The sequence below is a fragment of the Heterocephalus glaber genome, unplaced genomic scaffold (assembly GCF_053883595.1).
Source record: "Heterocephalus glaber isolate CG9 unplaced genomic scaffold, H.glaber_assembly_v1.0 deba00000896, whole genome shotgun sequence".
Lineage (NCBI taxonomy): Eukaryota > Metazoa > Chordata > Mammalia > Rodentia > Bathyergidae > Heterocephalus > Heterocephalus glaber.
In genome coordinates, this window is record NW_028258170.1 from 1,934,625 (window position 1) to 2,006,713 (window position 72,089).

The following is a 72,089-nucleotide window of genomic DNA, read 5'->3' on the forward strand; positions in this document are numbered from 1 at the left end:
AAAACAGAAATAATTTCCCAGATCACTACAGAGATTGTGAGAAGAGTGAAAGACATGATTAGAGGCTCTATATCAGAAACAGATTAAAAAAAAAAAGATGAGCTCAGAACCATGCTGGAAGATATGAATGCCCACTATAAGAAATAAATGATCACCCAACATAGGAAAGAAGTGGAATCCATGAAACAGATTCAAACAGACATCCAGGAGATTAAAAACTCCATTGAAAGTATTCACAGCAGATTCAGTGAAGGTGAAGATAGAAGATCAGATATAGAAGAAAGGATTGCAGTTAGTGACCATGAAAACAGAGATTTCTTAAAAATAGTAAGGGACCATGAGAAATCAATCCAGCAGCTGCTAGATGACACAAAGAAGAATAACATAAGACTGATAGGAGTCCATGAAGAAACATAAATACAAATAGCATAAAAAAACCTGTTCACAGAAGTAATAGTAGAATACTTCCCAGACAGAGGTACAAAATTGGACATACAAATAAGTGAGGGATATAGAACTCCAACTAACCATAATCAAAAAAAATCTACACCTAGACATATAATAGTTAAGATCCAAGAAACCCAATAGAAGAACAAAATCCTACAAGCAGTTAGAGAAAGGAAACAAATCACATACAAAGGAAAGCCCATCAGAATCACAGCAGGGTTCTCAACACAAACTCTCAAGTTAAGGAGAGCATGGAGTGAAGTATTTTAAGCCCTAAAAGAAAATAACTTCCAACCTTGACTGTTGTATCCTGCAAAATTATCTTTCAATATCAATAGGGAAATTAGATACTTCCATGAAATAACACATGAGAAACTTCATGAAAACCAAACCAGCACTTCAAACAATTCTAAACAATATCCTAGAAAAAGACAATGAAGATCACAACTCCAACAGAGTGAAGCCACAAGGAAAGGCAAGAAACTAAAAGGAAAAGGGGGAAAATGAAAAATAAAAGAGCCAACAACAGTAACACATCAGGACAAGAATGAGTCAATATCTATCAATTATACCATCAATGTTAATGGCCTCAATTCACCAATCAAAAGAAATAGACTAGCAGAATGGATTAAGAAGCAAAATCTAACAACATGCTATATACAAGAAACACACCTAATTAAAAAAGACATTCATAGACTGAAAGTAAAAGAATGGAAAACAGTTCTCCATGTGACAGGAACCCAGAAAAAAGCAGGGGTAGCAATCTTATTTGCAGACAAAATAGAATTCAAACCAAAACTAATCAAGAGAGACAAAGATATGCACTACATCCTTATGAAGGGAACAAACCAAGACGCAGACATGACAATCATAAATATATATGCACCAAATATGAATGCACCCAACTATACAAAACAAATATTAATGGGCATAAAAAACCAAATAAGCAATAATACAATTGTAGTGGGGGACCTCAATACCCCACTGTCACAAATAGACAAAATATGTAAACAAAATTCAACAATGAAATTCTAGAACTGAACCAAGCTTTTGAACAAATGTACTATAATAGATGTCTACAGAGTGTTCCACCTCCCACAAAAAATAAGAATATACATTCTTTTTGGCTGCACAGGGGCCATTCTCCAAAGTAGACCACATGCTAGCTCATAGGGCATGTTTAAGTAAATGCAAAAGAACTGAAGTTACCCCCTGTATATTATCATACCACAGTGCAGTAAAATTGGAGATCAATAACGTAAGAAAGCGCAAACCCCAACAAACACATGGAAATTGAATAACACTCTTCTGACCACCCAATGGGTCACACAGGAAATTAAAGAAGAAATTAGACAGTTTCTACAAGTAAATGATAATGCCAGTACAACATACACAAATCTATGGGACATAAAGCAGTTCTATGAGGGAAATTCATAGCAGTGAATGCCCATATTAGGAAAACAGAGAGACCTCAAATAAACAAATGAAAGCTGAAACTCACACTGCTAAAAGAAGAAAAGCATGACAAACTCAAAGCTCATACAAGAGAGAAAATTATACAGATCAGAACAGAAATCAATTCAATGGAGACTAAGAGAACAATACAAAAAAAATGAGAATGAATGAGAGTTGGTTTTTCAAAAGAATAAATAAAACTGATAAACCCTTAGTCAACCTTATCAAAAAAGGAAAGAAAAGGCTCAAATCCATGCAATTAAGAACAAAAAAGGTGAAGTCACAACAGATCCAGCAAAACAGATCCAGCAAAACTCCAGAAGATCATCAATACCTACTTCAAGAACCTGTATTCTAATAAATGGAAAACACAGAAGAAATGGGCGTATTCCTAGATACATATGAATTTGCATAGTTAAATGAAGAAGATATAAATATTCTAAACACTCCAATTACAATCAATGAAATTGAAAATGTAATTGCAAATTTACCAATAAAGAGAAGCCCAGGTCCTGATGTCTTCACTGCTGAATTCTACAAAACATTTAGAGAATAACTATCACCATTACTCTTTATGATATTCAGTGAAATTGAAAGGAAAGCAATACTTCCAAGTTCATTCCTGAAAGCAAGTGATACTTTGATTCTGAAACCAGGGAAAGACCCAACCAAAACTGAGAACTACAGTGCAATCTCTCTAATGAATATACATGCAAAAATCTTCAAGAAGATATTGGCAAACAAAATACAGAGGGTCAATAAGATGATCATACAACCTGACCAAGTTGAATTTATCCCAGGGATACAAGGATGGTTCAACATAGGTAAATCAATAAATGTAATGCAGTATATTAACAGATCCAAGGACAAAAACCATATGACCATCTCAATTGATGCAGAAAAAACATTTGACAAAATTCAACACTTATTCATGGTAAAAACCTTACAGAAAATTGGAGTAGAAGATGTTTATCTCAAACTGATTAAGGCTATATATGAAAAATCAACAGCCAACATCATACTAAATGGTCAAAAACTGAAAACTTTCATGCTAACAGCAGACAAGGATGTCCACTGTAACTACTCCTATTCAATATAGTTCTGGAAACATTAGCCACAGCAATTAGACAAAAGAAAGAAATAAAAAGAGGAAAGATAGGCAAGGAAGAAGTTAAACTGTCATTATTTGCTGATGATATGATACTTTACATAGAAGACCCAAAAAACTCTGCCAAAAGACATCTAGACTTAATTGACAGATTCAGTAGAGTAGCTGGATACAAGGTCAACATGCAAAAAAAGAAAAAAAAAGCCTTCCTGTACACAAATAACAGGCTCACTGAGAAAAATTAGAGAAACAATTCCTTTCACATTGCATCCAAAGAAATGAAATATCTAGGAATCAATCTAAGAATAGAAGCAAAAGACCTCTATCTTGAAAACTACATCCCTCTGAAAAAAGAGATCAAAGAGGGTATAAGAAAATGGAAAGACATCCCTTGTTCATGGGTAGGAAGAACCAACATAGTGCAATTGTCCATACTTCCAAAACTGGTATATAGATTTAATGCAATGCTGACTGAAATTCCAACAATATATTTCACAGAACTAGAGAAAAAAATACAAAAATTCATTTGGAACCAGAAGTGTCCCAGAATAGCAAAAGCAATCCTAGGCAATAGAGACATGGCAGGGGGTATCACAATCCCCGACTTGAAACTATACTACAAAGCTACTGTGATAAAAATCAGCATGGTACTGACTGACAAAAGAACAGACCTGAGGATCAGTGGAATAGATTAGAAGATGTAGAGGCAACTCCAGACATACTTAGCCACCTCATCTTTGACAAAGGATCCAACCACACTCATTGGAGGAAAGATAGCCTCTTTAATAAATGGTGTTGGAATAATTGGATTTCAACCTGCCAAAGATTAAAACTAGACCCATACCTATCACCATGCACTAACCTAAGATCAAAGTGGATTAAAGGCCTAAATATTAAAAGAGAAACACTAAACTTGCTGGAAGATAAGTTAGGTAGAACTCTTGAAGACATTGACATAGAAAAGACTTTATGAATAAAATCTCAGTAGCATGGGAACTAGCGCAAAGACTCAACAACTGGGATCTCAACTTATTGCAAAGTTTCTGCACTGCAAGAAAAACAACCCAAAGAGCTAAAAGACAACCCATAATGTGGAAAAAAAATTTTAACAGCTATTCTTCAGACAAAGGACTACTATCTAGAATATACAAAGAACTGAAAAAAAATCAGACCCCCAAATTCAAAGACCCAATTCAAAAATGGGCACCTGAACTGAACAGACATTTGTCAGAAAAAGAAGTAAAAGCAGCAAATAAACATATGAAAAAATGTTCACCATCACTGGTCATTCGAGAGATGCAAATGAAAACAACACTGAGATTCCACCTCAGCCCAGAAAAAATGACTATCAGGAAATCAAGCAATAACAAATGTTGGCGGGTTGGGGGAAGAAAGGAACCCTTTTTCATTGTTGTTTGGGTTGCAGACTAGTGCAAGCACTGTGGAAAACAGTATGGAGCTATCTCAAAAAACTAGGGCTAGAGGTCCTCTTTGACCAAGGTATTCCCCTGCTGGGTACCTTCCCAAAAGAATTAAAAGAATCATACCACAGCGATATATGTGCACCCGTGTTCATAGCAGCACAGTTTGTAATAGTAAAAGCATGGAAACAGCCCAAGTGCCCATCAACTGGAAACTGAATAAAGAATATGTGGCTTTTTTATAAAATGGAGTACTACTCAGCCATAAAGGATGAGGAACTAGAGACATTTATCACTAAATGGATGCATACTGAGGCCATAATCTTATGTGAAATAAATAGTACACAAATGTGTAAATACAGAATAATTTCTCTGGTGTGAGAAACTGAAAGTGTAAATATGAATTAAAATGAATTATTGATAGTGGGAAATAGGAATAAAATGTCCAAAGACATAGGGGAAATGGAAGGGGTAGGAGAAAGGAAAGAGGGAAAGGAAAAATCAGGAGAAAAGGAAAATATGGAAAGAAGTCTTTGTAAATATGGAAGGGTGGAGGGGGTGAAGGTAGGACAGGAAATGGGGCACAAATAAGAACCAAGATATATCATGGACAGCTATAAGTACCCAATGATAAATGTAAATGTATTTTATACCTAAAATGTACCAATAAAAGAATCTAAGGTGGAAAAAAGATAGTATATGGATATAGGTGTATTGATTGTATATATTATATACTTATATATGTTGCATACATATTTGTAGCAGATATCATATATATCAGTATACATTCTAGTTTGTGCGTGTTAAAGTCATAGGCCTTTTCTATTACTTTCCAATTTAGAATATCTAGAAAAACATGATTAAGCAAATGGAAACACTTTTTAAAGATACTCATAAAAAAAGAATTTCCAGAGGTAAGTGAGAATGCAGAAAGGATGATAAGTGTACTCGAAGAGGAGAGCATTTTGAGATGAATTTTTGGCAATGTGGCTTATAGTATAATCATTTTTTAATGTAAAAATTTATCATGTTTCCAATCACCTCTTATATCTTAAAGTGCATACTGCATGATTCTGTTTATACAAAAATGTATCAACCTAACACTAATCTATAGTGACAAAATGCCTAGTATTTTTTTTTAAAGATAAAAGACACAGGAAATTTAACAGGGTGACTGATATGAACATTAACAAGTTTTGATGATTGTCTAATCCAGGATATGTGTCCAAAAGAGAGATGAAAGTGAAAAAATAACAAGTGTATTGGAGGAATTAATATCTTCACATTCATCAGAAGATTACTGTCATTCTCTAAATGATAAATGATAAGTGTGGAAAATTAGGAAGACTCTTTTAAGACACAGTTATTTGATTGACTATATCTTAATCTTTCAGCCATTCAAAAACCATCTCACTTTTGTTGCCTGTTCCATTATACAAATATTTGGTCTAAATTGGTCTAAGAAGAAATATTTTTGTGATAAAGATTGTGCAAATAAGTCTCAAAAGCAAATATGAAGGACTAATAAATTGAGATACAATATGAGACCCTGACACTTGTATGTTATCTTATGTTGCTATAGAAACCATTTAACTCTGTATGTACTTCATAGCATCATGCTGTGTACCTTAAACATACACAGCAAAATTTATTTTTTTAAAAGGAAATTTAAAAAGTAACACATATATTGCATTATTAATGAGTCTAGATATGGTTTTTAGGAACACTTGTTTCTTCAAATACTCCTTAGAAATGGAAAAATTTTAAAAAGTATTGATTTTACATGCGAGTTATATATCTTCACCTTTAGAAAGATAGCAGACTCACAGTTATTCAAAACTTTCAACATTTATCATATAGTTGTCTCTGTTTAGGGAGGCAAAACCATTTTTTTGCAATTAAGCATTGATGTTTTTAAAATAAACTCTCTTGGCAAATTCATGAAACCACTATCCACAGGAGGTAGAAGTTATATTACATTGAAACAGGCAACATATTCTCCACAGAGGTTTAGACACAAAGAATGGTACCAGCCAACCATGGACTGAAATCAGGAGCCAAATTAAACCTCTCCTCTTTCACATTGAGGGTGTCAGGTGTTTTGTACCAGTGACAGAAAAGCTGGATAATACAATGCATTTGTTTCTCAAACTGCAAACCAATGGATTCATCACTGGAATGATAATGGCATAGAAAGATGAGAAAAATTTAGCAATGCTGGGGAAATACTGGGAACTGGTCACAGGATTGATGAAGAATAGAGCAGTCACAGTATGTCAGGGAGAAGATGAAGAACTTGGGTTACCTCCACGGTTTAACTAAACATTAAGCCATCTACAAATGCATTCAGACCACAGCTATGTTCAGTAGAGAGCTACAGATGGTGACACAAAGACCTCAAGCCATGACAATGAAGACAAAGCATTCTGTCCCTGCAAATGGGGAGAAAAGCTATGTGGAATCTGGAGGGCACACCCACAATAGGAACATTATTTGTCCTCTATTAAGAAATTGATAAGCATTTTGGGGAAAATGAGGAATAACTACAGTCTACTACCTCTAGGGTGCTAAAGTTCATAGCAGCACAAGGGTCAGCAAGTATCAGGTGCGAGTCTATCTCCACAGTAAAGAATGTGGGGTATTTCTTAAGATGCTCATACAAGCTTACTAAGCTAATAAACCGATTGTTCCTATATCTTTGGATTCTGTCTCAATTCCTGACCTGAAATAAGCACTCAATCTAAATTACCTGACTATATGATGTTGGTAAAAATCTTCATTAAAAGTTAAGTTCTAATCAAAACAAATTAGAATGTTGTCACTTCACGGTTTATATATTATGATCACATGAAAATAGGTGTCAATTATTTGTATTTTAGAAAAACTTATGGTGTTCATTCTGTGTATTATTTCAATCACTGCTTTTAGAAAATCAAGCTATTTTCTGAAATCGAAGGAATTTTAAATTTACCTCAAAACCAAATAATTTTATCTTGACCTTGGAGGGTGGACATGGAAATATATGAAAGTAATAAACAAGCCAAGTATCCAATTATGATATTGGTATTGCCTCAGGGAACAAAAAGGAATTTCTAAAAGTTTCTGGCTCAATCCCTCATTTTTGTAATAAATACCATGATAGCCCCAATTCCAAGGGCTTTATCTCATTTAGTCAATAAAGTCCTTCTATGATATGGGTACTAGAATGCCTCTGAGTGACTAGGAGGCTGAGCACTTCTCCAAGGTGTTCCCTGATCTTATCACTTCAGAGAATATCAGCAGGGTGTAGTACTACTGTGAGGCAGTGTGATTTTTTTTCTCTCTGTACCAGGGATCTAACTCGGGACTTGTTTAAAAATTAATTTTATTGGTACATTTTAGGTGTACAATATAATGATATTCATCACTGGGAATTTGTACCTTCACATAATAGATCTTGATTCTTATTTTTTCCCCACTCCACTCCCCTCCCTTCAACCCCACCTCCCCTCCCTATTTAGGAAGACTTTGTTTCCATTTTATCATTTTCTCATATTAATTCCATTCCCTTCTTTCCTTTGACCAACACCTCCCACGTCCCCTTCCTCTTTGGACCTTTTCTTTCTATTTCACATTATCTATTATGCCTTTGGTCCTTATTTATACTTTCAGTTTCTCACAGCCGAGAAACTATACTGTATTTACACATGTCCATCCTATTTATTTCACTTAAGTGTATGGTCTCAATGTGCATCCATTTAGCTATAAATGTCTTTAATTTTTCAGTGTTTATGGATGAGTAATACTCCTTTTCATTAAAAAAAAATTGTCTTTATCCAGTCTCCAGTTGATGGGCATTTGGGCTGTTTCCAAGCTTTAGCTATTACAAACTGTGCCACTGTGAACATGGGTGAACACACATGGCTGTGGTATGATTCTTTTAATTCTTTTGGGTAGATACGCAGTAGAGGAATAGCTGGGTCAAATGAGACCTCTAATCCTTTTGAGGTGTCTCCATGCTGATTTCCACAGTGGTTGCGCCAGTCTACACTCCCACCAACAGTGAAACAGGGTTCCTTTTAAGAATGGCTGCTATCAAAAACACAGGACTTTGTGCTGAGCTAAATCTCCCCCTGAGAATTTCTCACTGTTGGGTGTGTTTCAGAAATGAACAATTTATTTAGAAACATAAACCATTGCTATAGGTTTAGCAACAATTTGGTTTCAGTCTTATCTTGGCCCTAGTGGGATGTGTGAATATGTGAGATTTAATATTTATTATCTTGACCTCTGTATGGTATAACTATATAATAAACATTGAAAATAAATGTTAAGTAAACTTGCTGGAAGACAAGTTAGGTAGAAATCTTGAAGACATTGGCATAGGAAAAGACTTTATGAACAAAACCTCAGTAGAATGGGAATTAGCACAAAGAATCAACAACTGGGATCTCATCTTATAAAAAGCCTCTGCACTGCAAAAGAAACCACCAACAGAGCTAAGAGACAACCTATAATATTTCAAAAGCTTTTTAACAGCTCTACCTCAGACAAAAGACTACTATCTAGAATTTATAAAGAACTGAAAAAAATCAGACACCCCCCCAAATTCAAAGGTCCAATTCAAAATGTGTATCTGAACTGAACAGACATTTCTCAAACAGAGAAGTAAAAGCAGCAAATAAACATGAAAAAATGTTCACCATCACTGGTCATTCAAAAGATGCAGATGAAAACAACTCTGAGGTTTACCTCACCCCATAAAGAATGGCTGCTATCAAGAAATCAACCAATAACAAATGCTGGTGGGAGTGTGGGGAGAAAGGTACCCTTCTCCATTGTTGGTGGGAGTGCAGATTAGTGCAACCACTGTGGAAGTCAGTATGGTAATACCTCAAAGAACTAGGACTAGAGGTCCCATTTGACCCAGCTATTCCCCTACTGCATATCTACCCAAAAGAATTAAAAGAATCATATTACAGTGATATATATGCACACATGTTTATAGCAGCACAGTTTGCAATAGCTAAAGCTTGGAAACAGCCCAAGTGCCCAACAACTGGAGACTGGATCAAGATGTGCTTTTTTTTTTTTTATAAAATAGAGTACTACTCAGCCATATAGAATGAGAAACTAGAGACAGTTATAGCTAAATTGATGCATATTGAGGCCATACTCTTAAGTGAAATAAATAGGACACACATGTGTAAATACCGAATAGCTTCTCTAGTGTGAGAAACTGAAAGTGTATATAAGGATTAAAATGATTAAAATGAATAATTGATAATTTGAAATAGGAATAAAAGTTCCAAAGGGGAAGGGGAAGTGGGAGCAAAAGGGGAAAGGAAAGAAGGGAAAGGAAAAATTATGAGAAAAGTAAAAAATGGAAACAAAGTCTTTGTAACTAGGGAAGGGAGCACAGGAAATGGGGAAAAATAAGAACTAAAATACATCATGTGCAAGTACAAGCACCCAATGATAAATGTAATGTATACCTAAAATATACCAATAAAAATAATTTAAGAAAAAAAAAGAAGTGGGATTCAGTCCCCATCTGCAGCTCCTGTTCAGTGGTAGAAAAGTATCTTCATGGGTCCAGAGGTGACGAGGTGTGGCAGTCAAGCCTGAACACTGAGCTGTCTGCATCTGTGGCTGAGGAAATTGCCTAGTTTGGAAAAAAACATGGGACACTCTATGTCTAACATTTTTTCAAAAACTAATAGTGATCTTGTGGGGAAGATCAATGATGTTATAATAAAAACCCCTGGAAGATATGTTGATGGCTCCAGGGAAAATGCATTAGCATTCAAAATGGTGTAAGTATTACAGATTTAACCAAAGAACAGAATGACAGCTAGAAGAGCCTACCTATATCCAAAGTCACCTCTGAGAGTAAGCAATTTTGATCCCACTCAGTGGTAGTAAGAGAGGGTGTTAGGAGGATTGAATAGGTTTAGAAGATGGACACAAACCAGTGTCAAAGGGTGGAAACTTTACCTCTTCAGTACTTAAGCTTAACTAAGTACTGTTGACCGATAAAGATCCTCAAGACACAGGAAAACTGATGAAGCAGCTTAAAACACCACAGATGTCCTCGGCTTTCTGGGAGGCTGTCATGCTGAGGCTGGGCCAGCTCTGCAGGGTTCCACAAGAGGCAACAACAGCCCAGTGTTTTGGTTGAGTGACCCAACAAGCTAGCACACTGAGGAGTTAGCTGGGCACTGACTTTGGCTGATGAGAGACTTGTTCTTTCCAGTGGTGGCTCTTGGGCAGCAAGGCCAAATGACAAGCAGGACCTACATAACCCTGCACCTGTAGGATTCCTCAGAGGTTGTTGTGAGAGGAGTTAGAGTCATGTTTTCTGGGTCTTCTCTGATCTGTGGAGGGTGGAGGCTGGGATGTGTGTCACACTGACACAGGTGGGCACATCTCCTCCTTGGTCCTCATGTGTGCAATGCACACCTCGTGTGCGTTCTCTACTTACAAAGTGATCCAATGTGCAAGACATGATAACACACTCATATATCCAGCCAGTTGCTGTGTTTAAATGCTCTAATCATATTTCCTAGACATAATCATGCTTTCTTTACATTCTCATTTTGAACCAAAATAAAATGATGATCCCATTTATGTATTAAATTTATGAAGAAAGCTTTTGGTTGTACTTCTTCTGATGTAAAATTCTATATTTCATCCATTTTTTCTAAGTAATGCACAATTATTCATGCCAGCTTTCTCAACATAATTTTAGAGGAAATGTGAAAATTTTATATAAACTGCATATATAATTCTGTATGACATAATATCTCAGAAATCAGTAATGGTACACATTCATCTATGTTTCATCTCATTCAAATGTTTAATTAAAAAAATCTTTAGAAATTAAAGTGAGGGGCAAAGTGAGATCATTTGAAGTTCTTATCAAATGCTGCATATTTTCGTCTATTAACTATTTCATTAGTACACATCATCATGTATTTTATATACTATATGTGTCATAAAATTTACACTGTCTTTAACAACCACATTGCATAGATGTTGCTACTGATATCCAGAATCTCAGAGATAATAGGTATTTTTTAAATTTAAGAAAGTGTGCCCTCAACAAATTCCTGCTTAGAGTTCTGTGAAGTGAATCCCTTTAAAAACAACAATTATGTGGTTACTCTCATGAAATGCTAAATAATTTTTAGATGGATTCACACTTTCAAACTTTAGAAAATCAATTATCTACAGAATTTTAGAATCCTAAACCAACTGAAAATTTATTTAAATCCCATGTATAAGCTTGGCATAATTTCAACCAAGGTGATTAAAAATCAAAGGTTACAAAGGACCACCATATATGGAAGTAGAATTTTAATTATTTTACTCAAACAATTCAGCATTATTAACATTGATATTAAGAGAAAATGCTGTATAATGCTGGTGCATTGGACAATTTCAAAGACTACATAGAAAATAAGAAAAATGATTGCACCCTGAAATCCTGCAAGCTGGAGCTCTGAAGAAGCTTCCATGTCAGCTGTCTAGGCGGTGATAGTTTATAATATGTGAATCGTGACACTGCACCTACAAATGTCCTTGGTGTGTGTTCTCTAAATGGTGCATGAGAGCTGCAGATAATTGGAATAATCTGCACATTAGGTGTATGTTTGGAGTCATAATGCAGTTATTAATGAAGGCACTCACACAAAACTTGTGGACAAAACCAACAAAATGAGATGTGGTTGGCATATTCCATTATGTGCCATGAGTAATTTAGGTATTTCTTCCTTCTGAAACTTCACCTGGGGATTAACTGTTGCTTGTGTGTGTGTGTGGCGGGGGGATGCTGTCTTAGTCACATTCTTGTCTTTGAGACACAATGTCAAACACCCACAACATCTAGGAGGAGAAGACATTTACTCTTTTCTCTCTTCTGCTGGGTCCACGTAGGAGTGGCATGGTTGAAGGCAGGAGCAAAGCTGCTCATGACATGATGCTCAGCAGCCAGAGAGCTGAAGCAGAAGCTGGGTGGGAGAGAAACCTTTCCATGCCATGCCATTTGTTATCCACTTCTGCAGACAGACAACACCTCCTCATTTCAAATTTAAGTACAGATTAACCAGTGGACAAATTCACCTGTGAATGTACTGCTCCATTACCCAGTCACCTCCTGGAAGCCCCACCCCCACAGGCTTTGGGGAGACATGCCTTAGTTTCCATATGATTTTATGCAATTCATGAATACATAAATATATATATATAAATACATATACATGTATATTCAAAGCACATATCATTGTAAGTTTATTTCCTTTTATTAAAATTTGATAACATTAAAAATTTCTAGCATTTAAAATTATTTGGTTGTTTCTACATTTGTAGTCACAAGCACAATGCAGATGAATTAGATAACATTGATGGAACTCTCTGTCCTTGAAAAAAGAACTCACAATCTCATATCGAACACTGTCATCTCGGACATCCTAACATGTACATTAAGGAGCCAGTTGCCTGTGGACTACACTTCCAGGGCCTTCAACAGGAACAGAGTCAGATTAAAAGGGGAATGTTTCCTAGGGATAATTATAAAGATTCTATAATTGAGAATAACAATGCACAGACATCTTTATCAAGGCTGTTTCTATCACTCTTTAGCCATATTGAAGACACCCACTTCTTCAAAGCTATGGACTTCTTCACCTAAAGATATTGATAAATATTGGAACCTCTGCCTAGAATCCTTTCCTTTCCCCAGTTTGCACTTTTTTATAACTAATATTGAATGTGTACATCCAAGGATGCCTCTTTTCTGCACAATGGAATTCAATGTTTGCCTTTCATTCATTTCCTTTAGCCTTTCTATTTGATGAAGGATTTCAAGCTTATTACAAACTATGTGATTGCTTAGTAAAGTAATGCCTCTTACTTTTACTAGATTATAGGATCCATTAATTTCATCAAAATGATAAACAAATGCACAAAAGCATTAGTGAAAACTTGATAAAACTTAATACACTCAAACTAATGCCTGAAAGACAAAATATGCAAATAAAAATGCTGGCAAAAGTAGAAGTATCAGGAAAGTTTTCCAAAGAGAATTAGTACTATACATGAATTCCAGAGAATGGAGCACCTCAGCTTAGAGAAACACAACATATGCACAAATGAGTAATAGTACAAATAAGTATTGGTATAAATAGTCATCTGGGAAAGGTTTGGATTTATTATAAATATTTAAATCCACTTTCTAGTTTTCAGTTTTTCAATAGCTGCTTTCACATCTTTATTTCTTAAACTATAAATCAGAGGATTCAGCATGGGAATCACCAGGGTATAAAACAATGAGGTCATTTTGTCTTGCTCTAAGGAATAAGATGTACTTGGCCGGAAGTACATGAAGAGCACAGTTCCCTGGAAAATTGCAACTGCAGTTAAATGGGAAGTGCAGGTGGAGAAAGCTTTAAACCTCCCCTCAGCAGAGTGTATCTTTAAGATAGATAAGATGATATAGGAATAGGAGACAAGAACTCCCAAAATGGTGCTCAGTTCAATGAATCCAAAAATGGTAAATATGGCTAACTCATTGATCTGGGTCTCTGAGCAAGACAGTAATAAAATGGGTGGGATATCGCAGAAGAAATGATCAATCTCATTAGACCCACAGAAACACAGGCGGAATGTCAGTGTGGTGTGTATCAGAGCATCTGCCAGTCCCACCAGGTAAACCCCAGCCACCAGCAGGGAGCACAGCCTGCTGGACATGTGAGCTGTGTACAGCAGGGGGCTGCTGATGGCCTTGTAGCGATCCAAGGCCATCACCGCCAGCAATATGCACTCAGAGTCTACAAAGGTGCAGGCAATGAAGAACTGAAGAGCACAACCAAAAAAAGGGATTGACTTGTCCTTGTCAAATATATCAACCAGCATCTTGGGTCCAACTGCTGTGGAATAGCAGAGGTCACAGAAAGACAGGTGGCTGAGGAAAAAGTACATTGGTATGTGAAGCTGGAAGTCCATTCTAATTAAAATGATCATTCCAAGATTTCCCAGAAGATTAATGACATAAATAAGTAGAAACAAGATAAATAGTGTTACTTTCATCCTAGGGTTATTAGTAATCCCCACCAATATGAATTCAGTCAATGAGGAGCAATTTCCTTGGTCCATTGCTCATAATCTTGTTAAGCTTTTGAGAAAATCATAGAAAATTGCACATTCATATATTACAATGCTGGACATCAATGATATATATATGGCAAACATATGATATTTTCTTCAGTATCCTATTTATCCTGGTCATGTTATGTTTTCAAAAACATTTTCATCTATTTGAAAAGAAAAGAAAAAATCTAGAATGTCAGACAATTGAAATTTGATCCAAATCCAGATCTAAATCTTCATGATATGTTTGTGTTTCAACATGTTCCTTGATTTTTAATGGCCTTATTTCCTTATTTCATGTAATACTTGTGGATGAATTGAAATCACATTGGATCTTTCAAATGGCACTGAATAAAGCAGATATTACAGAGACAAAGGTTTAAAATGCCTTATTAACCAACTTCTAGTTTTTATAATATCTACATATACCTTAAATTTATATGATGTTCCCAAATATCATAGTTTGTTCAAAATTTGTTCTTGAAATACAGAACATAAAACTGGCTAATATTGAATTACTATGGAACTTTTATTGGTCCATACTTTCTTTAGTATTTTATAAGAGAAGTAATTTTCATTTACTTTTTCTTTAGAAATCTATTATGATTTTGCCATAATACTCACTATCTGTTTATAGCAATGTTCTGATACAAAAGAATCAGCCTTTTGTTGAAAAAAAGAACTAAAAAGAAGCAGAAGCAACACATTTAACAATATATTTACAATTCACTGAATTAAGAATACTTGGATATTAAAAATTTGCAATAGAATGTGAGAAAATCAATATTTATGAGATGTTTAGCTTTCTCTGCCTTTTAGACAAGTGCAACTTTATGTTTCTCTGTTGACATATGAAAATTGAAATGTCAATGATATATTTTTCATTTTTAACAAACCTGAGCAAAATATGGCATGTTCCACATAGAATTGAATTTATCAACACTGTTTTTAATGTACCAAGTCCATTATTTTGAAATAAAACAAGAAAGTATCTGAAATTCACATATGTGCTTACACACCAACAAAATAAAGAGTTTCTTATGTTACCAGGGTAAAATAAAAAATTGGAATATTATCCAGTGGATAATATTACAGTCAGTCATATTCTTCCAATTCGGATTTAATATATAATTGTTTCAAACATTAGATAGGAGAAAATATTAAAATAAGAAGAAAGCATAAGATGATTAATTTTTTAACTTCTCACATTATTTCTTTTTCTAAAATGGTGATAGCTTAGTTCTTTTTTACCCTAGATTTCTACGTTTCCATTTGCAAACATACCTGAGACAAGCGTCTTTGGTAGCTGAGCCCAAGGCAAACAGCAGCTTATTTTACCAAGCAGCTTTGGGGACTTTGGACTCCGAAGTTATTTCCCAGGGGCTTTGCTGTGTTTAATTTTGCTTCTGTTTTTTTTTATTTTGCCCTGCAAATACACTGCCATTAGTTATTCACAGTTGTAACCAAATTATGTTACAATGAAAACTGCAAATTATTTTTAATTCTAAAATGTAATATGAATTTTCCTTCTCTGATCAAAGCAGAAATTTAATTAATTTCAAATAACCTCTGATCACTGTCAATTCCCTTTTGTGGTCCATTATTTCTCCCATTTTTCAATACTACTCTTTACCATCTCAGAAATATTATTGTCTTTTGATACAATTATTTTATTTAATTAAGTGAATAATGAATGCATTAAGACATTTACCTTCTTAAAGAAAACATCTCTTTGTTTATTAGCATTTTCATAAATCAGTGCAGCCACCACCACTATATAATTCCAGAATGTTGTCTTCACCCCAATCAGAAACCAGACCTAATAGCAGTCACAGCCCTTTCCCCTTGCCCTACAATGCCTGGCAACTACTAATCTCTTGGTAGTGCTCCATATTTGTCCATTCTGAACAGTCCACACAGTCAGAATTATAGAGTATTTAGTCATTTGCAACAGACTTCTCTCATCTACCTGAATATCTCCAAGGCTCTCCCATGTTGTTGTTTGTCAGGATACCCTTACTTTTGTGGAATGTTCCTTTTTTCAGGTATAATACATTTTGATTTGGGGCCAGGGATTTAGCTCAGTGGTTTCGCCTCCTGTTGCACAAGCACAAGGACCCAAGTTCGATCCCCAACATAAAAAAAAATGTTGATTATGCCTTCACTGGTTGTAATGCAATTGCTTTATTTCTTCTTTCTGGTGAATATGAGTTATGATAGTGTACTGATATAAGGGGAAATGATGTAACTCCCAACCTTGCTAGATATCCAAAGTGCAAGTTCCTGTTCTCTAAAGTCAAAGAATGAATTCTAGGAACAACAGAGGTTAAAAGTAGGAAAATTATTGGGAAAAAGAAAGTTTCTGTCTATGAGAGACAGAAGGAGGACTGAAAAGTGGGTTGCCCACTCACCCAACTTCTCAAAGTTGTTTTATGGAACAAAGCCACGAGGTGGAGTGGGTTCAAGGCAGGTTCAAGGTGAGAGGAAACTGTAGTCAACTAGTGAGATTATTAAGTACAGTCACTTAGGTAATATTAATCCAATGAGAAATCCCAAATTCTTATGAATGAGGCCATCAAGTATCCCCTGACAGTGTGAGACACAAGCTCCCTCCAGAGAAGAAGTGTGAGTTGCATGTCCCTCACCCTTTCCTGCAATACTCTGAGGGGTGTGGCCCAGGAAGAATACATGAATATCAGAAGTTTCCTATTCTGCCACACTGCTGATGCCATCTTTCAGAAAGAGCTAACTATAACAGTTTGATTATACTATGACAGTGTAGGCCTTTTTGATGGAATTTTGGAAAATCTTTGAACTTTTGCACTGCACTTGAATTTTTGTATCTTTCTCCAAATGTGGCAGCTTTTTGGCTATCATTGCTCCTCCCTCCCTTCCTCTCTCTCTCTCTCCTCTCTCCCTCTCTTCTCTGTTCTCTCTCTCTCTCTCTCCCTCTCCCTCTCCCTTTCCCTCTCCCTTTCCCTCTCCCTCTCAGTCCCTCCCTCTCATTTTTTGAGCCAGGTTCTCACTATATAATTCAGGGTGGCCTTGAACTCACAATGATCCTCCTGTCTCAGCCTCCCAAGTGCTGGGATTACAGGCATACACCACCATGCTCAGCTTGGCTCTTATTTCTGTAAATAAGCCTCCTTACCACCCTTTAGTTTTTTCTTATCTTTCTTCAACTCCTATGATGTAAATATTTTCTTGATGTCACATAAACTCTGTGAGTTGGCCTCAGTCTTTTTCATTATTCTTTTTCTTTCTTCAAATTTGATTCTAAATTTTCAAGTAACTGGTCTCACAGTTCATAGATTTTTTCATATCCTTTATTAATTCTGTTGTTGATGCTCTTTCTCATTGTTTTTATTTCATTGTTTGCATTCTTTACTGCAACATTTTGGTGGATTCTTCTTTCTGACTTCAATTATTTTGTTGAAATTCTTTGTTTGTTTTAGTTCAGTAAACCATCTCTTTGTGTTCCCCTAATAAAATTCTCTTAAATATCCTTAGATAAATTATGTTGAGTTTTTAGGTTGGAAGCATATAGACATCTTTTACTTTAAGGACAGTTACTAGGATCTTTTTTGGTGGAGATCTATTTCTTTGCTTTCCCACCCTTGATTTTAAATTTATGTTTCTTACTGATTTATGTTGACATCCATTCATTTGAGGGAATGGTTCTTTCTTCCAAATTTCACAGGCTGTTTTCACTGGGGAAAGACTTTCCCTTATGGAATATTGTGAGCACTCTGTCTGAGAGACAGGGTGGTTCTGCCTCACATGAGTCAGTGGTGTCCCCTCTGTGCTGTTCTCTCAGCTGAAGTCAGTGGAGGGGAGCACAGCAGGGCCATCAGGGCCAATAATGAGTGGGTGACTGAGGCAGTAGTGAGGGTCATGAAGCATTCAGGGGCCAAGTTTCCTGGAGTTCCCACAATATCCTTTCCTCTCACTTGTGCAGTCATTGGCAGGGGCCTCTTTAGTGATATTGGTTCTAGCTCATATGCATATTCATGATGGCAAGGACACCAATATGTTGTCTGTGTCTCCCATGGAGTAGACATGGAGCTGAGGATGGAATCATGGGCACTTGTGCAGGGAGAGCAGCTGGGATTTGGGGCAACAGTGCCCAGGTGTAATTTCCCCACCTACTACATGGTTAAAGGTGGACAACACAGGAGGGTTCACTGGAAGGTGAGGGTCCAGGATCCAGTGTGTGTGTGTGTGTGTGTGTGTGTGTGTGTGTTTGCGCAACACTACAGCAGCTATGGGTCCATGTATGAGCTAGGTGGCTGTGGCAACAGGACTTGTGTATCAGTCAGTTCCCCTTGTAATAATAGCAAGACTCTAATGTATTGCAGCTATGCTGGATTACTTACTTAAATATGTATCTTTATCTTCTCTTTGTATCTTTAAATCAATTCCTTCTCCCACATCCACCAAAGACTTACAACAAATATTAATGATCAAATAGTATAATATTAACAAATGTGTGTAGTAGAATAACATCATCTGCAAGATCGTATATCTTAGCTCCTTTCTTTATCCATGTCACTGAATTTCCAGAAGAGAAGCATGATATAGATTACATATGATCATATGGAATCAAATGCAGTGTATGTGTTTACATGTGTAGCACAGGTAATAGATATGTAATGGTGAGAGGTCATATAAAAACACTGATTAAATTGGTAATGATTTTCATTGCCTTGGTGATCAAGAGATTCTATATTTATGTCAGGTGCAGTAACTGTCTTCCCTTCAGCCTTCTTGCTGCAAACACATCATGAAGGAAGGAAGTACTCAGTGCCACTCTGGGTCTCTCGATGTATAAAGTGAAACGTATGTGGAACTGGGGTTCTCTCTGTGACAGAGGCAATGAGCCCAGGTTGTTTTAAGGCAACTTCCACATGATATTTCTGTCTCTGAATTCTCAGAACTTTGATTTCCCTGCTCCGTGAACCGCCCCCCCACTTTAAAGCAGAGAGGAGCTACTTCTGCACATGAAATGGGTGATAATGAGGCTGTCTAGAGAGTAAGAATTACAAAAGGTCAAATATTTTCAACTGTGACCATTGTAATGGATGTCTTCACATTCAGAATTTAATCAGTACTTCTTTCACATCCAGTTTTATTACTACTATATAATCAGAAAACTGAGCTTCAATGCTATATTGAATATATATATATATATATATATATATATATATATATATATATATATTGGTACTGGGCAGCCAACTCGGGTCCTTGCTCTTGCCCAGCAGGTGGCGAAACCACTGAGCTAAATCCCTGGCCCCTTCAATGCTATATTATGACTGACCTAGAGAAAAAATCATAATAAAGACATGTGTTATAGTAGTATCATTGAGATTATGAAACAACCACAGTTCTTATAGTTCTTATTGGAAAAGAGAATTGGTTCCATTGAGTAAAATTCTACAAAAATGCCCTGTTGGCACACACTTGTAATTCTGGCCATTTGGGAGGCAGAGGCAGGAAGACTTCAAGTGAAGTAGTGCCCTGGGCAACTTCATGACTTAACAAGACTCTGTTTCAAAATGAGTGGGTGGAGAGATTGGGGATGTAGCTCAGTGCAAAAGTGCTGGCTCAATTCTCAGTGTAGAAAACAAACAAAACACAACTCTACAGACATACAAAATTGCATGACATATAGAAATCTTATGAGCCCCAAATTCCACTACTGAACATTTGTGGAACTGATGTAGTCATCATGCCCACTCACAGACACAAATACAAACAAGTAACCTTGGCATTATTTGGGGTAACAAAGGACTGAAGGAACTCAATCATTCTCTTCTTTTGCTCAGATTGTTATTTTGTAACATCAATGTAGCTATACCAGCTCAGGTTGTGAATCAGCATAAGTTTTTGGGGAAGGTAATGTTTCTGCTTTTGAGGAGTGGCTGTGTTGAAGATGTTAAAGTGATTTAATTTCTTGTATATTCTACAGCATGGATGAACCTAGAAAATATTAAGATGAATGAAAAAAGTTGTACACAAAAATAGCATATTATATGATTTTTATGTGAACATTCTGAACAGGGAACTAAGCTGAGATAGTTAATAGATTAATGGTTGGGTTGCTAGGTGCTGGGGAGAAAGAAGAAGGGGAAGTAATTGTGTAGTGGGTGAAGATTACTTTTCTTGTTGCTGAAAGTATTCCATGTATTGGAGAGTGATTTAGTTGCACAATAACGTAAGTTTTATGCTCAGTGAACATTGCTTTCATTGAAAAAAACAAATAGGAAAGAAAAAAAGAAGCTAAAGCTAGGACCTGACTAAACAAAATGTAACCTCAGGGGCTTTAGCATTCCTCAGAAAGGGACAGGAAAGGAGCTGAGGAGAAAATAAGTCTGGAAAGAATCAGATGTTGATCAAGGGCAACTGCATGTCCTGGAGGTATGCACCAAAGAAGTAAAAGATGAGCAGAAAGATCTAATTTCATGAGGTAAATGGCAGAAGGTTACTAGCAATCAGTTAAGTGGTTTCACTTTGCTTCAACACAACCTTCCTCAGGACTATATCCCTGCATTAGTAATGGGCTCATCATGGAAAATGCTAATGAAGTAGAAAAGGCCATTTAAAACATGACTGTCTGCAGTTTGAGGAAAAAATGTTTCTACTCTGAGCAGGATGAGTTTCCCACCTTCACTAAAAATGGCAGGAAAGGTAAATACAATACAACAAACAAATACAATAAACAGGAACACACACACACAGAAACACACACACACACGCACACACACGCACACAGGAAGAAGAGCACTCTCCTTGTTAAGTCCCAGGTGAGATTTGAGAAAAAACTTTAAACACTAAAAATACCCAGTTATTACATGTAATTATTTGTTTTCCTATCTCCTCACAATCATCATGTACTGTACATAAGCAGACAGGAACACCAAGTCCTTGAGGGATTCACAACCTTTTATTGCATGCAAGGGATTCATGTTTGCAGGGTGAGAACAAAACAATACTCAGAGATAACTCTCTGTGCACTGGACTCCAGGAGTATTAAAGCAGGACAGAGAGGGTCAAGAACCTTTCTGGGGGAAGGCACTGAGAGATGGTGTTTAACAGTGTCTGCACACATACTTCCTGACCAAGACCAGGGCTCTTTGCATTTCTCTCTCCCTGTTCTGCACATCTTTACTTCTGAAAAGACACAGGCCTTTCTGCCTCAGGCCTTCTCTAATGGAAAGATCCTCTGCCTGTGAATCCTCTGCTTTCCTCTGGTTTCATTTGCATGGATCTGATATAAAATCCCTCTGGCCCAGAATCCTCTCACTTGCACACTGGACTTAGACAATCTGCTCTGGATATGTTTGCCTGAGTTCTTTCCATTCCTAAAGGATTTGAGGCTTATCATGAGTTCAGTAAATGTACTGTTTAGTATTATGATTTCCTTCCACTGGTTTATAAGATTAAGTATAAGATTCATTTCAGCTTATCAATGCTGCAGGATTTACCATGAAAGTAAGCCTTCAAATAAAAGCACTTAGGAATCACCCAACAGATTATGATATAATTGAACTAATCTTGAGTTACTAATTTACAAATTTAAAGAATAACTTGTGAAAAGCCTGTCAAAAAGGAATGTCTGGAACTTTTTCACAGAAAGATAACATCATATTCATCTTCATGATACATAAAGGAAAGACAGGCATGAAGTCATATTCTTGAAATCCAAACTACTCCAGAGACTAAGGAGAATTAAAAATTCATTGGCATTCTGGAAATATAGGAAGATAATATCTAATAAACAATAATAATGAGAGATAGCAGATGAGAGAAATACTTCAGAATATTTTCATATTATTAGGTTTTAGCACTAACACTCATTTCATTAAACTGAATTACGTTCTCTGCCATATGGTTTTAACAAAAATCACTATACATGGGGAATTCTGAGTAAAATTTTAAAATCAGCTTTTGTTTTTAATTTTTTCCAGGGCCTCTTTCCCATCCTTTTTCCTTAGGCTATAAGTCAGTGGGTTCAGCATGGGCATCACCAGGGTGTAAAACAGTGAGGTCATTTTGTCCTGTTCTAAGGAGTAGGAAGAACTTGGTGTGAAGTATGTGAAAAGAAGAGTTCCTTGAAAAATTGAAACTGTAGTTAAGTGAGAGGTTCAGGTGGAGAAAGCTTTGACCTTCCCCTCAGCAGAGCGTATCTTTAGGATGGATGAGATGATATAGCAGTAGGAGGTGAGGACTCCTGAAATGGTGCTTAGTTCAAAGAAGAAAAAATGATGAATAATACCAGTTGATTGACCTCTATGTCAGAACAGGAAAGGAGAAAAAGTGGAGGTAAATCACAGAAGAACTGATTGATTTCAATAGATCCACAAAAACACAGGCAGAATGCCTGTCTGTGTGTATCAGAGCATCTGCCAGTCCCACCAGGTAAACCCCAGCCACCAGCAGGGAGCACAGCCTGCTGGACATATGGGCTGCATACAGCAGGGGGCTGGTGATGGCCTTGCAGCAATCAAAGGCCATCACCACCAGCAATGTGCACTCAGAGTCTTCAAAGTTGCAGGAGATGAAGAACTTCCGAGCACAACCGAAAAAAAAAGGAATTTATTTATCCTTGCCAAATATGTCAACCAGCATCTTAGGTCCAATTGCTGTGGAGTAACAGAGGTCACAGAAGGACAGGTGGCTAAAGAAGAAGTATGTGGGTATGTGGAGCTGAGACTCCATTCTAATTAAGATGATCATTCCCAGATTTCTCAGGAGATTAATAAGATAAATAAGGAGAAATGTGGTAAATAGAGTCACCTTCATCTCAAGGTTACCAGTAATTCCCAAGAAGATGAATTTAATCAATGAGAACATTCTCTGGTCCATTATCCTTGTTCTTCTCTAAACTATTGATAAAATGATAAAATAATTAAAAGCATAGCTGCATGTTTTGCATTTATGAAGATCAACAATATATTTGTAAATTAGAATATAATTTGTTTATTGTTATATATACTTTGGAAAAATTATGCCGTCATATGTTTCTTTTTAAAAACTATTATCTACTTGAAAAGAATAAAATATGTCTGAGATAGACAATTGGATATTCTGATAAATCTAAATTCCATTTATGAAGTGTGTGCCTTTATATAAATGCCATAATTTCTGTGGACCCTACTTTCCTTACCTCGGGAAATAGAGTTGAACAAATTGTAATATAATTTGATCTTCCAAATAATGTGCAACATACAGAGACATTGGAGAGACAGGGTGTAAGATAAAAGAGCAAGCATTTGCAAAACTTTGTTTCCATTTTTTCCTTCTTTTCTCATGTTTTTTTCTTTCCCATGTACCAATAAAGTTAATTTTTGAAAAAAAACTATGCATTTACAATGCATCAAAGTATTTCTGTGGACACAAAATGATAACATTACAATTCTAAAAAACATGACTGGTTCAAAATACTTTACATTACTTCTATAAGTAAAAAGCACTTAAGTAGCTAATATTGAAATTTGCCATACTACATTTCTTATTGTTTGTTTCTTTAGTATTAGAAGTGACATAAAATGCATTGTACTGAGCATTTGTATAAGCCTTTCTTGGTTTTATCACAATACACCTTACATATTTGTAGCAGTGAACTGATTCCAAGGGATGAGTTCTCTGAAGAAATATACTGATAAGAGGTAGAGTCAACCGAATTTAACACCTTACTTTGCATTGCCTTATATGTAAAATTGACTTGTGTGTTACAACATAGAATTAGCACAAAGAACAGTAAATGTTTTGTCATGTACAGGCTTTCTTGCACATGTGTGTGATTTCCTGTAAGTGTCCAATACTTAATGTGTTTACATCCCTTTGTGGATGTATGAGAGCTGGAATACAGAAATGATATTTGTGGGGTTAAGACTAAGCAAATAGAGAATATATTTCACATAGAGTTGAATCTGCATACATCATTAGAGTGTTATAAGTAAAACATTTTTGAGATAAAACAAATTTTAAAATCTCTTTTATTCATGCATGTGCTTCTACAAGGAGAAAAGGAATCAGGGATGTCCTGTGTATCAAGACTAGAATAAAATAATCAAAATATTATGCTGTGGATACTATGAAGTTCAGTCAGATTTTTTAAAATCTGAGGGTAAAATATTTTCAAGCACCAGAATTTCCAGGACAATTTATTAAATTCAGAATGCATAAAATGTTTTATTCATAAATCTCTCTTTTCCTGATACACTAAATTATTTACCTTTTCTTCTATACCTTTATATCTGAGGATTCTGAACCTACCTGAGGTGAGCCGGTCTTGGTAGCTAAACACTAAGCAGAGAGCATTTTATTTTGGTAGGTGCCAGTTGGGACTTCAGTTTCTGATGCTATTTCCCCTGGGTCTGGTGTGATTATGTTTGTCATTATGTATTCTCCCCTGTGAATGTCACCAATGTTAGCAAAAGGTGAAGTTATATTCTTTATAATCATAATGAAATTGATCTATTTCAAGATCATAGTATGTGTGTACATACTATGTAATATAATTTAAACCTTCCTTTTCCATAGTAAGAATTTATTTACATTCAAATAACCCTGTGCTTTATCATTCCCATTTGTTGTCTATTGTTTACTTCTCTTCTGTTTTAAAATTTCCTTTATGACTTCACACAGGAGCATTATTATCCTTAAGAGAATTATTTTACATTTATTACCATGTGATTCCTATACTTATACTCATTCTTTACAGTTAGACACCTATTTTGGTTTTAGTGTATTCATAAGGTTGAGCATTTGTGACCACTATCTCATTCCAGAACATTTTCCATCACCACAATAAGAAATCCAAAGCTATTAGCAGTCACATTCTCTCCCCTTTCACTGTCACTTTGGGACCATTCATCAGTTTCTGTAGCTCTGTGTTTGTCAGTTCAGGGAGCACAGTTAAATAGAGGCTACAATATGTGTGCTTTTTATTAGGATTCCTTAGTCTGATATATTTCAGGGTTCATCTATGTTGTTGCATGTGTCAGAATCATCTTCCCTTAATGTCTGAGTGATATTTACATTCCACACATTTAATGGCAGAATTTTATACATTTACATTCAATGTAATTATTAGTGGGCATGGACTTAATAGTGTTCTTTTGCTACTATTTTCCGGTTGTTTTGTTGACCTTTTAGTGTTTTCTTCCTCTATTATTTTTCCTTTGTGGTTTCATTGCTCTCTGTAATGGTATTTCTGGAGCTTTCCTATTTGGTTTATGTAACTTTAATAGACATTTGTGTTTACACTGAGGATTACATAAAACACCTTGTGTTTGTAAGTGGCTATTTTAAGTTAATAAGAATTTATTTCATATGTAAATTCCATTTTGCTCCCCTCTTCTCATATTTTATATTTTTCATGTGATAATTTTTTATGATCTGTATGCTTAGTAAATTATTGTAACATATTTTAATAGGTTTTAAATTTTATACTAGAGAGATAATTAACTCATCACTACTATGGCATTAAAATATTTTGTATTTCACAATACATTTTTATAACTGAAGGGTTTTTTCTCCAATAAGTTTATTGATACATTTTAGATATAAAATACACTTACATTCATCATTGAGATCTTGTACCTTTACATGATCTACTTTGGTTCTAATATTTTCCTTTTCCCCTGCCCTCCCTTCACCCTCCTCCAACATTCCCTATTTAAAAGATTTTGTTTCCATTTTGTTCCTTTTCTCATATTTTTACTATTCCCTTCTTTCAATTCCCCTACCCCTCCCACTTCTGAACAGTATTGAAAGACATTTATTATCTAATTGGTTTTTTGGCACTGGGGATTGAACCCAGGACCTTGTGCTTGGGAGGCAGGTGGTAGGACCACTGAGCTAAATCCCCAGCCCTTATTATCTAATTTTAAGACCCCCTCTAAAGCTACAGTAATCAAGGCAGTGTTGGGATAAGGAAAGACATATAGATCATTGGAATAAAACAGAAAATCTGGAAATAGAACCACACATATGTAGTCCACTGAGTTTGAAAGGTTATTTAATATTAACATTTTATAAAACATAAACTCAACTCAAGAGCAGAGGTAAAGACAGTGTTTTCAGCAACATCTGTTATCTGTATGTATCTGTTATCAGTGTTTTCAGAACATCTGTTATCTGTATGTAAAAAATTATCCTCAACCCTTTATTTCCATACATAAAGATAACTTGAAAGGATCTGTGAACCTAAATATGAAACACTAAAACTATAAAACTTTACGAAAAAATTATAAGGGAGAATGTTCATGAATTTAGTGTAGGCAAGAATTTCCTAGGATATAAAAAACATGATGTATATAATTTAAAAATTGATAAATGAGATTCCTTCAAAATTTAGAACTTTAAATGACATTGTTAAGAAAATGAAAAGTAGTCCTTAAACAGACCATATTACATATAACCAGAATATATAAAGAACTCTTACAGCTCAGTAATAGACAACCCAATTAAAAAGTACACACAAGAAGATGATAAGTAGCCAGTACAGCACAAGAAAAGGTGTGCAACACTAGAATCAGAAAAATACCAATCAGTACAATAACAAGATTGTATTATACACCCATTAGGGAGATGAAGTTAAAAGTTTAAAAGAACAGATGTCACCTTAGGTGTGAACCAGTTAGAACTTTCTAATACTGCTAATGTGATTGTAAGATGATAAAACCATTTTGGAAAACAATATAGAAATTACTTGTATAACTGTTAAGAACCAACAGTTCCATTCTTAAGTTTTTACTTAAGAGGAATGAAAACATGTGTTCACAATAGATTTGCACATACAAGATGATTATCCCTTATCTGAAATTCTTAGAACCAGAAGTTTTTCAGATTTTGGTTTGAAATCCACTTAATCCACAAAGAGAATACCTGCTTCCACTTTTTTTCAGGTTCCTGTAACATGGAGTATTGTATTCCACCCTTTAACTTTCAGTCTATGACTTTTTTTTTAATTAAGTGTGTTTCTTGTATACAGCATATTGTTGGATCTTGCTTCTCGACCCATTCTGCCAGTCTATTTCTTTTGTATGGTGAATTGAGACCGTTAAGATTGAAGGTTATAAATGATATGCATTGACTTACCATTTTCATGACTTTTTCTTTTTGTTAGATTCTCCCGTTTTGCATTTAATTTCTTCTAATGCCTGATGGATTCATTCTGCTGGGCTTCCTGGGGGTTGTGATCCTCATTGTCTTTTCCTAAGATATTGTCTAAAATTTTTGGGAGTGCTGGTTTGGTATTCATGAAATTTCTAATGTGCTCTTTGTCATGAAAGTATCATATTTCTCCATCAATTTTGAAAGATAGTTTTACAGGGTACAGCAATCTGGGTTGGAGGCTGTTTTCCTTTTAGGGCTTGAAATACATCACTCCAAGCTCTTCTTGCCTTGATAGTTTCCATTGAGAAGTCTTCTGTGATTCTGATGAGCTTTCCTTTGTATGTGATTTGTTTCTTTTCTCCAACTGATCGTAGAATTTTGTTCTTTTGGGTTTCTGGAATCCTAACTATTATATGCCTATGTGTAGAATTTTTTTTATCAAGGCTAGTTGGAGTCCTATATGCCTCACTTACATATATGTCAAGTTCTTTTCCCCTGCTTGGGAAGTTTTCTGCCATTACTTCTGTCAAAAGCTTTTTTTATGTCATCTGCACTCTCTCTGGGCTCTTCATTGACTCTGATCAGTCTTATATTATTCTTCTTTGCATTGTCTAGCAGCTGCTGGTTTGATTTCTCATGGTTCCGTACAATTTTAAAGAAAATTTTCTCTCCCTTGTCACTAATTGTAATCTTATCTATTATATCTGAAATTCTGTCCTCATATTGGCTCATTCTGCTGCATAAACATTCAATGGAGTTTTTAATCTCCTGGAAATTTGTTTGCATCTGTTTTATGGATTCCATTTGTTTCCTATGTCAGGATTCCGTCATGTTCCTCAGCTCCTCTATTTTTTTATCTGCATCCTCTCTAGATTTGTTAATCATGTCTTACACTATAGGCACAATCTCTGCTGTTATCTGCAAAATTATTTCTGATTTCATTTTTTTCAGATCCTTTTTTGTTGCCAGTTCAGGGAGTCCAGATTGTTGAGTACCAGATTGTTTCATCTCATTTCCCCTTGGGGTTGCTGTAGGTGATCTGGAAGTCTAGTTTTGAGTCTGGTTCACATGTCTTCCCATTTCAATGGTGGGGGGTGCTGCTGGCACCCATGCAGCTCACCTCCTCTGCACTGGGTGCAGTACTGTGGTGACCCACACACCTTCTCATGGGCACTGGGAGCAGCTCTCCTCCTCTGTGCTGGAAGATGTGCTATGGTGGTCACTTCCCTGAGGTTTATTTTACATCATGTGGTACTAATTATCATCCTTTTCCTTTTAGCTGGATAAAAACCTCAAGAATTCCTTTCTTTTTTTCTCAGACAGTATCTCAGGCTGGCCATAAACTCACTATGTAGACTAAGCTGGCCTCAAATTCGTGGTAATCCTCCTTCCTCAGCCTCCTCAGTGTTGGGATTACAGGCTTCCAGCAACACATTCCACCCTTTACCATTCTTATAAGGTAGTTGTAGTGCTGATAAACTATCTGGTATTATTAATCTTAGGAATTCTTTGTAAAACCTCCATTTTTAAGAGATAAATTTTCTGGCTACTATAGTCTTGATTGGTCTTTTCCTTTCTAAGATTTTGAGTCATCTCAGGTCCTTCTGTTTTTCATGGTTCCTGATGAAAACTCTTCTGACAACATTATGGTGATTCTTTTGTATGCAACAGTTCCCTTTTTCTGTGCTAAGTCTAGAAATTTTAAGGTTTTGTTTTAAATTTTTCACATTTCTATTTTGATGTGTCCCCAGGAAGAACTTTTTAGATTCTTTCTATTTCTCGCCTGTGGCCTGAGATGATTTCTGTCTTATATTTTAATATATGTCTGCCTTTTTCTCTGACTCACCTTTCCTTCAGGCTCATGGAAAACACACTATGTAGTTAAGCTTGGCTTTGTCCTATAAGTCTCTTAAATCCTCCCCTATTTTTCCCCTTTGCACTTCAGATTGTATAGTTTCTGTTTAACAGTCTTTAGGTTCTCAGGTTATTATTTTTAAATGATCTCATCTTCTGTTGAATCTCTATTGAATTTTAAGTTCAGTTATAAAAATCATTCTACTCATATCTCTGCTTGTGGTTTTTTGTACCTTTTCTCCATTGAAAATTCCAGTTTATTCCTGCATTATCTCTAGAACTCTGTTTGCATTTTTATGAACACTGTTTTGAATTCCCTGACAGATGAATCTCATATCTCACTCCACACTTCTCAGTGTCTAGACCTTTATCTTTTTATTAAAATTTGGAATAAATGTGCCTCTTTTTCCTTTTTCTTGATTCTTTTTTTGCTACTCTGCATTGGATAAATCAGTGATCTCTCTCAGTGAGCCCATGCTGTTCTGCAGTGGAGAACTGGCTCCCAAAAAATCAGTCCAGGGACTTTAAAGTGCTTCTCGGGTCTTTTTGTTTGTCCAGATTTGTATTTTTGATGCCTCTGGAGCTAAGCATATGCAGTATACTGTTAGCCCCTCCAAGACTGGGTGTAGCAGGAGGGAGTGGGATATCACACATGCAGTCCCATTCTGAATTTATGGTGACCCTAAGAATGAATGTTCACCTGCCACTGTCTGTATTCAGCTGGGAGAATGATCTGTGAAAATACTGATATTCATGCACAGGCTGGACTCTATGATCTTATAGAGAGGATTGCTAGAACTGGAACTGCATATTATCTCTTTCTCTCTCTCTCTCTCTCTCTCTCTCTTTCTTCTAGGGAGTTCAAAAGACTTCTCTCACTATAGAGAAGCAGAATAGTAGGACTATCTTTCTCACTTTCATTTGCCACTCCCAGTTCAGGTTCCACAACAGAATACACCTCATGTTTTGCTAAACATTTGATATGGATCTCAATTTTCTGGTGTGCCAAAGCCTCTCCATTGGTCTCTGATTTTCTCTGAAGGGAACTGATTTATCAATAGGTATGTATTTGGCATGTCCATGGGAAATGGGAGGATTAAGTGAGTATTTTGAAATGTTGTTGGCATCATTCCCTTAGCAATAGATTGACAATTTGATTAAAATATGTATTGGTATAATTGTCATTGGATTGAACCTTACTAGAGATATTTGAGCTTTCTGCACTTTCATATTTATATTTTTCTCCAGATTGGGTCACTTTCTGATTATTATGTTTTACATAAATTTCCTCTCTCTTTCTCTTTTCTTCTTTAACTCTGGTGGTGTAAAATTAGCTATCTTGATGCTCTCTCATGAATCTTATAGGCTTTCTTCATTCCTTCTCAGTATTTTACTTCTTCAGTTGTATATTTTCAAATAACTTGCATTAGACTCACAGATTTGTTCCCCTTTGTGATCATTTCTGTTGTATTTTTCAGCTATTGTACTCTTTGATGTCTCTTACAGTTCTTCATTTGTTCACTTATTGATTTCATCATTTTTTGAAATTATCTCCTTATATATTTTTGATCTTCACTAGCATTCTTTAAAATGTTTGTTTAATTATGTGCCTAGTCATTCTCAGATGTCGTTTTCTTTGGAGAAAGTTACTTAAATTTTATTCTGTTCTTCAGTGAAGATAAATTGTCTTAGTTTTATATATGCATTTTGTCTTATTTTGCTAATAACTGCACATTTGATGAAGTGGTCACTTTGAAGACTGATTTGCCTGGCTTCCCCGTGGAAAGGCTTTCCCCTGTGGAACAGTGTGAATGCCTTGTCTGAGTGGGGCACGTGACCCTTCCTGCACTGAGGGAGCTGTGATAGTTTCCATGAAGCACTGCCAGTTTTATTCAGCATTGGCAGATACTGCAGGGATCCCCAGGATCAACTCTGGGCAGCTGTGAGGGCTGTAGGTGTGGTCACTGACAAAGGCTCCATGGTTTTCCATTCCCTTTTCCCCTAGTAGTGCAATCACTGTCAAGGAGGCTGCTCCAGGCACTGAGTGTCACCACAGGCACACTAAGGGCAATGTGACCCTGGGGCCTGACAGGCAGTACTCATGCAGTGACCAAGAAGGAGCACACATACAAGGGCTGCAAAACTGTGGTTCATGGTGGCTGTAGCTTCCATCACTGCCATGTGTGCAGTGAGTGCTGCTGGGTGCTGGTTCTTACTGCAGCTTTAATAAAATGCTTTAGATTGGGCAACTGATAAACAAAATTAATTTATTGGCTCAATCTAGGAGTTTGGGAAGTGTAAAAGCAGGTGACCAGCAGTCCCTAGTGAAGGTTTATTTTTCAGAAATGGCATTTTTTTTAGTGTGTCTCAATGGCACTAGAATAGGAAAAAGCTATGTTCTCACAAAGCAGAAGAACCTGGGAGATTTCTAATCTCTGTAATAAGGACACCATGAGTGTGTGAAGGCAAAGTCCTTATAAGTAATAATTTTCCAAAATGCCCAACTTCTTAATAGCATCAAAAAAGGAATGAGGTTTCAATCTGAACATTTCCAGGTCACGTTCAGACTATGGCAGCTGTTGTCCAAAGCATGCTTTTGCACACACACATGCACAGACACACTCAGTTGACTGTGGGCTGGGGTGAATGCAGTGCAACTGCAAAGCCAGGGCCCAGCATGTGCAGTTCCTTGCCATTGGGTGGTTCTCATGTCTCTGGCAAGGGTGCACACAATTTGGCTGTGGAACTGGGGTCTATTAGGACAGTGCTTGTGAAATAGCTGGAGCTCTGTGGTCAGGGGACTTGCATGTTTTAAGAAGGAGGTGGCATCTCTATCCCTGGCATAGCACAACAGCAGCTCCTTACTGACAGAGGAGCAGTAGCATCTCCCACTGCAGGAGTCCACAGCAAGTCTCACTGTTGGGACCTCAGAGGGCACAGATGCCAGGGCTGTCTGCAGAGGCACCTCGCTGGGGAGGAATATAGTGCCCAGCCTCTGGTGGATAAAGATACCTCTCATCCTCCTCCTCTGTGTCTGCCCATCTGAGGATATCATAAGTGTCCTGAGTTCATTGTATTTGCTTTTGAAGTTTTCTCCATTTTTACTTATGTATTCATGGTTAGTTCTACTGTGTCCCTGCAGGTTTGTAAATGGTCACAGAAGTCCTACTCAGAATGCTGTAATTTCTAGGTAGTTTTCTATTAGTTATTTTTCCTGGTGGTGGAAGGTTTTATCTGCCTGGCCAACTTGCTGATATAATTTCTTTTAACTCACCAAGAGTGAATTTTGGCATCAAGGGTGGAAAAAGTGGCAGCTGCTCATAGAATTACATCTATTGGTAGATGCAATGGAATTTTGATTTCCTATCCTCACAATTTTAGAATCCACTGTTTATTTTTAACAGGAAGTTTTTATGTTTAAAAAGAAGTCATTCTTTGCATCAAAAAATGCAATAATAATTTATTAAATTAGATTATGATGTCTAGTTTTCCCTTTGAATTGCTCAAGCTAATGAATCAAGAGGCAAACTTCTATGATCTGTATTTTGTGGTGATTGTTACTGAGTTATGCACTTGCTGTTTGACAATGATGGAAGTAGGAAGATTTTCTGGAATGAAGTGGAGCCTTTGGGGGCCTTATATCACTTTTTTCCTAATGGTAAAATGTTAATAGGAAACTATGAAAAATAAAATTTAAGAAATGATTAATGATCTGGATACTTCAGGAAGGAATTGGTGCCTCTGGCAAATGTTGACTGTGCTGAATCTAAAATAAATGCAACGTTACTAGCTTCCTAACAATCAGGGGAACATAGCAAGCCTCTGTGGCACCAGGTGATGAAACACAGGATCCTCCCTGTAAAACTGGGCAAGAGGGCCCATGAATGTTTTGTAGATGAGAGGAGCCCTCAAGGTTCTTAGAGAGAAGGGCAGCTACATTGCGGTTTCCTCTCTCTAAGTGCTGCTTCAAATTGTACACTGGAAAAATTTATTATATGTTTCCATACCAAAGTCTTAAGTATTTACTATCATGCAATAATAAGTATATATAGCAAAAAATCTTGGTTTCTGAAATACATTTTGCTGAGACACACACTCTCCAATTTCAGTCTTCTAATGCACATTCTCTGTAGAGGTTTCCACTGTGGCACTGGGTTGATCCCCCCTGAAGGACACAGGGAGAAACCTGTGAGACCTGAAAGTATAGTCTGTTTCTGAGATACCCAGAGGTAAATTCCACACTTGTGGCACTACTTTAGTATATTAAGAAATGAGAGGTAGAGGGAAAAATTACAATTATTTTTCACTACAGCTAACCTAAATTGCTCAATATCTAAAGAAAATATTTCCAAATCACAAATTGGGATAGATTAGGTGTGAAAGACTATTGAAAATTTATTAAACTGCATTTTTAAATAATATTTGATTTTAAAATTACTTCTGTAATATTCTTACATGTCACTATCTTTGTGTATAATAGGCCCATTAGTAATGTGCAACATTCTATATACATATAATAATATGCATCTAAAAGTTTATACTTTTAGACACTATTCTCAGCACCTAGCTTCATTAATCTTATCCATTCAACAATTGATGATATAGGTACAGTATTCACTCTCCTTTTACAGACAATTTAACTAAGGTACAGAAAAGTTAAATAACATTTTAAGTATATCATTTAATTTCCAGATAAAGCCATTGAACAGGAAGAAAGGCAATTGAGATTCTTCACTTTTCCCTAAATCCAACCTTGTGTTTCAGTTACATCATCATCATTGAGACAAAATATCTGACTCGCACCACTTAAAGGAGGAAAGGTATATTTTGGCTCACAGTTTGTAGAGTTTTCAGTCCATAGTTGGCTGACTCTAAGGCAGGGTGTCATGGCAGAGGGCAAACAGCTCATAGCAGGGCAGCAGGAAGTAGAAGGGGATCAAGGGAGGAGGAAGGAAATTCACTCTTCCAGGCCAGGCATCCAGTGATTCATCTCTTTGACCAGACTTCAGGTCCTAAATCACATTTATCTGTGAACTCCTGAGCAGACTAGTCCACTGATGAGTATCACCACCCAAGACACAATCACCTTCCAAAACTCCCACTATGAGAACATGAGACTTTTCTGGGCATCTATCTATAAACCATAACATCTTGTAAATCAGATATTTTATACACATATTCATGCATATTTTTCTAAGGTATGTACTATATCCTTTTATATCATATATCCATTTTAACATATATCCCGAGTGAGTAATCAAAGAAATGTTGAGTAACAGCTACTAGTTAGCTAATATTTTGAGCTTTTCAATATTTATTTATAACTTGGGTCTATGGAATGAATTTTACTGTGTTAAAAACAAAAACAAATGTTTAACACAACTCTAGTGTGAGTAGTTGTGTGTCCACCAGTAAGTCATTCCAAACTCACCAGTGGACTTCAGGGGATTAGATAAATCATGAAATGTTAGTATTTCTCATAAAGAATCTGCCTTCCATCTTAGAGCCTTCTTAGCTTCATCTTTAACATCTTTACTTCTCAAGCTGTAAACCAGTGGGTTCAGCACTGGAATGATAATGGTATAGAACACTGAGACAACTTCATCAGTGTTGGGAGAATACAGGGAACTTGGCCTTGAGTAAATGAAGAGATGTGTCCCCTGATAGATGGCCACAGAGGTCAGGTGAGAGGCACATGTGGAGAAGGTTTTCTTCCTCCCACCAGCAGAGCAGATCTTTAAGAATGAGACAAGAAAAAGTTGGAGGTGATGATGACAAAGAAACAAATAATTTCCACAGAGCTGCCATACGTGGAGAGAAGCCACCCATTAATTGATGTGTCAGTGCAGGAGTGCATAAGCTGGAGAAGGAGGTCACAGAAAAAATGATTAATGACTTTTCTGTCATAGTATTTCAGAATAAAACAAAGGTCGTATGAACCAGGGAACTCATGTTGCCTCTGATATATGACAAAACAATCAGCCATATGCAGATACCCCAGGACATGAAAGACTGTGTAGAGTAGAGGGTTACAGATGGCCACATAGCGATCATAGGCCATGGGAGCCAGGATGAAGGATTCAATGTCTGCAAAGTTGCAAAAAAAGTAAAACTGCAGGGCACACCCCTAGTAGGAGAGAGATTTGTTCTCTGACAAAAAATTGACCAGCATTTTGGGGAAAATGACCGAGGAGTAGTATACATCTATGAAGGACAGGTTGCTGAAGAAAAAATACATGGGGGTTTGAAGGTGTGGATCCATCCTGATTATAAGCATCAGTCCAATGTTGCCCACTAAAATCATACTGTACAGCCCCAGAAATGTGAGGAATATGACAATCTGCAGTTCAGGATACGTCAGGAAACCCAAGAGAATAAACTCAGTGAGCAGCATGTAGTTTCCCAGTGCAAGTTCCATCTTCTGAGTGGCTTCTCTTTCTTAGAGAACCTGACTTCTCAACATGTTATGTAGATGAAAAGAGGAGATAATTAGATATGCAGTCATTTTCCTGTTTTTTGAAAGTATATGAAAACACAACAAATACAGACACCATATCCAACTGCTTTCAAGTATAACATTTAAGAGATGTACATCAGAGATAGTGGCTGTAAGAGTTTATGATACTTACAACTACTTGATAGAGCTCAATTAATGCTTTGCCACTGGGCAGTTCATTCTCTGTGTTTGGGGTCAGTGCTTGATTCTGCTTCACTTTGAACATTGAGCATGAAACAATAACTGCTGAGAGGGGTGAAGTAAGGATTCAATGAAGGACCAGATAATGATGGTATAAAGAATAATGGATATATTGCTTAAAATATATTTTCAGAGTGTGTTTTGCAATGAGAATTTTAAAACAATTTGCTTCTTCTGTCCAAGGTTTAATATATAATAGTATATTATATCCACTTGACAGTGGATGGGGTGGTTTAATTGAGAATATACTAGATATTTGTTTATAATTTTAAAATATAAAACAGAAACATTATTACTGAAATGAAACAAACGTCAGTAAATATAAGGTCTGTGACTATTTTGGGTAGAAGAGTTTAAAATAATGCTTTAAATCCTTTCTACATATTAAGCCAAACTGACAAATTGCTAAATTTTTTCTATATTTTTATCACTCACTTCTAGGAAATATTCATCAAACATTAGTTGGCTGGCCAAATAAACTATGTGGAACATAAATATAAAATCACTGGGAATTAAATTATATGACATCCTCAGGAATGAAATGTATGAGTAACCTAAACTAGCATCTATCTGTTTTTATAGTAGCATTATAAAAATTGTTGAGGCTGAGAAATACATCAATCAGTTTCTGGAATCTAAGAATGTTTCTGAGAATAGAATTTGAAGTGTCTTTGAAGAACTTGAATTAACTTGATTTTGAAATAGCAGGAATTTCAATTTGACCTAGAAAAAAATGGACTTGCAAATATATCAAAGAAGTAACATGAAAAACATGCAATAACTATGTTATGTTACCTCAATTGGCCAGAAAGGAATGAAAAATATTTCTGGATCATGACTTCCTACAATAAATATCATGATAGTCACAGTGCTAAAGATTTTTCTTGCCTCATTTAATCAGTAAAATCACCCTGTGTCATGGGCACATTGAAGATCAGAAGGATGATAATCAGAAGTGAAGCACTTCCTCAGGGAAGTTACATTACTGCCTTCCATGGGAATGGAATAATGTACTCCAGCATAGTTCTCATTCTTATTTTGACAGTTTTCAAAATAAAGAAGATATGTGAAATAGGAAGAAAAAGTCTAAAGAAATAATGGAAATGGGAGGGATAGGGGAAAGGAAAGAAGAGAAAAGAAAAAATATGAGAAAAATAAAGAAATAGAAACAAATTATTTGTAAATAGGGAAGGGTGGAAGGGGTGAAGGGAGGGCAGGGGGATGGGGAAAAAATAAGAACCAAGAAACATCATGTAAAGGTACAAGATCCCAATAATGAATGTGACTGTACTGTATACCCTAAAATGTACCAATAATTAAACTCAATAAAAAATAAATAAGACAGTTAACAATGAAAAGATATTGCTTTAAAGTTAGTACAGATTTGGTTGCAGTCTATCTTGGCCATATATGGGCTGTGTGACTTTATGAAATTTAATATAAATTGTTTTAACCTATAAACTTATAATGAGGACAAATGTCTTGCAATGTTTCTGAATGTTTTAAATTAGGAAAATTATCTATGTATCCACCTATGTGTATATCTCTTTGTCCCTTCTGGTATCATTCCAGGGAGATGATGACTTACAACAGGTAAATACCAGCACTTCCCTCTTATGACTAGAGACCTCTGTCAAGATTTACATTAAAACTTGTATTACTTATATAATGAATGTTATACACAATATGATATGCTAAATCTTTTACCTATAACTTAATTGTCACAAAGCACCTAACAAATTATGATCAAATTACTATTATTATCAAATTTTATGTTTAGAAAAACTAAGAAAATGGAAATTTGAGATTTATAATATAGCCAGGCATGGTGGCACATGTCTGTAATACCAGTCCTTGGTAGGCTGAGGCAGGAGGATCACCATGAGTTCAAGGACAGCCTCAGCTACACAGTGAGTTCAAGGTCAGTATGAAATACACAGTGAGACCCTGTCTCAGGGAGAGAGAAAGAGAGAGAGAGAGAGAGAGAGAGAGAGAGAGAGAATATGATGCAGACAGGGAGACAGGGGCTGGAGTACAAGATGCTGATTTTAAATCTCTTAAACTCTGAATTATAAACTGTGCCTTATATTGCATGAAAACATTGATGCTTTCAATGATATCCCAAGTCCATTGCCCTAGTAGTTCACAAGTGTTATTCAAATTCAAATGCTTCTTGGGGAAATCCATGAGAATGACATCAGGGTGTTGAGAATTAAAATATGATCCCTTCTGATACTCTATGAATTCTACTCAGAGGCATGAGGAAAGTTAATGAAGAGGCCAAGGATAGAGTTAGGAAAGACTGAATCTTGGATTCTTGTTTTAAAAAGGAATTGACAAAACGTTCTAATCAAAATTCTGTGCTTTAATAAACTTTTCCCAAACATATTAAAAAACAAGCTTAGGTTATAAAATAAATTGACCCAAATTATGAATAAACACCCACAAGTGTTTTGTTATCTAGAACAGAGGGTACATTTAAAGGAAGATGTGTTAGATCCCTACAGAAACTAGGTCAGATTGAGTGACCAGATGGTCACTTCTTGGCAGCGTCACTGTGTGATGAAGATGCTCCTATACCACTCTGGACACATCCATGGCTCTCTCAGATCCTCAGCTCTATCAGGCAGGTGAGACAAGAACTCTACCACTGTGCTGCCCCCAACCCCAAAGGGACAATCATGCAACCCAAATAAATAAACAGAAACAACTTTCAAAAGAAAGAGCTGTTTCCAAAGACTCTAGATTTACAATCTCACCAGAACAACCAATGGCTTTTATGTGCATTCTCTTGTCATTGGGGACCTAATCATTGACAGATTACAAACATGTTCTTTTCCTGGAGATGTCTAGGGAATGTTTGTAATTGTGATTTTTTTCTAAAAACACATTAGTAATTAAACACAAATAATGTTGGAGTTAACTTGAAAATATTTACTCCCAGTAATTTTGAGGTTTTTTAAAATGACATTTACCTCCTAGTTTAAATGTTCAAAAATACAACTTCTATACTTTATAGTGCTTTATTACACTTTATTATCAGTACTGTAATTTGATAAAATATATTTTATTTGCACCATGAAATGAGACAAGTGGATTCCTTGGTAAAACATGAGACCAACAGATACTTCATGACAGGAGAGGATATATATATATATATATATATATATATATATATATATATATATATATATATATATGTATATCCCACCTAATTCCACAGCAAATTAGGATCCCTGCAAGCTGAACACATTCAGTAAGTAGATTTTCCACACCAACCTAAACATCTGATATCCATTGCATATGATAATTTCATTAAAAATATATTTACCAGCTAGTTGTACTTATTAATACTCTGGCAATTACATAATAGACTTTAATTTTTGACAAATAAGGGGTTTTTTTCTTACTCATGCTTGTATCTGAATTTTATTAGTGGATATTTTGTTAAAGCTCATGTCCAACATAACCATCTACTTCTGAACCAAGACTGAAAAGTGATCAGCCAACCTCATTGTGATTAATTCTAAGGCTAGAATTTCTGTGGAATTCAATATATAAGTGCTGTTAAAAACAGTCTCCATTATTGGGAGGTCAAATCTGAGTTCATATCTTCTCTTTTTTACAGTGTGGTGCTCTCTCCCCCACCTGGTTTTTATGGTCTTCTCTCTTAAGAGTTGAGAGAACAGTCTATGCTTTATCTTAAAGTTCTTACTAGGATTACATTAAGAGAGTCTACACTGCTTCACATAGATGAACTCAACAACAGAGATTAGCGTGAGTGCACATGAAGAAAAAGAAACCCATATGAAGGTGAGCTGAAGGCTTTCAGATGTCCCTGCATATATTCCCTACCAGTAAGAATGCAAGGTGGAATATGACTTGTGCAGGGTGAGAGCGAGAATATGAACTTGTTCAGAGTTTGGGGAATTAAATAGTATAGGAAAGTCAAGAGCAGAGATATGAGGGACCTCAAACTAATGCTATTTCAAAAGTTCCAATTTTGGCATGCAATAGACATAAACAATAGAACATAATGCAAAAGAAAAATGGAATTTCCTATGTCTCTATTACTAAGAATTAAAAGGTTGTGGAAAAAGTAAGAACCAATATGCATCATGTAAAGGTACAAGATCCCAATGATGAATGTAACTGTACTGTATACCTAAAATGTACCAATAAACTAAATGGAAATAAAAGATCTGCTGTGGATTTGCATTCTTACAATAAAAGTAAAACATAAAACCCTGCAGGGAAATGTTGCTCAACCCTGGCCATCCTTAACTACACTTTCTGAGAGTGCTCACTGACCTAGGCACATGGAACAGCTAAGAATATAGGTCTGGCTCTTTCAAGTAGCCTTCAGTATGGTCAAAATAACATGCACATGGTTTGGCAATGGCAAATGCTTAGCGGTCCACAGCTGGAGATGGTAGAATCTCCAAACATGTGAATTGGTTGCCACAATATTCAGCACATTCTAGCATTACTTGTGGAGGAAGATTGAAAATATAAGGCAAAACCTCTGAAAACATGAGCAGATGTCCTTACACTGATCTCTTCCTGAAGAGGAAAAGTGAACCCAATTTCCTAAGTGAAAGCCCTGATGGTCATATCCTGGAATCAGGGGGAACTGAGGGAATACCACACTTTGCAAAAAGCTTAAGAAATACTAAGCCCTAACATGTTTCTGGTTGGATTAAGTTTATCGGCCTTTATTTGACCACAAGGTGTATTGAAAGCCCTTGGCAAGAGAAATGATCTACAACATTTTTTTAGACACCAGGTGGGATGTAGTAGACGTAAATTACTAAATAAGAGAAAGTGACTGTAAACAATAAACAAAAGAAAAAACACTAAAGGCAAATGCACATATCAATCCACAAATTGGAATTTGTCTTGAGTATTTATTTTTTTTAATTTTCACTGGTTTTTGAAACAAGGTTTTGCTACATTGCCCAGCCTGGCTTTGACCTTAAGATCCTTCACTTTCAGCTTCCTGAGTAGCTGGAATTACAGCCATGTGCCACCATATGCCCAGCTTGCATGCAAAAATTTCAAAATAACTATAATAATACCATTAAGAAAATAATTTTAAAATTAGTTGGATAATGACAAAGACATAGAGGCATTCACAAAAGAATGAGAAGGTAAATAAAAGATTCAACAGGAAAATACAGCATCTAGAATGAGCTGCTTATTAAATGCAGTCCATAGTACACTGACTTTCTAGAGCAGGAAATCACGGGAAATGGAGTGGCGCGGGAGGGCTTATACTAAGGAACTTGCAAGTAATGTGGTACAGAAAGTCATCAGAAAAAAATGCTGCCACCCAGATTCCTAACACACCCACAATGCACCAGCCTTAAGGATTTAGTCTTTTCAAGGAAGGCCTTTGGACAAGGGCTGCTTGGCAGTGACTGTGAAGCACTTTCTGCCAGAGGGCACAGCGAGCTTCTGAGTGTACACTAGAATGCACAAGTGACAAGCAGATAATCACCTTCTAACCAGGTCCACATCCTGAAGAAGCCCCCCTCCTCACTGCTGTTTAGAACTTTGGCAATGAGTTTCTCATTAGGCCGGACAGTAACCTGGTTCTACATGTTGTATACCTTTCTCACATTTGTCTATTTTCATCTAGGAAACACTTCTGTCACTCTAATGTTACTTGAGTTTAGCATCACTTGCATTACCTATAAACTTAACACATTCCAATACCCACCACTGTTAAATAAAGTCCTCACTATTTCCTCACCCTTGATGTAAATATATCTATAGCATGGAATCACTTTCTGGTGCACCAAATAAAATAAAATGGAATTAAAATTTAACACATTTTCTAGACAATCATCACATAACTCAGTCCTGGGGAAACAGTCACAGCAAAAGAAATCCCTAGTTTAGATGGACTTAGCAACTATGGGAAGGGAGCAGAAGGTTCTTACTTTGGAAACATGAAGGCTATGATATTCAGGTAAATTTCATTACTGGAAAGAAATGAATGGTCTGGGATGTACCTCAGGTGTCAAATGGTGGCCTAGCATGTGCAAGAGCCTGGGTTTGATCAACAGCACTGCAAAAAAAATAAAAAAAAGTTTATGAAGGTGTTTTAAAATTATGCAAAAGACAGCTCCCAGAGCAGAGGAGGCTTTGGGGTCAATGTGCTACAGCTCCCATTGCAGAGTAGGAGGCTTCTGGGTTAATGTACTACAGCTCCCAGGGAAGAGAAGGCTTCTGGATCAACATGCCATAGCTCCCAGTGCAGAGTAGGAGGCTTTCAGGCCAACCTACCGCCACTCCCAGCACAGAGGAGGTGAGCCACGTGGGTGCAAGCAGCACCCCCGCCCCATCAATGAGAAGACACATGAACAAGCCTCAGAAACAGACTTCCAAATCACCTACAGCAACCCCAAAGGGAAACAAGAGGGAACACTCTGATACTCAACCACCTGGCCTCCCTGAACTAGCACCAAAAGAGGATCTGGAAAAAATGAAATCAGAAATAACTTCTCAGATAAAAGTAGAGATTGTACCCATAAGGCAAGACATGATTAATAAATCTAGAGAGGAAAAAGATAAAAAAATAGAGGAGCTGAGGAACATGATGAAATCCCAACATAAGAAACAAATGGAATCCATAAAACAGATACAAACAGATTTTCAGGAGATTAAAAACTCCATTGAAATTCTACACAACAGAATGAGTCCATGTGAGAACAGAATTTCAGATATAGAAGATATGATTGCAATTAATGACCAAGAAAAGAAAAATTGCTTCAAAATTGTAAGGGACAATAAGAAATGAATCCAGCAGCTGCTAGATGATGTAAAGAAGAATAATATAAGACTGATTGGAGTCAATGAAGAAACTGGAGAGAGTGCAGATGACATGAAAACACTGTTCACAGAAGCAATGGCAGAAAACTTCCCAAGCAGGGGAAAAGAACTTGACATACAGATAAGTGAGGCATATAGGACTCCAACTAGGCTTGATTTAAAAAATGTACACATAGTCAAATAATTGTTAAGATTCCAGAAACCCAACAGAAGAACAAAGTTCTACAAACAATTAAAGAAAAGAAACAAATAACAAAGGAAAGCCTATCAAAATCACAGCAGACTTCTCAATGCAAATTATCAAGGCAAGAAGAGCTTGGAGTGATGTATTGCAAGCCCTAAAGGAAAACAGCCTCCAACCCAGATTGTTGTACCATGCAAAACTATCTTTCAAAATTGATGGTGAAATAAGACACTTTCATGACAAAAAGAACCTTAGGAACTTCATGAATACCAAACAAGCACTCAAAACTTTTAGACAAAATCCTAGGAACAGACAATGAGGATCAAAACTCCAGGAAGCCCAGCAGAATTAATCCACCAGGCACAACAAGAAATTAAAAGCAAAGGGGAGAATCCAACAAAAAGATAAAGTCATGACAATGATAAGTCAATATGTAGCAGTTGTAACCATCATTGTTAATGGTCTCAACTCACCAATCAAAAGTAATAGACTGGCAGAATGGGTCAAGAAGCAAGATCCAACAATATGCTGTATACAAGAAACACAATTCAAGAAGAAACTCATAGACTGAAAGTTAAGGGGTGGAATACAATACTTCTTGCAACTGGAACCCAAACAAAAAGCAGGAACAGCTATCCTATTTGCAGTTCAAGTGGATTTCAAACCATCATTGATTAAGAGAGACAAAGAGGGACACTATATCCTTGTGAAGGAAACAATCCAACAGGAAGAGATGACAATCATATATATCTATGCACCAAACATTAGTGCACTCAACTATATAAAACAAATATGAATGGAAATGAAAAATCATATAAGCACTAATACAGTAGTAGTGGGGGACCTCATTATCCCACTGTCACAAATAAGTAGATAAACTAGACAAAAAACAAGCAATGAGATACTAGAACTCAATCACACTCTTGAACAGATGAACTTAACATATGTGTACAGAGTGTTCCACCCCACATAATCAGAATACACATTCTTTTCAGCTGCACATGGGTCATTCACCAAAATAGACCACATACTCACTCAAAGAACATATTTAGGTAAGTGCAAAGGAACTGAAGTTATCCCCTGTATATTATCAGACCATAGTGCAATGAAATTGGAGATAAACAGCAAAAGAAACTGCAAGAGTTTCATAAACACATGGAAATTGAACAACACACTTCTGAATATCCAGTGGGTCACTTATGAAATTAAAGAAGAAATCAGACAGTTCCTTCAGTTAAATAACAATAACAATAAAACATATCAGAATTTATGGGACACAATGAAAGCAGTCTTATGAGAGAAATTCATAGCAATGAATACACATATTAGGAAAACAAGTGAGCCCATTTAAACAACCTGATGATGAACCTCAAGCTTGTACAAAAAAGAAGAGGAGGACAAACCCAAAGCTCATACAAGAGAGGAAATTATAAATTATAAAGATCAGAGCAGAAATCAGTGCAATGGAGACTAAGAGAATGATACAAAAATCAATGAAGCTAAGAGTTGGTTCTTTGAGACAATAAACAAAGTTGACAAACCCTTAGTCAACCTTATCAGAAAAAGAAAAGAAATGGCCCAAATCCATGGAATTAGAAATGAAAAAGATGAAACTACAAGGGAACTAGCAGAAATTCAGAGGATCATCAATACCTACTTTAAGAACCTATATGCCAATAAGATGGAAAACACAGAAGAAATGGACACATTCCTAGATACATATGAATTATCAAAGTTGAATGAAGGAGACCTAAAAATTCTAAACAACCCAATATCAACCAATGAAATTGAAAGTGTAATTAAAAACTTACCAAGTAAGAAAAGTATGGGTTCTGATGTCTTCATTGCTAAATTCCACAAGATATTTAGAGAGAAACTACTGCCACTGTCATTTAAAAGCTTCAATGAAATTGAAAGGGAAGCAATACTCCCCATTTCATTCCCGGAAGCAAGCATCACCTTGATCCCCAAAGCAGAGAAAGACCCAACCGAGAAAAGAACTATAGGCCAATCTCATTCATGAACATAGTTGCAAAAATCCTTAATAAGACACTGGCAAATAAAATGCAGATGATCATCAAGAAGATCATACACCCTGACCAAGTGGGATTTATCCTAGGGATGCAGGGATGCTTCAACATATGTAAATTAATCAATGTAATACACTATATCAATAGAGCCAAGAACAAAATCGAAATGATAATCTCAATAGATGCAGAAAAAGCATTTGACAAAATCAAATACACATTCATGGTAAAAAAAAACCCTGCAAAAATTGGAATAAACAGCATCTACTTCATTCTGATGAAAATCATTTATGAAAAACCAACAGCCAATATCATACTAAATGGTCAAACACTGAAATCCTTCACACTAAAATCAGGGACAAAACAAAGATGTCCAGTATCAAAACTGCTGTTCAATATAGTTTTAGAAACATTAGTCATAGCATTTAGACAAGAGAAAGAAATAAAAGGAATAACAATAGGAAATGAAGAAGTCAAATTGTCATTATTTGCAGGTGACATCATACTCTTTATAGAAGACCCCAAGAACTCCACCAAAATCTTCTAGACCTAATAACCAAATTCAGTAGAATAGCTGGATACAAGGTCAACACACAAAAATCAATAGCTTTCCTCTACACGAACAACAGAATCACTGAGAGAGAAATAGGGCAAACAATTCCTTTCACATAGCATCCATAACACTGAAATACCTAGGAATAAACCTAACAAAAAAATCAAAGACCTTTTCTCTGAAAACTACAGCACTCTGAAAAGAGAGATTGAAGAGGATATCAGGAATGGTCCTGGGTAGGAAGGATCAACATAGTGAAAATGGCTGTACTTCCGAAACTGCTATATAGATTCAATGCAACCCCAATTGAAATCTCACCAGCATACTTCATGGACCTTGAGAAAACAATCCAAAAAATCATTTAAAACAAGAGGAAACCCAGAATAGCAAAAGTAATTCTAGGTAACAGAGACATGGCAGGGGTATCACAACCCACAACTTGAAGCTATATGACAAAGCTACTGTGTTAAAAACAGCATAGTACTGGCAAAGAAATAGACCTGAGGACCAATGGAACAGATTGGAAGATGCAGAAACAACTCCAGACACACTCAGCCACCTCATCTTCAACAAAGAAGCCAAACACCCTCACTGGAGGAAAGATAACCTCTTTAATAAATGGTGCTGGAAAAATTGGGTTTCAATTTGTCAAAGACTAAAACTAGTCCTTTATCTCTCACCATGCACTAAACTAAAATCTAAATGCATTAGTGATCTAAATATTTAAACAGGAACTCTAAACTGGCTGGAAGAGTGTTTAGGAAGAACTCTTGAAGATATTGGTGTAGGAAAAGTTTTTATGAACAAAGCCTCAGTTGCCCATGAACTAGCACAAACAATAAACAAGTGGGATCTCTTCTTACTAAAAAGGTTCTGCATAGCAAGAGAAACCACCAGCACTGTGAAGAGACAACCCACAGTGTGGGAAAAATTTTTCAACAGCTGACCCTCAGGCAAAGGTCTACTATCTCTAATCTATAATGAACTTAAAAAAATTAGACCTCCCAAATATAAAGACTCAATCCAAAAATGGACATCTGAAATGAACAGACATTTCTCAGAGAAAGAAATAGAAATAGCAAATAAACATATGAAAAACTGTTCAACATCACTGGTAATTCAAGAGATGCAAATGAAAACAATGCTGAGAATCCACCTCACCCAAACAGAATGGCTTCTATCAAGAAATTAACCAATAACAAATGCTGGCAGGGCTGTGGGGAAAGAGAAACCCTGCTCCACTAATGGTGGGTGTGTAGAATAGTGAAATCCTATGGAAATTAGTATGGAGATACCTCAAAGATCTAGTACTGGAAGATCCCTTTGACCCAGCTATTCCCCTGTGGTATACCTTTCCAAAAGAATTAAAAGAATCTTACCACAGTGATATATATGTGCATGCATGTTCATAGCAGCATAGTTTGTAATAGCTAAAACTTGGAAATTGCCCAAATGCCCATCAACTGGAGACTGGATAAAAATAATGTGGATTTTTTTTAATAATATGGAGTACTACTCAGCCATAAAAAATTAGAAATTAGAGACATTTATTGCTAAATGAACGCACATTGAGGTGATAATCTTAAGTGAAAGAAATATAATGCACACGTCTAAATACTGAATAGTTTCTCTAGTGTGAGAAACTGAAAGTGTGAATATGGACTAAAAGGTATAATCGATAATGTGAAATAGGAAGAAAAGGGGCAAAGGGGAAGGGGAAGTGGGAGTTTAGGGGAAAGGAAAGAAGGGAATGGAATTAATATGAGAAAATCAAAAAATGGAAGCAAAGTCTTTGTAAATAGGGAGGGATGGAGGGGTTGAAGGGAGGGCAGGGGAAGGGGGAAAAATAAGAACAAAGAGAGATTATTTAAAAGTGCAAATTTCCAATGATGAATGTCATTATATTGTATACCTAAAATTTACCAATAAAAATAAAATTATATAAAATGTCAAATACATAATAAGATACTTAAAGATAATCCTTTATTAATAGGTCAAACAAGCATGGGAAATGGGCTGTTTTAAGCACTTAAATATCTATAAGTAGTACAAAAACATTATGGTAAACTGCATTTTCAGAATACATCCCCTCACTTTGAACACATTACCCCATCGTGCCTGCCATTTTCTGAAGGATTTCTGGAAGTCCTCTTTTCTGTCTTTAGTTATGCTGTGGTGGCTGCCTCGATGTCCTCAACTGACTCAAAATGCTAGCTTTTCATGGTCATTTTTAATTTGAGGAAGAGTCAGGAATTACCCTGTGCCAGATCTGGTGAGTGAGATGGATAAGAAAACACCATAATACTATTATTCAGTATCAAAAAATGGCAAATATTTAAATTTTAAAATTTATACAGTTAAACACACATTGGTATCAACCCCCTCAAAATAATAAAAATACTTCCCATCAACTGGAGGACGTTTATCCCATTTTTATTGGCAATGTGTCACTTACTGAAATTTTTTTCAATTTATGCATTCATCTTTGATCAAATATGATAATGTCTCTCTTCCAAAAGAAAGTTCCATTCACTTAAGACAACACCTTCAAAATCTGTTTGGATTACAAAGATGAATATCTCAATTAAATAATGGATAAAAACCAAAAGCACAATATGTTTCTTTGGAGCTCAAGATGAAATGCCTTTGAGAGGCTATTAAAGGAAGCACTGAACACATTATGCTAATCAAATCTATGACTGAAAAATATTTACAATTGCTTATTAAGTGCAGTAATTTCACTAACATTATACATAATATTCAAAATGGATGAAGCCATAGATTTAATATTTAATACTATGATGTGGTTCATTATTTACAAATATAAGAATAGGTCAAACTGAGCTTCAAAATGGAGCAGTGAAAATAACCACACCTTTCCAAATAGGCCTGCTTAAATTTATATTTTTATCACTTCATATTTGCAGTACATAAGATTGTATTCCTTGTGAGGAGTTGGGACATGTACAAAACACATTTTAATTCTTTTTTCATCCAATCACAATCTTTATACAAATGACAAATGAGGTCATTCACATTCACACAGATCCAAAACAAAGATGCCATTGATTATCAGATTCAGATTATGTTTAACATAATAAATAGAAGTGGGATGTTAGAGACAGGCACATCTCTGGATGTCCCAGCATGGTCCCCAGTTACAAAATTGCCAATTCAGCCCATGCCCTGGCAGGGATCCACTGGACATCCCCCACACCAGGCCTGTGGCCTCTTTGCTGTATTGCCACCTCATTCCACTCTACAAAGGCACAGAGGATATGGGATCACCAGACCACTGTACTGGGTCAGTTGGAGTGATCATCACTTCCAATTGGAACCAGGACTATATTCAGGGGAAGGGCAGCTGGAACCTGCAGTACAACCCTGCAGAGTTCAACCCTATAGGGAGCTTAACTTGGGACTTGCAGTCAGAAATCTGCATAAATCTGATAGGTCTGCAACTGGCTTACTGAGACTCATTGACTTATATCTGCACACTGTTACTCACGTTGTCTATTGTGATAGCAGAGTCATACCCTGAAGGAGGTCCTTCATTTTCTTTTTTTATTTCCAAAATTAGTATTATGGGTTTGCTTTTTTTTCTCCTTATTTTTAAGTTTTTTCTTTTCCTACTCTTTGCAAATTTGTGTTTTTCTCTCCTTTTATTTTCTTCTTTCTTTTCTCTTTCCTTTCTCTCTCTCTTACATGCACTCGCTTGATGTCCTACATTGTCCATCTCCTTCTTTTGTTCCTTTTCTGGGCCTCATTCAGATTTATTTATTTTTCTGTTATTCTCTTTTTCCTTCTCTCACCTGTGTCCTCTGGCCTCACTGCTAACCTTCCGCTATTATTCTGCCTATTTATCCCTCCCTCCCCAACTCCTTCTAACTTCCCATATTGAAGGGTAAAGTTGTTATATTGGAGAGTTTATTCACTATAAACATATGTTGGGTTGGCCCTCAATTTTGATTTAATTCACACAGTTAAAGGTGATAGATTAATAACTACCACAAATTATCATTTTCTAAGATGTACATGATGCTATTGTGTTGCTGATTGTATCACTTGGGCTAAGGTGTTTATACTGATGTAGTCAGTGATCCTTCCTGGTATAATAAAAATGAGATAGCCTCAGAGTCATTAGAGACCCAAAACTTAAAATCAAGCTATATCTGGAAGACACCTCTGAGAAGCAATTATTCCATAAGGGTTCTAATTACAAGCAGCAAAGATAATTACAATAAGCAATTTTGAAGTATCAACCCAAGAGTTAAAATAAGGACAGTACCAAAAACAAAAATGAGAAGACATTTAAGCAAGGCACAAACTCAGACTTCCACGCCACCAAGGGTAAACCCCGGGGGAAATGAGGTGGAAAAGTCCAATAACCCTAACCCTAACCAAGCACCCTTTTATAATTAAAAAATCAATAAACCGAGAACATAGAAAATGGTAGAAAATGTTATATATGAAAATCTTAATGCAGATCATACTGACAGGAAGGAACTAAAAGCTTTTCCTCTGATATCAGGAAAAATGCAAGAAGAACCACTCTCAACACCACTATTCACACAGTGAATAACTGGAACTAGTGAGTAAACTCTAACTAGAACAATTAGATAAGAAAAAGAAAGGCATACAAATGGAAAAAACCCATAAAATTAGTTCTCTTCACAGGTAACAGGAGCTCATCTCTAGAAATATCTAAAGATAGCATCCAAAAAATGTTATTAGAAAAAAAAAGTAAAATTGGAGAATAAAAATACAGAATCAGCTGCATTTTATACACTCATAATGACAAACATGATAAGTAAATTAAGAAATAAATATATAGCATAAAGAATGTATAGCATGAAAAAGAATAAAAATATCCAGGAGTGACCCTAACCAAAGAAATGAAAGACTTCTACAATAACAATTACAAACTATCTCATAAATAAATCAAAGATATGAACAAATGAAGATATATTGTAGATTGGAAGTCATAATACTAATAAAATGTCCACACTACACAAAGCAATTGACAGGTTCAAGGAAATCTGTACCAAAACCCTAATGGCATTCTTTGCAGAAACAGAAAAAAGTGATTCCCCAAAGCTCTATGAAACCTCAAAGGACTCCAGATAGTCAACCCAATCCTGAAACAACAGAACTGGAGGCCTCACACTTCCTGTCTTCAAACCTGCTACAAAACAACAATAATTAAGAGAATGTGGTGCTGGCATCAAGACAAATGCATCGACCAGGGGAACCCAATAGAGAGCTCAGAAATAAACTCTTCAATATCTGGCCAAATGATTTGGCAATGGTAACAAAACTATACAATGGCAAAAAATAACCTCAACAAATGGTGTGGGGAACACTGGATACCCACCAACAAAAGCATGAAGTTGGACCCTTATCTTATACATCATTCAAAAATGGACTCAATATGGACTGAAGATCAAAACACAAGATCTAAAATAATGAAACTCTCAGAAGAATGAGGAATCCAAACATTGAATTGAGCAATGAATTCCTGAATTTAAAATGTTGGAAATAAAATTAAAAACTGATAAATGGAACTTATAAAACTTTAAAATTCTTGTTCCCGGGTAGAAAAAAACCAATATAGTGAAAATGGCCATAGTTCCAAAACTACTACATAGATTCAATGCAATGGCAATTGAAATTCCAACAATATACTTCACAAAACTAAGAAATCAATCCAAAAATTCATTTGGAACCAGAAGAGACATAGAATAGCTAAAGCAATTCTAAGCAACAGAGACATGGCTGGGGGTATCACAATGTAATAGTCTTTTAAGAACAGTGTCACCCAACTCCCTTTTATACCATTGCTGAATAGAATCAGCATGGTACTACTGAACAAGGGAGCAGGAGGAAAGCCTGCTATATTAGACTTACTCTGTTTACCTTACTAGGACACTCAGTATTATTAACTTTGGTTTGCAGAGGCCTGCCTTATCTCACAATTCCAAGAAGCACAAAGAAAATACATAAAACAATATTTCTGAGGCTGTGCCATGTAATAATCTTGGAGAAAATGCTCCATATTTGCCATGTTCTAAGGAATGATTAAGAGTAACTATAGAGTGGATAGATTTCTATGTGTATTGCAGTTAAATTATTTTTCACTACAAAATCCATAAATTAAAATTTTGCATTTGTGAGAATAATGTAAAAACTGAGAGTCTAAATAAAAGTATATAAATAAAACTCCAGGTAATTCATTTATCTTCTAAATCTGATATATATTTGATATATATCTGATATATATTTAGATAAGGAAAAAGTCTTTTTAAAATTCATTTAAAGTTAGACTATACCTTAGGGTAAATTATTAAAAATATTTGTTTATAAGAAAGAGTATCTTAGTGATAAATTTAAATGTCTTTTCAGGATTGTCATTCTTTGGGTGATAGTACTGATACAATTAGAAGAGTTCAGCAGAAATATGGTGTTTGTTAAATTAAACAATGTATCACAGTAAAAGACACAGTGGCATTAACCCCCTTCAAAATACTTGCCATCACTTCAAACACCATGCTTATACTATGCTTCTTATCACTTTATGAAGCCATTCTGGCAGTCCTCTTTTTATGTCTCTACAAGATATGAGCTGCACATTTTCTGGAAGAAACTTACTTCATGTCTAAGGATTCATGTAAATTAAAAGAGAAGGAGTAGAATTAGATATTCAATAAAATTTGAGCCCCCAAAATAGCAGGAGTATCATACTTCCAAAAGATATCAGGAGTACCATATTTCTAGCAGAAAGATTAGATTTTAAGTCAAAATGGTAAAAACAAAAGAGAAAGTTTATTACAAAATGATAAAAAGGTCAACTCAACAAAGGAAATAGCAATTCTCAAGAAGGGTTGGATCTGAAAAGTGTTGAAATAACCTAAATAAACCCGATACTACAATAATAGACACTGATTAAAAATATTGAGACTTTAATTGTTATTTGTTGTAAATATAAAATTCAATCTTCCAGTAATTCTCATTGTTTTAAAGAATTAATGTGGAAAATAGTAAAGGAAATTATTTGTAGAAAAAGACATGGAACTCTGTTTTTGAGAAAAGTAATTTGTTCTGTATAAGTGTAAAGTGAGTCATTCTTACACATGAACTATTTTAGTAAGAATAATGCCAAATTTCAGTACATTTCTATTTTCAGTTCACTATAGTCCATTATAAAATGTCAAAAATAATTAATGATGATAATATTTGGTAAGTGATTGTCTTCACAAATTGTATTACTAGAAATTCTAGGAGATAAAAAAAGGAAGAAACACAAGCTTTATTTTGAAAATTTAAATGTAAGAGAGAAATGATTATATGGATATATACAGTTGACCTTGATGTATGAAGTCAATTCATTCCTGAGGGCTGGTTGTAACACAAGTTGGTCAATTGCCTTCAAAGTCTCTCCCCTCTGTAATTTTAGGCCCACTTTCTTCCAGGCAGATCTCAGTGTCCTATAGTCCATTATAATATGTCAAAAATAATTAAGGATGATAATATTTGGTAAGCGATTATCTTCACAAATTGTATTGTAATGCTAAGAGAATCAACACATAATGGCAGATATGGTATGATTCCTTTATACTGTATTTTATACTGAATTTCATGATCAGAATATGTGAATACATGGAGTCAGAAGGTAAAGTTTTCTAGGAACTGGAGGGAGAGAAGGTGGAACAAGGACTAACTATCCAATCACATGTTTCTTACTGAAGAGATAAGACACATTTGGAATAGCGACTGTGGCTGCCAAACCTCGGGATTGTACTAAAACCAAGAATTGTTCACTTTAAAAGTTTGAGATTTAAAATACATAATTTACATCTCACAATAACCCTGTATCAGAAGAATGTGGTAATAGGCCATTATGGTACTGAAGGAGAATATTTCAAAAGTGGCAAAAAAAAAGAACATCAGATAGGATTTAGAAATGATTTGGGGCTCTGTGAGTTTCATTTGATTCTGATTTCTGTGAGCCAGGATGAGGCACATTACATTTCAAAGAATACAATATGAACATGTTATGATATTTTACAGTTGGAGTTTTGTTTTCAGTTTCATCATAACACAGATAATTTTGATGACAACAGTAAATATTTAAAGTTCAACCTGTGCTAAAGGGGTTCATGTATTCACAAGGAAAAAATTCACAAGGGAAAATATAGAACCTTAGATATAATTATTGACATCTTTACAAAACACCAAAACCTTAGGGAAGTAGCTTTAGAGAGTTTAAGTCCCAAATTCTACCTGGTATAATAATATCCTCTGTACTTGCTTTCAAACTACCAAACAAACTGCTCATTTCAGGTAAATTCTTGAGCTGCCAAATTCAAAATTTAACCTTAAAATTATCATTATGAAAAAAAGATTTATAAATGAATAATTTTATGCCAATTATGTTGTTTTAAAATCCAATGACTGTGCATTCCCGTTCCTGCCCATGGCATGGTGAGGTCCCAGGAGTGGCTTGGAGCCCTGCCTTCATCTGGGGCTCTTCTCCACTGGTCAACCAGGCAGCATGAATCTCCTCTGCTGCATTCCTGTTCCTGCCCATGGCACAGTGAGGTCCCAGAAGTGGCTTGGAGCCCTGCCTCCATCCAGCACTTTGCTTAGCGGCACGGGCACCTGCAAGGCCCAGTTACACCCCCCACCACCACCACCTTCTGGCTCTTCTGCTACCTGGTCTCACAATACAGAGGCACAGGGGATTATACTTCACATAGTTAAGTGTGATAGATCAATAACTACCACAAATTGTCATTTTCTAAGCTGCACCTGATGCTATGGTATTGCTGATTACAACATTTGGCCTAACATGCTGTGATTGATCTAATAAGTTTTCCTTCCTGGTATAAGGAAAATAAAATAACCTTAGAGTCATTAGAGCCTCAAAACCTAAACACAAGCCATATCTAGAAGACACCTCTGAAAAGCAATCTTTCCACAAGGGTTTTAAACACAAGCAACAAAGATACCAGCATTAAGCAATTTTGAAATATCAACTCAGGAAATAAACAAAGGACAGTACCAAAAACAAAAATGAGAAGACATTTAAGCAAGGCAAAAACGCAGGCTTCCATGCCACAAAAAGGAAATTCTGGGGGAAATGAGGTGCAAAAATCTGATAATCAATGACCTGGACACCCTGAACTGATAGCACAGAAAGTAACAAAGCAGATATATGAGGCTCTAGAAAAATTCAAAGCAGAAGTAACCTCCCAGATAAATTCAGAGATGGTGGGTAGAGTGAAAGACATGATTAGAGGCTCTAGAGCAGAAACAGATAAGAAAATAGATGAGATCAGAAACATGCTGGAAGCCATGAATACCCAGGATAAGAAAGAAATGGAAACCATGATCACCCAACATAAGAAAGAAATGGAATCCATAAAAGAGATTCAAACAGATATTTAGGAGATTAAAAACTCCATTGAAAGCATGCAGAGCAGACTAAGAGCATCTGAAGATAGAATATCAGATATACAAGACAGGATCCCAGTTAAGGACCATGAAAACAGAGATTTCTTAAAGATAGTAAGGGACCATGAGAAATCAATCCAAAAGCTGCTAGATGATGCAAAGAAGAATAACATAAGAATCATAAGACTCCACGAAAAAACAGGAAAAATTACAATTGACATAAAAAACCTGTTCACAGAAGTAATAGTAGAAATCTTCCGAGACAGAGGCGGAGAATTGGACACACAGATAAGTGAGGTATATAGAACTCCACCCAGCCATGATTAAAAAAAATCTACACCTAGACATATAATAGTCAAGATCCCAGAAACCCAACAGAAGAACAAAATTCTACAGGCAGTTAGAGAAAAGAAACAAATCACCTACAAAGGAAAGCCCATCAGAATCATGGCAGATTTCTCAACACAAACCCTCAAATCAAGGAGAACCTGGAGTGAAGCATTTCAAGCCCTAAAAGAAAATAACTTTCAACCTAGACTGTTGCATCCAGCAAAATTATCTTTCAAAATTGATGGGGAAATTAGATACTTTCACAACAAACACCTGAGAAATTTCATGAACACCAAACCAGCACTCCAAACAATTTTATGCAGTATCCTAGAAAAAGACAATGAAAATCACAACTCCATGAGGGCCAACAGAGGGAAGATACCATGCAAGGTAAGGTACTAAAGGGAAAGGGGGAAAATCAGAAAAGAGCCAACAACAATAAAACATTGTGGCAAGAATGAGTCAATATCTCTCAATTATAACTATCAATGTTAATGGCCTCAGTTCGCCAATCAAAAGAAACAGACTGACAGAATGGATTAAGAAGCAAAACCCAGGGCTGGGGATTTAGCTCAGTGGTTCTGCCACCTGCCTCACAAGAAGAAGGGCCCGAGTTTGATCCCCAGTACCAAAAACAAAACAAAACAAAACAAAACCCAGAAATATGCTGTATAAAAGAAACACACCTAAGTCAAAAGGAAGTTCTTAGACAGAAAGTGAAAGGATGGAAAACAGTTCTTCACATGACAGAAACCCAGAAGAAATCAGGGATAGCAATCTTATTTGCAGACAAAGTAGATTTCAAACCAAAACTAATTAAGAGAGACAAAGATGGTCACTACATCCTTTTGAAGGGAACAATACAAGAGGAAGAGATGACAATCCTAAATATATATGCACCAAATACGAATGCCCCCAACAAAACAAATATTAGTGGACATGGAAAACTAAATAAACAATAACATAATTGTAGTAGGGGACCTCAACACCCCTCTAAAACAAATAGACAGATCATCTAAGAAAAAAATTAACAATGAAATTCTACAACTGAACCAAGCTATTGAACAAATGGACTTAATAGATGTTTATAGTGTTCCACTCCACAAAATCAGAATACACATTCTTTTCAGCTGCACATGGGTCATTCTCCAAAATATATCACATACTAGCTCATAGGGCAAATCTAAGTAAATGTAAAAGAATTCAAGTTATCCCCTGTATATTATTAGACCACAGTGCAATAAAATTGGAGATCAATAACTCAAGAAACTGCAAAACACCCACAAACACATGGATATTGAATAACACTCTCCTGAGCAACCAATGGGTCACAGAGGAAATTAAAGAAGAAATTAGCCAGTTTCTGCAAGTAAATGATAATGCCAGTACAATATACAGGAATCTGTGGGACACAATGAAAGCAGTTCTATGTGGCAAATTCATAGCAGTTAATGCCCATATTAGGGAAACAGAGACAACTCACTTAACCTAATGCAGAACCTCAAACTCCTAGAAAAAGAAGAACAGGACAACCCCAGAGCTCATACAAGGGAGGAAATTATAAAGATCAGAGGAGAAATCAATGCAATGGAGACTAAGAGAATGATACAAGAAATCAATGAATCAAAGAGCTGGTTTTTTGAAAGAATAAATAAAATCAATAAACCTTTAGCTAACTTTATGAAGAAAAGGCTCAAATCCATGCAATTAACAATGAAAAAATTAAAGCTACAACAGATCCAGCAGAAATTCAGAGGATCATCAATACATACTTTGAGGACCTGTATTCTAATAAAATGGAAAACACAGAAGAAATGGACAGATTCCTAGTTACATATGAATTGCCAAAGTTAAATGAAGAAGATATAGCAATTCTAAACCCCCCAATAACAAAGAGTGAAATTGAAAATGTAATAAAAATATTTACCAAGAAAGAAAAGCCCAGGTCCTGATGAGTTCACTGCTGAATTCTACAAGACATTTAAAGAAGAAGTACCACCATTACTCTTTAAACTCATCAAGGAAATTGAAAGGGAAGCAAGGCTTCCAAATTCATTCCTGGAAGCAAGTGTTACTTTGATTCCAAAACCAGGGAAAGACCCAACCCAGAAACAGAACTACAGACCAATCTCCATAATGAACATAGATGCAAAAATCCTCAACAAGATACTGGCAAACAGAATACAGAGGGTAATCAAGAAGATCAGGCACCCTGACCAAGTCAGATTTATCCCAGGGATCCAAGGATGCTTCAACATCTGTAAATCAATAAATGTAATATACTATATTAACAAAGTCAAGGACAAAAATCATATGATCATCTCAATAGAGGAAAAAAAGGAATTTGACAAAATCCAGCACCCATTCATGATAAAAACACTACAGAAAATTGGCATAGAAGGTCTTTATCTCAACCTGATTAAGGCTATCTTTGAAAAACCAACAGCCAACATCATACTAAATGGTCAAAAACTGAAAACTTTCACTCTAAAATCAGGAACAAGACAAGGATGCACTCCATCATGACTCCTGTTCAATATTGTTCTAGAAACATTAACCATAGTAATTAGACAAGAGAAAGAAATAGAGGGAATAAAGATAGGAAAGGATGAATTTAAACTGTCATTATTTGCTGATGATATGATACTTTACATAGAATACCCAAAAAACTTGGTCAAAAGTCTTCTAGACCTAAATAAGGATGAAAATGATTAAAAAGAATAACTGATAATTTGAAATAGGAAAAGGTCCAAAGGGGTAGGGGCGGTGGGAGGGAAAAGGGAAAGGGAAGAAGGGAAAGGAAATATTATGAGAAAGGAAAAAAGAATGGAAACAAAGACTATGTAAATAGGGAAAGGTGATGGGGGTGAAGGTAATAGGGGAATAAAGGTAATGGGGGAAAAAATAAGAGCTAAGATACATCATGTTCGGGTGCAAACACCCAGTGATAAATGTACATGTATTGTATACCTAATATGTACCAATTAATATATAAATAATAAAAAAATAATAAAATCCAATGACCAAAAACAATGATTTATTCTCAGAAACTGGAAAACACTGACTGAAATTTTTTTATCATTATCATATTATGTGGTTATTTGTTAGTTTTTGCCTAGATAATTATAGTACATGGTTCATATAGAGTTAAATTATATGTATTGTTATATGCAACTATAATTTCAGATTCTTTTTTTAATTAGCACAAAGAAACAAGAACATTAAATGAATGTATGTACTTACAGAATAATGAGTAAATACTTGTTTATGAACACAGATTTAAATACAGTAATTAAAATCTGCTTTGTGGAAAATAATGAATTAATTCATATTACTTCAAAACTCTCATAAATATACTATTGATTATTTGCAGAGCAAAATTTGTAAATCTTATAAGCAGAACAAAGGCTTAGCTGCATGAAGGTATGCAAATTATGTTTGCTTTAGAGATTAAGGAAATCTAGGCAGAGCATTTTTGTTTCTCTCCAGAAAGAATGGTGATTTTATTTTTTAAATTTTTTTCAATCATTAATTTCATTAGTACACAATATGCTGACATCCATTATTGGGATTTTGTACTTTACATAATGTATCTTGGTTCTTATTTTTCTCCATTCCTCTGTTCTCCCTTCAACCCCTACAAACCCCCTCCCATTTACAAAGACTTTGTTTCCATTTTTTTTCTTTTCTCATATTTATTCTTTTCCCTTCTTTCCTTTCCCCTACCCTTCTCACTTCCCCTTCCTCTATGGATTTTCCTTCATATTTCACATCATCTATTATACATTTTGATCCTTATTTATACTTTACATTTAAAATGAATAGCATCAAGCTGCATATGAAAATCTTACTGTTGCTCTATTACTGTCATGTGACTCGGTGATTATATTACCAAAGATTATATCACATGTGAGACAATGCAATTATTTTGAAATAAGGAAATGGTGAAAATTAGCATGTCCCCATACTTTTTCAAGGTCCAAAATTATTCCAGTGTACAAATTGAAGCAGCACTTAGAGAGAGAAAACCTCAACGAAGCTGTTTCTTCTCTCTGAAAACCTTGAGGGCTCCTCTCATCTGCAAAGCATTCATGAGCCCTCTTGCCCCATTTTACAAGGAGGATCCTATGTTTTATCACCTGATGCCACAGAGGCTTGCTAAGTTCCCCTGACTGTTACGAAGCTAGCAAATCTGCATTTATTTTAGATTCAGCACAGTCAGCATTTGCCAGAGGCACCAATTCCCTGCAGTTCCACAATGGCCTCTCCCTGTGGTCCTGGGGCTGCTACCAGCATCACAGCTGTTACTGATTCTTGTCTGATGAATATAATGCAAGCTGTTATTGCTGAAGTATCCACATCTTTAGTAAATTTTTAAAATTTTTTCTTTATAGTTTCCTATTAACATTTTACCAGTAGGAACAAAGTGATATAAGGCCCTGAAAGGCTCCCCTCCATTCCAGAAATTCTTCCTATTTCCATCATTGTAGAGCAACAAGTACATAACTCAGTAAAATCACATATCATAGGAGTTTGCCTCTTGATTCATCAGCTTGAGCATTTCAAAGGGACAAGTTGCCATCATAATCTCACTGAATAAATTATTATTGAGTTCTTTGATGCAAAAATGACTTCCTTTTAAGTATAAAAACTTCCTTTCAAAAATTAATAGTGGATATTAAAATTGCGAGGATAGAAAATCAAAGTACCATTGCCTTTACATATAGGTGTAATGCTATGAGCAGCCTTTTGATGCCAAAATTCACTCTTGGTGAGTTAGAAGAAATTATATCAGGAAGTTGGCATGGTAGATATGAGCTTCCATACCCCTAGGAAAAACAACAAGTAGAAAACTATCTAGAAATTATAGCATTCCAAGTAGGACTCCTGTGACCATTTATAAACATGTAGGGACACAGTAGAACTAAGCATGAATAAGGGAAAGGAAAAATTATGAGAAAAGAAAAAATATGGAAATGAAGTCTATGTAAATAGGGAAGGGTGGAGAGGGTGAAGGGTGCACAGGTAATGGGGAAAAAATAAGAACCAAGATACATCTTGTACAGGTACAAGCACTCAATGATAAATGTAAATGTATTGTATACCTAAAATGTACCAATAAAAGAATTTGAGGGAAAAAAATGGAGGTAAACCTCACAGACAAATGCACTGAGCTCAGAACACTTGAAATATTTGCAGCCAGGGAGACACAGAAGGAGGATGGGATCTATCTTTATGTACCACAGAGTGGGCACTGTGTTTGTCCCCAGCAAGGTACCTCTGCAGACAACACTGGCATCTCTGCCCTCTGAGGTCTCAACAGTGAGCCTTGAAGTGGATCCCTGCAGTGGGAGACACTGCTGCCCCTCTGTCAGTAAGGAGCTGCACTTCCTTCTTAAAATACCCAAGTGCTCTGACCACAGAGCTGCAGGTTTTTCATGAACACCCTCCTTTCAGACCCTAGTTCCACAGCCAAATTGTGTGCACCCTTGCAACAGATGTGAGAACAACTCAATAGCAGAGGCAGTGCACATGCTGGGCCCTGGTTTTGCAGCTTTCCTGCATTCACCCCAGCCCACAGTCACCTGTGTCTGTGTTCGTGTGCATGTGTGCAAAAACATGCTTTGGACAGCAGCTGCTATAGTCTGAAAGTGACTTGGAATTGTTCATTTTGAAATCTTATTCCTCCTTTGATGTTATTAAGAAGTTAGGCATTTTGGAAAAGTATTATTTATAAGGACTTTGCTTTAACACACTCATAGTGTCCTTTTGAAGGAGGTCAGAAATCTCCCTGGCTCTTCTGTTTTGTGAAAACATAGCTTTTGCCTATTCTAGTGCCATTGAAGGACACTAAAAATATGCCCTCTCTGAAAAGTAAGCTTTCACCAGTGACTGCTGGTCACCTGCTTTTGCACTTTCCAACCTCCTGGATTGTGACAATAAATTCATGTTATTTATCAGTCACCCAGTCTAAAGCATTTTATTATAGCAGCACTAAGCACTCATACTGCACACCACGGCAGTGATGGAAGCTATAGCCACCATGAACCACAGGTCTGCAGCCCTTGCATGTGTGCTCCTGCTTGGTCACTGCATGGGCACTGCCTGCCAGCCCCCAGGGTCACTTTCACATTAGTGTGCCTGGAGTGACACTCAGTGCCTGGAGTGGCTCCCTTGACCATGATTTTAACACTAGGGGAGAAGGGAATGGATTACCATGGAGGCTTTGCCAGTGATAACACCTACAGCCCTCACTGCTACTGAGAGTTGATCCTGGGGATTCCTGAAGTATCTTCCAATGCTGACTCAATCCAATAGTGCTTCATGGAAACCATCACAGCTCCCTCAGTGCAGGAAGAGTCATGTTCCCCACTCAGACAGGGCATTCACACTGTTTAACAGGGAAATTCACACTTCCACAGGGCAGTCACACTATTGCACAGGGGAAAGTCTTTCCACAGGGAAGCCAGGAAAATCAATCTAGAAAGTCACCACTTCATCAAATGTGCAGCTATCAATGAAATAAGACAAAATTCATACATATAACTAAGAAAATTTATCTCCACTGAAGAACAGAATAAAATGTAAGTAACTGTCTCCAAAGAAAAAGACATCTGAGAATGACCAGGCACATAATTAAACAAGCATTTTTAAGAATGCTAATGAAGATAAAAAATATACAAAGTGATACATTCAAAAAGTCAGAAAATCAATGTGAACAAATGAAGAACTGTAAGAGATATGAAAGAATACAACTGAAACATACAACAGAAATGATCACAAAGGGGAAAGAATCTGTGGCTCTAAGGCAAATTATTTGAAAATATACAACCAAAGGAAAAAAAATACTGAGAAGGAATGAAGAAAGCCTATAAGATTCATGAGATAGCATCAAGATAGATAATTTTGCATCACAAAAGTTAAAAAAGAAGAAAAGAAAAAGAGAGGAAATTTATGTACAATATAATGATCAGAAAGTGACCAAATCTGGAGAAAAATATAAATATGCAAGTTCAGAAAGCTCAAATATATCTAGTAAGGTTAAACCCAAAGACAACTACACCAATACATATTTTAATCAAACTGACAATGTATTGCTAAGGGAGTGTGGCCAGCATCATTCAAAAATAGTCACCTAATGCTCCAATTTCCCACAGACATGCCAAATACACAGCTATTGAAAAATCAGTTTCCTTGGAAAAAAATCAACAACCTATGGAGAGGCTTCATCCCACCAGCAAATTGAGAATATCCATATCAAATCTTTAGCAAAACAAGAGGTGCATTCTGTCATGGAACCTGTCCTGGGAGTGTTATATAAAAGTGACCAATACATTCCTAATGCTGAGCTTCTCCATAGGGAAAGAAGGTTTTAATCTTCCCAGGAGGCAGAGAGAGAGAGAGAGAGGAATGAATATGCAGTTCCAGTTCGAGGAAACCTCTCCATAAGATCATAGAGTCTGGCCTGTGCATGAATATCAGTATTTTCATAGATCATTCTCCCAGCTTATTACAGACAGGAAGGTGAACATTCATTCTTAGGGTCACCATAAATGTAGAATTGGAGCACACGTGTGATATCCCACCCTTTCCTCCTACATCCAGACTCAGAGTGACTCACAGGATACTACACATGCTTAGCTTCAGAGGTATCAAAAATATCAATGTGGACAAACGAAAGGACCTAAGAAACACTTTATATTCTCTGGACCAATGAGCTGTGAGCCAGTTCTCCACTGGAGGCCAGAAGGAGCACACTGAGAGAGATCTTTGATTTATCCAGTGAAGACAACCAACAAAAGAATCAAGGAAAGGAAAAAAGAGGCATATTTATTCCAAATTTTAATAAAAAGATAAAGGTCTAGACACTGAGAAGTGTGGAGTGAAATATGTGATTCATTTGTCAGGGAATTCAAAACAATGCTCATGAAAATGCTCACAGACTTCCAGAGATAATGCTGGAATTTTCAGTGAAGAAAAGCTTCAAAAAATCAAAAATAGAAATATGAGAGTAGAATGATTTTTACAGCAGAACTTAAAATTCAATAGAGATTCAATAGAAGATGAGATCATCCAAAACTAATAACCTGAGAACCTAAAGACAGTTAAACAGAAACTATACAATTTGAAGTGCAAAGGGGAAAAAAATAGAGGAGGATTTAAGAGACATAGGATAATGCCAAGCTTAACTACATATGTGTTTTCCATGATCCAGAAGAAAAGGAGAGACAGAAAAGGCAGACATATATTAAAAAATAAGATAGAAATCATCTCAAGCCACAGGCAAGAACTAGGAAGAATCTTAAAAGTTCTTCCTAGGAATTCATCAAAATAGAAATGTGAAAAATTTAAAACAGAAACTTAAAATTACTGGACTCAGCACTGGAAAATGGAACTATTGCATACAAAGGAATCACCATAATGTTGTCAGAAGATTTTTCATCAGGAACCATGAAGAACTGAAGGAATTGAGATGATTCAAAATCTTAGAATGAAAAACACATACCAATCAAGACTGTGATAGCCAGAAAATTTATCTCTTAAAAGTGGAGGTTATACAAAGACTTCCTAAGATTAATAATGCCAGATAGTTTATCAGCACTAGAACTACCTTTAAAAATGCTAAATGGTGGGATGTGTTGAAGGAAGCCTGTAATCCCAACACTGAGGAGGCTTAGGCAGGAGGATCACCATGAGTTTGAGGCCAGCCTAGCCTACATAGTGAGTTCAAGGCCTGTCTGAGATACTGTCTGAGAAAAAAAAATGAATACTACAAGTATTTTATAAAGCTAAAAGCAAAAGGATGATAATTAGTACAGCATGATATTAAAAAAACTCAGGGATAAAATACATTGTGAAATACAAAATATTTTAATGCCATAGTAGTGATGAGTTAATCAATTATTTCTCTAGTATAAAAGTTTTAAAACCTATTAAAATAAGTTACAGTAATTTACTAATCATACAGATCATAAAAAATTATCACATGAAAAATATAAAATATGAGAAGAGGGGAGCAAAATGGAATTTACATATGCAATAAATTCTTATTACCTTAAAATGCCACTTACAAAGACAAGGTGTTTTATGTAATTCTCAGGGTAAACACAAGTATCTGTAACAGTTACATAAACCAAATAGGAAAGCTCCAGAAATACCATTACAGAGAGCAATGAAACCACAAAGGAAAAAAGTAATAGAGGAAGAAAACACTAAAGGGTCAACAAAACAACTGGAAAATAGTAGCAAAAGAACACTATTAAGTCCATGCCCATTAATAATTACATTGAATGTAAATATATAAAATTCTGCCATCAAATGTGTGGAATGTAAATATCACTCAGACATTAAGGGAAGATGATTCTGATACATGCAACAACATAGATGAACCCTGAAATATATCGGGCTAAGGAATCCTAATAAAATGTACACATATTGTAGCCTCTATTTAACTGTGCTCCTTGAACTGACAAACTCAGAGCTACAGAAACTGATGAATGGTCCCAGGTGGCAGTGAAAAGTGAGAGAATGTGACTACTAATAGCTTTGGATGGTGATGGAAAATGTTCTGGAATGAGATAGTGGTCACAAATGCTCAACCTTATGAATACACTAAAACCGAAATAAGTGTCTAACATTAAAGAATGAATATAAGTATAGGAATCACATGGTAATAAACATAAAATAATTCTCTTAAGGATAATAATGCTCCTGTGTGAAGTCATAAAGGAAATTTTAAAACAGAAGAGAAATAAACAATAGACAACAGATGGGAATGATTAAGCACAGGGTTATTTGAATGTAAATAAATTCTTACTATGGAAAAGGAAGGATTAAATTATATTACATAGTATATACACACATAAAACACTGTGGTTTTCTTCTTGAAATAGATCAATTTCATTATGATTGTAAAGAATATAATTCACCTTTTGCTTAAACTGATGACATTCACAGGGGAGAATACATAATGACAAACATAATCACACCAAGCCCAGGGGAAATAGCATCAAAAACTGAAGTCCTAACTGGCACCAACCGAAATAAAATGCTCTCTGCTTAGTGTTTAGCTACCAAGACCTGCTCACCTCAGGTAGGTTCAGAATCCTCAGATATAAAGGTATAGAAGAAAATGAAAATAGTTAATTTTTTAAGCAAAAAGAGAGATTTATGAATAAAACATTTTATGCATTCTGAATTTAATAAATTGTCCTGGAAATTCTGGTGCTTGAAAATATTTTACCCTCAGAATTTAAAAAATCTGACTGAACTTCATAGTATCCAGAGCATAATATGTTGATTATTTTATTCTGGTCTTGATACATAGCAGAGCCCTGATTCCTTTTATCATTATATAAGCATGTGCATGAATTTCAGAGATTTTTTAATCTGTTTTATCTCAAAATTATTTTACTTATAACACTATAATAAAGATGTATGCAGATTCAACTCTATGTGAAATATATTCTCTATTTGTTTAGCCTTAGATTAATCCCCAAAATATCAATCACTGTAATCCAGTTCCCATAAATTAACAATGGGATGTAAACACATTAAGTATTGGGCACTTACAGAAAATCACATACATAGCAAAGAAGACTGTTCATGACAGAACATTTACTGTCCCTTCTGCTAATTCTATGTTGTAACACACAAGTCAATTTTACATATAAGGCAATGCTAAGTAAGGTGTTGAGTTCTGTTGACTCTACCTCTTCTCAGTATACTTTTTCAGAGAACTCATCCTTTGGAATTAGTTCACTGCTACCAATATATAAGATGTATTGTGATAAAACCAAGACAGTCTTATACAAATGCTCAGTACAATGCATTTCATATCACTTTTTTTATTAAATTATTTATTGGTACATTGTAGGTATACAACACAATTACATTTCTCATTGGGAATTGTACCTTTACATAATGCATTTTGGTTCTTATTTTTCCCCATTCCTAGCCCTCCCTTCATGCCCTACAACCTTCCCTATTTACAAAGACTTTATTTCCATTTTTTTCCTTTCTCATCATTTTTTCTTTCCCTTCTTTCCTTTCCCCTGCCCCTCCCACTACCCCTACCCCTTTGGACCTTTTCTTCCTATTTTAAATTATTAATTATTCATTCTGATCATTGGAACATTTTAGGTATATAATATAATGACATTCATCATTGGAAATTTGCACCTTTACATAGTCTCTCTTGGTTCTAATTTTTCACCCTTGCCCAGCCCTCCCTTCAATCCCTCCAGTCCTCCCTCTTTACAAAGATTTTGTTCCTATTTTTCCATTTTCACATATTAATCCCATTCCCTTCTATCCTTTCCTCTAGCCTTCCTACTTCCTTCCCCTTTCCCCCTTTTCTTTCTGTTTCCCATTACCTATTATACATTTAGTCCTTATTTATACTTTCAATTTCTCACACCAGAGAAACTATTTGGAATTTATTCATGTGTGTCCTATTTATTCCTCATATCACTCTAATACTAAAGAAACAAACAATAAGAAATATAGTATGGCAAATTTCAATATTAGCTACTTAAGTGCTTTTTACTTATAGAAGTAATGTAAAGTATTTTGAACCAGTCATGATTTTTAGGATTTTAATGTTATCATTTTGTGTCCACAGAAATACTTTTAGGCATTGTAAATGCATAGTTTTTTTCAAAAATTAACTTTATTGGTACATGGGAAAGAAAAAAAATATGAGAAAAGAAGGAAAAATGGAAACAAATCTTTTGCAAATGCTTGCTCTTGTATCTTACACCCTGTCTCTCCAATGTCTCTGTATGTTGCACATTATTTGGAAGATCAAATCATATTACAATTTATTCAACTCAATCCCCTGAGGTAAGGAAAGTAGGGTCCACAGAAATTATGGCATTTATTAAAAGGCACACACTTCATAAATGGAATTTAGATTTATCACAATATCCAGTTGTCTATCTCAGGCACATTTTATTCTTTTCAAGTAGATAATAGCTTTAAAAAGAAACATATGATGACATAGATAATTTTCCCAAAATATAAATAACAATAACCAAATTGTATTCTAATTTACAAATAAATTGTTGATCTTCAGAAATGCATAACATATAGCTATTCTTTTGTTTATCATTTTATAAATAGTTTAGAGAAGAACAAGGACAATGGACCAGAGAAATTGCTCATTGACTAAAATCATCTTCTTGGGAATTACTGGTAACCCTGAGATGAAAGTGATTCTACTTACCATGTTTCTTCTTATTTATCTTATTAATCTCCTAGGAAATCTGGGAATGATCATCTTAATTAGAATGGAGTCCCAGCTCAACACACCCATATACTTCTTCCTCAGCTACCTGTCTTTCTGTGACCTCTGCTATTCCAAGCAATTGGACCCAAGATGCAGGTTGACATATTTGGCAAGGATAAATCAATTCCTTTTTGCAGTTGTGCTCTGCAGTTATTCCTCTCCTGGACCTTTGCAGACTCAGAGTGTGTGCTGCTGGCAGTGATGGCCTTCAACCAGTACAAGGCCATCAGCAGCCCCCTTCTGTATACAGCCCACATGCCCAGCAGGCTGTATTCCCTGCTTGTGGCTGGAGCTTACCTGATGTGACTGACAGATGCTCTGAAACACACCACACTGACATTCTGCCTGTGTTTCTGTGGGTCTAATGAAATCAGTAATTTCTTCTGTGATTTACCTCCACTTTATCTCCTTTCCTGTTCTGACATAGAGGTCAATCAACTGGTATTCATCATTTTTGGCTTCATTGAACTGAACACCATTTCAGGAGTCCTCATCTCCTCCTGCTATATCATCTCATGCATCCTAAAGATAAGCTCTGCTGAGGGAAGGTCAAAGCTTTGTCCACCTGCACCTCTCACTTAACTGCAGTTGCCATTTTTCAAAGAAATCTCCTTTTCACATACTTCAGAATAAGTTCTTACTACTCCTTAGATCAGGACAAAATGATCTCACTGTTTTATACCTTGGTGATGCCCATAATGACCCCACTGATTTATAGCCTATGGAACAAGGATGTAAAAGAAGCCCTTTAAAAAATTAAAAATAAAAGCTGGTTTTAAAAATTTTTACACAATGTGCTATATATAGAGATTTTTACAAAAACCATATGGCAGAGTACATCATTCAGTTTAATGAAATGAGTGTTTGTGATAAAACCTAATAATATGAAAATATTGTGAAGTATTTCTCTCATCTGCTATCTCTCATTATTACTGTTTATTAGATAGGACCTTCCTATATTTCCAGAATGCCAATGAATTTTTAATTCTCCTTCCTTAGCCTCTGGAGTAGTTTGGATTTCAACTATGTGACTTCATGCCTGTATTTCCTTTATGTATCATGAAGATGAATATGAAGTTATCTTTCTGGGAAAACGTTTGACATTCCTATTTGACAGACTTTTCACAAGTAATTCTTTAAATTAGTAAATTCGTAATTCAAGATTAGTTCAATTATATCATAATCTGACCAGTGATTCCTAAGTGCTTTTGTGGATTTAAGGTCTTTGTTTTCATGGTAAATCCTGCAGCATCCAATAAGCTGAAATGTATCTTATACTTAACCTTATAAACCAGTGGAAGGAAACCATGATAATGAACAGTGCATTTATTGAATTCATGATAAGCCTCAAGTCCTTTAGGAATGGAAAGAACTCAGGCAAACATATCCAGAGCAAAATGTCTAAGTCCGGTTTGCAAGTGAGAGGATCCTGGGCCAGAGGGATTTTATATCAGATCCATGCAAATGAAACCAGAGGAAAGCAGAGGATTCACAGGCAGAGGATCTCTCCATTAGAGAGGGCCTGAGGCAGAAAGGCCTGTGTCTTTTCAGAAGTAAAGATGTGCAGAACAGGGAGAGAGAAATGCAAAGAGCCTTGGTCTTGGTCAGGATGTATGTGTGCAGACACTGTTAAACACCATCTCTCAGTGCCTTCCCCCAGAAAGGTTCTTGACCCTCTCTGTCCTGCTTTAATACTCCTGGAGTCCAGTGCACAGAGAGTTATCTCTGAGTATTGTTTTGCTCTCACCCTGCAAACGTGAATCCCTTGCATGCAATATAAGGTTGTGAATCCCTCAAGGACTTGGTGTTCCTGTCTGCTTATGTACAGTGCATGATGATTGTGAGGAGATATGAAAACAAATAATTACATGTAATCACTGGGTATTTTTAGTGTTTAAAGTTTCTTCCCAAATCTCACTTGGGACTTAACAAGTAGAGTGCTTTTCCTCGTGTGTGTGTGTGTGTGTGTGTGTTCCTGTTTATTGTATTTGTTTGTTGTATTTACCTTTCCTGCCATTTTTAGTGAAGGCAGGAAACTCATCCTGGTCAAAGTAGAAGCATTATTTCTTCAGACTGCAGACAGTCATGTTTTAAATGGCCTTTTCTACTTCATTAGCATTTTCCACTATGAGCCCATTACTAATGCAGGGTTATAGTCCTGAGGGAGTTCGTGTTGAAGCAAACTGAAACCACATAACTGATTGCTAGTAACCTTCTGCCTTTTACCTCATGAAAGTTGATCTTTCTACTCATCCTTTACTTCTTTGGTGCTTATCTTCAGGATGTGGAATTGCCCTTGATCAACATCTGATTCTTTCCAGACTTATTTTCTCCTCAGCTATTTTCCTTTCCCTTTCTGAGGAATGTTAAATCTCCTGAGGTTACATTTTTTTAGTCAGGCCCCAGCTTTAGAATCATTTTTGTCTTTCCTATTTGTTCTTTCAATGGAGGCAATGTTCACTGAGCATAAAACTTACATTATACTGTAACTAAACAACTCTCTGATACCTAGAGTACTTTCACCAACAGGGAAAGCAATCTTCACCCACTACACAGTTATGTCCCATTCTTCCTTCTCCCCAGTACCTAGCAAACCAGCCATTCATCTATTAACTATCTCAGCTTAGTTCCCTGTTCAGGATGTTCACATAAAAAAAACATATAATATTCTACTTTTTGTGTACAACATTTTCATTCATCTTAATACTTTCTAGGTTCATCCATGTTGTAAAATTTACCAAGAAATTAAATCACTTTAACATACTCAACACAGCTGCTCCTCGAAAGCATAAACATCACCTTTTCCACAAGCTCATCCTGATTCACAACCTGAGCTGGTATAGCTACATTAACATTACAAAATAACAATCTGAGCTAAAGTTGAGAATAACTGAGTTCTTTCAGTCCTTTGCTACTGCAAATAATGCCAAGGTTAATTGTTTGTGTTTGTGTCTGAGAGTGTGCACGGTGACTACATCACTTCCATACATGTTCAGTAGAGGAATTTGAGGCTCATAAGATTTCTATATATCTTACTATTTTATATGTTTGTAGAGTTGTGGGGTTTTTTGTTTGTTTTCTACACTGAGAATTGAGCCAGCACTTTTGCACTGAGCTACATCCCCAATCTCTCCACCCTCTCTTTTTGAGACAGAGTCTTGTTAAGTCATTAAGTTGCCCAGTTGCAGTACTCAATTTGAAGTCCTTCTGCCTCAGCCTGCCAAATGGCCAGAATTACAAGTGTGTGACAAAGGATAGCCATTTTCATATAATTTCGCTCAATTGAACAAATTCTTTTTTTCTAATAAGAACTGCGGTTGTTTCATAAACTCTATGGTACTGCTGTAAAATATGTTTCTATTATGACTTTTTTCTAGGTCAGTTATAATATAGCATTGAATCTTGGTTTTCTAATTATGTAGTAGTAATAAAACTGGATATGAAAGAGGTGCTGATTAAATTCTGAATGTGAAGACATCCATTTCTATGGTCACTGTTGAAAATATTTGACCTTTTGAAATTCTTACTCTCTAGACAGCCCCACTGTCACCATTTTTCCTGGTGAAAATAGGCTAGAGATGCAGTACACCCCTTTCATGTGCAGAAGTAGCTCCTCTCTGCTTTAAAGAGAGGAGGGGCTTACAAATCAGGAAAATCAAAGTTCTGAGAATTCAGACAGAAATGTAATGTGGAAGTTGCCTTAAAACAATCTGGGCTCATTGCCTTTTTACAGAGAGAACCCCAGTTCCACATAAGTTTCACTTTATACATCCAGAGACCCAGAGTAGCACTGAGTACTTCCTTCTTTCATGTTGTGTTTGCAGCAAGAAGACTGAAGGGAAGACAGTTATTGCACCTAACATAAATGCAGAATCTCCTACTTGCCGAGGCATTGAACATCATTAACACTTTAATGAGTGTACTTGTATGACCTCTCACCATTACATATCTATTACTTGTGCTACACATGTAACCACATGCACTGTATTTGATTACATATCATCATATGTAATCTGTATCATGCTTCTTTTCTGGAATTTCAGGAACATGGATAAAGAAAGGAGCCAAGATGTAGGATCTTGAAGATGATGTTATTCCATGACACATGTTTGCTAATATTATACTATTTGATCATTAATATTTGTTGTCAGTCATTGATGGATGTGTGAGAAGGAACT

At 35.9% G+C, this 72,089-nt stretch overlaps 1 protein-coding gene and 3 pseudogenes across 1 annotated transcript; 1 reads left to right on the forward strand and 3 right to left on the reverse strand.

Annotated features, from left to right (window-relative positions):
• Positions 1-13,632: 13,632 nt before the first annotated feature.
• On the reverse strand, positions 13,633-14,565 carry LOC106008069 (olfactory receptor 5W2-like). The gene has a single exon (XM_013067183.2). It carries the CDS (start codon positions 14,563-14,565, stop codon positions 13,633-13,635), a length of 933 nt encoding a protein of 310 aa, XP_012922637.2.
• Positions 14,566-22,502: 7,937 nt separating this feature from the next.
• LOC106008068 (olfactory receptor 5W2-like) lies at positions 22,503-23,427 on the reverse strand (annotated as a pseudogene).
• An 11,591-nt stretch (positions 23,428-35,018) lies between these two features.
• On the reverse strand, positions 35,019-35,959 carry LOC101697477 (olfactory receptor-like protein OLF1; annotated as a pseudogene).
• Positions 35,960-67,657: 31,698 nt separating this feature from the next.
• LOC101703135 (olfactory receptor 5W2-like) lies at positions 67,658-68,690 on the forward strand (annotated as a pseudogene).
• Positions 68,691-72,089: the final 3,399 nt, after the last annotated feature.

Coding starts and splice junctions, on each gene's coding strand:
- LOC106008069 (XM_013067183.2), bottom strand. CDS start 14,565: ATGGACCAAGGAAATTGCTCCTCATTGACTGAATTCATATTGGTGGGG.